The following is a 70973-nucleotide window of genomic DNA, read 5'->3' on the forward strand; positions in this document are numbered from 1 at the left end:
TATGTTTCCTCATCAATTTCTATAGTAGTCACAGTTTCTTCCACATCTCCCGATATCCTATTTAAATGCTGATCATAAGCAAGTAATCTGCCTCAAAGCTCTCTGTCACTTCTCATTTTCACATAAATTCGCTCATCCAGGCTGAGCCTGATGAGATCCAGGGGCTCTTCTACAGTGTTGGTAGTTTGTTGCTGGTCCACATCGTCCGCCATGTTTCAAACCCTGCGCTCTTCCCCCCTCCAATCTACTTTTAATAGCTGATGAGAGAGAAGAGTCCTGGAGAACCCAACACCAGTTAAGGACAGTCTGATAACAATGAGAAGCCCATTTCTTTTTCACGCAGACTTGCAGACTTTGTTTTTAAAAAACTTTTTTGGGGGGATGCCTGGGTGGCTCAATTGGTTAAGCATCCAACTCTCCGTTTCAGTTCAGGTCATGATCTCAGGGTCTTGGGATGGAGCCCCACATCAAGCTCCATTCCCTCTCCCTCTGCCGCCCCCCCTTACCCCACTCATACATTCTCTCGCTAAAATAAATAAATAAATAAATATTTTAAAAAATCTTTCATTTATTTCTTATAAAATATTGCAAAATATTTAAATGCCACAAAAATAAAAACAATAAAAAATGAAAGTTTCCCTAAAGTCCATTTCCAAAAAGTAACTAATGTAAATAGCTTGCATATCTATGTATCCATCTCCATCTATCTATCATCTATCTATCCCTGTGTGTATATATGTGTATAGTTTGTATAGCTTTGGATACCTTCTTCTACATTTTTCCAAGTTCTTCACTGGCCAGAGTGTTGGGTGTGAATTTGCCTCACAGTTCTGTTAGCTACTAAGACTACAGCTACCACCTTAATTAATCCCTTAAATCTCCTGTCTCTACTGAAACTCCTCAAAGTAAACAAAGAAGCCTGATCTAACTGTGTACTTGCTGCTTCTTGGTGGTAGACTCTTAAAATTCAAGCTCCTAGAGTCCCTTTTGGATTCTCCCAAAATTCTCTAAGCAATTCCTGCAAAATGACTCTGCATATATTCCCTAATGCAGCAGAATCTTGTTTTCAGACTCCCCTTAGACTCCTCTCTCCTGATCACAGACCTGTGATCTTCCTAGGAAATAGGATGGGAGTCTAACCCAAGACAGGTTAACCAGCATTTTTCCTGAGATTCTTCAAAACAAAATTGGGAGGAAGATGCTCTTTTCCTTTCTGGAGGGGAAAAAAAAAATGTGACTGTGTGAGTCTGGAATTGCTGGAGGCCACAGATTTACTACCTTCATGGTGAAGTTGGATTTATCTTCCATAGCAATTTTATCATATATTTTTTTAACAGGGGAGAGGGGCAGAGGGAGAAGCAGACTCCCTGCTGAGCAGGGAGCCTGACAGGGGGCTCAATTCCAGGACCCCGAGATCATGACCCCAGCCAAAGGCAGACGTTTAACTAACTGAGCCACCAAGGCACCCCACAATTTTATCATGTATTAATAAATTTTTCTAAAATTTATAAATTTTTCTATCAATAAATTTTTATTAATAAATTAATAATTTTTCTAAATTTCTAAGCTTGCTGAGATACAATTGACATAATAGAGGCAAAGGCCAGTCAATTTTTTTTAAATGTAAGTTCTACGTCCAACATGGGTCTCAAACTCACAACCCTGAGTCATGTTCTACTGTCTGAGCCAGCCAGGCACCCCCAGTCAAGTTCTTTATTATTATACAACAGGTAATATTCACTCTTTTGCCATATTCAGAGGTTCTGGGGATTAGGAAGTAGATATCTTTGGGGGTATTATTTAGCCTACCACATAGGTTAGTAATGGGACATACCTTGTTGGGCTATTTTAAGCGTTAACTGAGTTAACTCACATAAAATTTGTACATATGTAGCTCTCAATGACTGTTGGCTGTTGTTTTTATTGTTTGTTTCTGTAATGTATCTTATTGTTTTTTTAGCCATCTCATGTCTGAACACCCTTCTTATTTTGAGGAATAGTCCCATTTATGGGTCTCAGGGGAAGGGAAAAGCCCAACTTGTATTACAGAAGTTTGAAGGAAGACAAGCATTTGCCTTCCCTATCCCCTATCATCCAGGCCATGGGCCAATAACCAAGGTTTGGCCAATAAGATGCTCATGCCTGGGACACTGGAGTCTTGTAAAGACTCAATTTGAGGGCGCCTGGGTGGCTCAGTTGGTTAAGCGACTGCCTTCGGCTCAGGTCATGATCCTGGAGTCCCGGAATCGAGTCCCACATCAGGCTCCCTGCTCGGCGGGGAGTCTGCTTCTCCCTCTGACCCTCCCCCCCTCATGCTCTCTCTCTCATTCTCTCTCTCTCTCTCAAATAAATAAATAAAATCTTAAAAAAAAAAAGACTCAATTTGAGATTATTAAGGGCTGCAGCAATGGTGTCAAGAGTCTGGAAGCAAACTAATAATACATTACATGTTAATAAATTGAATTTAAAATTTTTTAAAGATTTTATTTATTCATTTGACAGAGAGAGACAACGAGAGAGGGAACACAAGCAGGATTCCCGCTGAGCAGGGAGCCCAATATGGGGCTCGATCCCAGGACACTGGGATCATGACCTGAGCCAAAGGCAGACGCTTAATGACTAAGCTACCCAGGCGCCCCTGACTTTAAATTTCAAAAAAAGAGTCTGGAAGCAACAAATGTCCAGTGATGAGAGAAATGATCAATGTTATCTAGCCTTTTTTTTCTTTTTTTTTTTTTAGCTAGATTAATGGCTTTCTGTTCCTTTTCCAAGCCTGTTTCTCCTGTTTTCCCTTCTTTTCTATAAGCTATGTAATATCCTTCTTTTTTTTTTTAAGATTTTATTTATTTATTCATGAGAGACAGAGAGAGAGAGAGAGACAGAGGCAGAGGGAGAAGCAGGCTCCCCGCGGAGCAGGGAGCCCGATGCGGGACTCCATCCCAGGACCCTGGGATCATGACCTGAGCCGAAGGCAGATGCTTAACCGACTGAGCCACCCAGGCGTCCCTGTAATATCCTTCTAATACATTCATTTTCTTCCTAAATTAGCCACTTTTGGCTTCTATTGTTGCAACTGAAAACCCTGATTAATATCTATGGGAATTCTAGTGGTCTGCTGTTTGTGACAGTTAATTAACCTATTAGACTTCCTGACAATACACTCCCCCTGAAAGTGAGACACTGAAAACTTGATTAGAGCTATTTCATGAAATCAAAAATGTAAGAAAGAGACTATTGATTATGTTACCTACAGCAAGACAGGGAAAACATGGTTTACATTTCCCATATCAGAGCAAATTTTAAAATTCAGAACCATCATGAAATGTGGCAGGAAGCCTTTCTGCCTGTATCCAGCACTCTGAAACTGTTCAACACCTGGCTCAAAGAGATACTAATTTTTAACAAATGGTGCAAACACAACTGGATATCCAAATGCAAAAAAATGAAGTTGGACCCCTAGCTCACATGATACACAAAAATGAACTCAAAATGGATCATAGACTTAAATATAAGAACTAAAATTATAAAACTCCTGGAAGAAAAATAGGAGTAAAATCTTTGTGACCTTGGACTAAGCAATGATTTCCTAGATGTGACATTGAAAGCACAACTGACAAAAGAAAAAACAGGTAAGTTGGGCTGACCTCAAAATTTAAATGTTTGTGCTGCACACAATACCACCAAAAAAGCAAAATGAGAGAAAATATTTGCAAGATGGGAGGAAAATATTTGCAAAATCATATGTCTGATAAGGGACTTGTCCAGAATATATAAAGAACTCTTAGAACTCAATAATTAAAAAAAAATAAAGCTCAATCAAAAATTGAGCAAAGAATTTGAATAGGTATTTCTCCAAAGAATATATACAAATGACCAATAAGCACGTGAAAATATTCATTCATCATCATCATTCATCATTGGTCATTAGACAAATGCAAATCAAAACCACAATGACATACCCACATGTATCAGCCTGACCTCTAGGGAGGCAAAAGAAGAAAGGACACTGAGCTCAACCAATGATTGATGGCCAACCAATGGCCCCATGATTTAATCAATTATGCTTATATAATGAAGCTCCAGTAAAAACTCTGGATTCTGAAGCTTGGTAGAGCTTCCTGGCAGGCAAACATTGATGTGCCAGGAGGTGATATGCCCGGATTTCACAGGTAGAGGGCATGGGAGCTCTGTATCTGAGGCCCTCCCAAATTCTGTGGCTCTTCTTTGGCTGGTCCTGACTTGTATTGTTTATAATAAAACTGCAATATTAAGTATAGAACTTTCCTGAGTCGAACCATGAGAGACTATGGACTTCGGGAAACAAACTGAGGGTTTCAGAGGGGAGGGGGGTGGGGGGATGGGTTAGCCCGGTGATGGGTATTAAGGAGGGCATGTATTGCATGGAGCACTGGGTGTTATACACAATGAATCATGGAACACTATGTCAAAAACTAATGATGTATGGTGACTAACATAACATAATAAAAGAAAAAAAAAAAGAAAAAGAACTTTCCTGAGTTATGTGAGTCATTCTACCAAATTTTCAAACCAGAGTGGGGAACCCTCAACTTTTTAGCCAGTTAGCATAAATGCGGGTGGCCTGGGGATGGCTGAAGCTTGGGTGGCTTCTGAAGTGAAGTTAGTTTTGTTGGGGACGATGCCCTTTTTTTTTTTTTAAAGATTTTATTTATTTGAGAGAGACACAGCGAGAGGGAGAACACAAGCAGGGGGAGTGGGAGAGGGAGAAGCAGGCTTCCTGCAGAGCAGGGAGCCCAATGTGGGGCTCGATCCCAGGACCCTGGGATCATGACCTGAGCCGAAGGCAGACGCTTAATGACTGAGCCACCCAGGCGCCCCTATGTAATGGTTTTTAATTTTAAAATGTTGATATTTGCAATATGCTGGAAATACTATCCTTTGCAGTATTTATCTTAGAATGAAAAAATATTTACTTATTTTCAGAAGATTTTATTTATTTATTTGAGAGAGACAGAGAGAGCAGAAGCAGGGGGAGGGGCAGGCAGAGGGATAGGGACAAGCAATGGGGCTCGATCCCAGGACCCTGAGATCACAACCTGAGCCGAAGTCAGATGCTTAACTCACTGAGCCACCCAGGCGCCCCAGAATGAAAAACTTTAAAGGTCAACTAAAACGTATGCACAAGAGCATGCAATTTTTCAAAACTGTTTTAAAGAATATGCAAGCAAAACAGTTGGTTCAATGCCCAGCATCTTTGTTGGGGTCCCACAGCAAATAACGGGAAGAAAAGTTGTGGGTTGAAAAGTAAAAGTAGCTGAATACAAGTGCCCCCATTGAAAGATACTTTCTGACTTTATTAAGAAGAGATGTGCTTAGCACTTGAGAGGCATTATCTCAGTTAATTCAGGTAATTGACCTGTGATGTAGGTTCATTTTACAGGTGAGCAAGCTGGGTTCAGAGAGGTTGTGACTGACCTAGACGTACACAAAGTGGTCAATAACCAAGCTGGGATTTGAACCCACATCTGCCTGATCCCCAGATCTGTGTTGTTTTTGTTTGTTTGTTTGTTTTAAGATTTTTTATTTATTAGAGAGAGCGAGCAAGGGAGAGAGAGCACAAGCAGCGGGAGCTACAGAGGGAAAAGGAGAAGCAGGCTCCCTGCTGGGCAGACCCTGAGATCATGACTTGAGCTGAAGGCAGACGCTTAACCGCTTAACCGACTGAGCCATCCAGGTCCCCCTCCCCATCCCCCCAGATTTGTGTTTTAACCACATCATTCTGCTATTTGCAGGAGAGAAGAGAGGCCTCTGCTACATCCCATCTCTACGAATGGCAGCCAGCAGCAGTGGTCAGAGCCACACCAGCAGAGAGGAGACTCAGGGTCAGCTCAGAGAGGGATGGCAAGAAGACCCAAAGCATTGTGGTACCTGTTGCTAATACAGGCTGTGTACCCTAACAAGGAAGCAGAGTGTCTTCCGGTGGTCTAAGAAAATTCACCATTCCCATGCCACATTGAGAGTTAGGAAGGGTGGCCTCTGCTGTCCCGTCTTGTCCTGTCTTGGGGGATGGAGAGTAAACAGTTGCTACCAGATGATTATTCCCCCTTTGTTCCATGCTCCTTTGACATTCATGGTATTTCGCTGGATCTCTTTTTTCTCCCTTTTATCATCCTCTACCAACTTTCTATTTACATTCCCTCAGAAATAACACAATACAGTGGCTAAGTTCATGGACTCTGGACCCAGACTTTTTGAATCCTGGCCCTACTCCTTACTAACTATGTGATTTTAGATGAATTACATAAATTCTCCATATCTGGGTTTCCTTTTTAAAATCCCACCATGTAAATTTGCATACTTCTGATCCATTCTTTTTAAGAGCTGCATTAGATATACCATATTTTCTTCAGTCACTGCTTGAATGATGACTATTCTCTCTAATCTCAGTGTTTGGCCACTGTGAACAATGCTGCAATAAACATCCTTGTAGATATAGTCCAGTGCTTTTCTTGCTTTCTTTTTTTTTTAAGATTTTATTTATTTGTTTGACAGAGAGAGAGAGACAGCGAGAGAGGGAACACAAGCAGGGGGAGTGGGAGAGGGAGAAGCAGGCTTCCCACTGAGCAGGGAGCCGGATGCGGGGCTCGATCCCAGGACCCTGGGATCATGACCTGAGCCGAAGGCAGACGCTTAACGACTGAGCCACCCAGGCGCCCCATCCAGTGCTTTTCTTTTATAGGATGTCTACTCAGAAGTGGGATTTGTAGATGAAAGGGTGTGTTTTTATTTTTAATAGGTGTTGCTGAAATGATTTCCAAAAAGGCTATACCAGGAGCACCTGGCTGGCTCAGTCGGTAGAGTATGTGACTCTTGATCTCAGGGCCATGAGTTTGAGCTCCACGCTGGGCGTAAAGATTACTTAAAAAAAAAAAAGGCTATACTACTTTATAGCAATATATAATAAGGCCTCTTTTTCAGCAATCCCACCAGCAATAAATATTATCTAAATTTTTTAATTTTCACAATCTGCTAAGTATAAAGTGAAATCTTACTGTTACTTTAATTTGCATTTCCCTGGCTTTGGTGAGTCTGAGCACTCTAATATGCTTCTTGTGCATTCAGATTTGTTCTGTGAATTACTTCTTCATGGCCTTGGTCCATTTTTCTGTTCAATTCTTACCCCTCTTCTTGTCCATTTGCAAGAATTCCTATAATGTTATAAATGTTAACTCTTGGGTGGCTCAACCACTTAACCGTCCACCTCTTGATTTTGTCTCAGGTCATGATCTCAGGGTCATGGGGTCAAGCCCCACATCGGGCTTAGCGGAGGGGAGGAGGTGGGGAGGTATCTGCTGGAGATTCACTCTCTCTCTCCCTCTGCCCCTCCCCCCACACACTCTCTCTCTCAAATAAACAAATCTTTAAAAAAAATATATAAATGTTAACTCTCTGTTCACTCTATTGCATTTTCCCCCCAAATTTTTTTGCCTGTTTTATAATTCATTTAAAAGGCTTCATTTAGGGCGCCTGGGTGGCTCAGTCAGTTGGGTGTATGCCTTTGGCTCGGGTCGAGATCCCGGGGTCCTGGGGTAGAGTCTCACATCAGGCTCCCTGCTCAGTGGGGAGCCTGCTTCTCCTTCTGCCTCTATCTCTGTTTCTCATTAATAAATAAATTATTCTTTAAAAAAAAGAAGGCCTCATTTAGTCAAGTAGTTCCTACTTTTTTTTTAAAGTAGCCTCTACACCCAACATGGGGCTTGAACTCTTTTTTTTTTTTTTTTTTTTTGAGAGAGAGAGAATGAGAGACAGAGAGCATGAGAGGGAGGAGGGTCAGAGGGAGAAGCAGACTCCCTGCCGAGCAGGGAGCCCGATGCGGGACTCGATCCAGGGACTCTAGGATCATGACCTGAGCCGAAGGCAGTCGCTTAACTAACTGAGCCACCCAGGCGCCCAGGGCTTGAACTCTTAACCAGAGATCAAGAGTTGCACGCTCTGCAGACTGAGACAGCCAGGCGTCTCCTACTTTTCTCTTCTAATAGCTGAATTTGCTGCCTTGGTCTACCTCATACCTAGGTTGTACATATGGTCTCCTGCATTTTCTTTCTTTTTTAAAAAATATATACAGAAAAGGGGTGCTTGGGTGGCTCAGTCAGTTAAGCATCCAACTCTTGATTTGGGCTCAGGTCATGATCTCAGGGTCGTAGGATAGAGCCCCACGTCGGGCTCTACGCTCATTATGGAGACTGGTTGAGACTCTCTCTTCCCCTCTGCCCCTGTCCCTCCCCCACACTTATGCACATGCTCTCTCGCTCTCTCTCTCAAAATAAATAAATAAAATCTTTTAAAAAATAAAACTGTATAATGTGATAGTATATGTATACATTTTGAAATGATCACCACCAAGGTAATTAATACATCCATCACTTCACATAGTCACCATTGTGTGTGGTGAGAATCTACTCTTCTAGAAAACTTCAAGTATATTAACTATAATCACCATGTTGTACATTAGATCCCCTCCTATATTTTCTTCTAAGATTTTTACTTTTATTTTATGTTTACATTTAATTGCAAATATTTAAGCCATCTGTTGAAATTGCATAAGATAGGGATCAGATTATTTTCTTCCAGGGGTGCCTGGGTGGCTCAGTTGGTTAAGCCTCCAACTCTTGATTTCAATTGGGGTCATGATCTCAGGGTCGTGAGATTGAGCCCCCAAGTTGGGCTCTGCGCTGGACATGGAGCCTGCTTGGGGCTGTCTCCCTCTGCCCCTCCCCACCCCCTACCCCCCACTCATGCTCTCTCTCTCAAAAAAAAATTATTTTCTTCCATATACAGAACCAGTTCAACAGCATCGTTTACTAAAAGGAACCATGTTTTCCCTCTGTGACAAATGACACCACATTGTCACATGCTGAACTATCTAATACACTAAGATCTAGTTTTAGAGCTAGTCCTATGCCAACATTATATTACTTTGATTACAGCAGTTTTATGAATATTCTGACATCTAGTTAAGCAAGTAGTCCCCCTTCACTATACTTCATTTTTATACTTTCTTTGGTTATTCTGGGGCTTATATTCTTCCATATGGATTTAAGATTATTTTAACAATTCAATTCAATGTATTTCAAAAAAAAAAAAACCTGCCTGTCAGGAGTCTAACTAGAATTGCATTAATATAAATAATTAAAAAAATTTTTTATAACATTGTTACCCAAGAACAAATAACTTTTTTTTGGTCTAGCTCCAATTTTATGGTTTTCAATAACATTTCACCATATTCTCCATATATGACCTGTGACTTTGTTCAATTTATCCTTAGGTGTTTTTTTCTTTTTTTTTTTAATTGTGACAGAATACACATAAAATTTACCATCCTGATATAACGGCGTATGTTAATGATACTGGATTTTTAAAAAATTAAAAACTAAAAAACAAGAATTGTCATCTTAACCATTTTTTAAGATTATTTATTTATTTTAGTAATCTCTACACCCCATATAGGGCTCAAACTCATGACCCCTAGATCAAGAGTCGCACACTCTGCTGATTGAGCCAGCCTCATCTTAACCATTTTTAAGTACGTGGTTCAATGTCATTAAGGACATTTACATGGCTGTACAGCAATCACCACCATCCAGCTCCGTAACTATTTTCATCTTCTAAAACCGAAGCTCTATACCTATTAAACAATAACTCCCCGATCTCTCCTCCCCTCCACCCCTGACAACCACCTTTACTCGTACTGTCTTTATGACCTTGACTACCCTAAGTACTTCATAGAAGTGGAATCATACAATATTTGTCTTTTTGTGACTGGTTTATTTCACTTAGCATAATATCCTCAAAGTTCATCCATGTTGTAACATATTGCAGAATTTCCTTCCTTTTTTAAAAAATTTTTCTTGGGGGGCGCCTGGGTGGCTCAGTCGTTAAGCGTCTGCCTTCGGCTCAGGTCATGATCCCAGGGTCCTGGGATCGAGCCCCACATCAGGCTCCTGGCTCAGCAGGAAGCCTGCTTCCCCTCTCACACTCCCCTTGCTTGTGTTCCCTCTCTCGCTGTCTCTCTCTCTGTCAAATAAATAAATAAATAAAAATCTTTAAAAAAAAAATTTTTTTTCTTGGGGCACCTGAGTGGCTCACTCGGTTAAGCATCTGCTTTCAGCTCGGGTCATGATCCCACGGTCCTGGGATCGAGCCCCACATCGGGCTCCCTGCTCAGCGGGGAGCCTGCTTCTCCCCCTCCCTCTGCTTCTCCCCCTGCTCACTCTCTCTCTCTCTTTGTCAAATAAATAAATAAAATTTTCAAAAATTTTTTTCTTGTTTTTTTATTTTTTACTTTTTTAGAATTTCCTTCCTTTTTAAGGCTGAAATATTTCACTGTTTGTATATACCACATTTTGCTTATCCATTCATCAGTCCAGCAGATACTTGGGTTGCTTCCATGTTTTGACTATTGTGAATAATCCTGCTACAAACATGGGTGTATAAATATCTCTTCAAGACCCTGTTTTCAACTCTTGAATATACCCAGAAGTGGAATTGCTGGATCATATGGTAATTCCATTTTTAACTTTGTGAGCAACCACCATACTATTTTCTTCAGTGGCTGTTATTTTACATTCCCATCAACAGTGCACAAGGGTTCCAATTTTTCTACATCCTCCCCAACATTTGATATTTTCTGTTTTTTTATTAGCTGCCCTACTGGGTATGAGGTGGTATCACTATAGTTTTCATTTGCATTTCCCTAACAATTAGTGATGTTGAGCATCTTTTCTTGTGATTACTGGCCATTCATATATCGTCTTTGGAGAAATGTTTATTCCATTCCTTTGCCCATTTTTAAATCAGATTTTTTTGTTCTTGTTGAGTTTTAGAAATTCTATGTATATTCGGGATATTAATCCCTTATCAGATATATGATTTGCCAATATTTTCTCCTGTTTTTTGAGTTGCATTTTTACTCTGTGGACAGTGGTTTTTTTTTTTAAGATTTTTTTTTTTTTTTGACAGAGAGAGACATAGCGAGAGCAGGAACACAAGCAGGGGGAGTGGCAGAGGGAGAAGCAGGCTTCCCGCCAAGCAGGGAGCCCGATGTGGGACTCGATCCCAGGACCCTGGGATCATGACCTGAGCCGAAGGCAGATGCTTAACGAATGAGCCACCCAGGCGCCCTGGACAGTGTTTTTTGATGCACAAATTTTAAAATTTTTCATGTAATCCTTTTTTTCTGTTATCAGTGCCTTTGGTGTCATATCCAAGAAGTCACTGCCAAATCCAAGGTTGTGAAGTTTTTGTCCTGTGTTTTCGTCTAAGAATTTTATTATTTTATGTCTTACATTTAGGTCATGGATCCATTTTGAGTTAATTTTTATATATGGTGTTAGGTAAAGGTCCACTCTTTTGCATGTGAATGCCCAGTTTTCCCAGCACCATTTATTGAAAAGATTGTTCTTTCCTTGTTGAATGGTCTTGGCCCCCTTTTCAAAAATCATTTGACCAGGGCACCTGGGTGGCTCAGTCGTTAAGCGTCTGCCTTCGGCTCAGGTCATGATCCCGGGGTCCTGGGATCAAGCCCCGCATCGGGCTCCCTGCTCGGCGGGAAGCCTGCTTCTCTCTCTCCCACTCCCCCTGCTTGTGTTCCCTCTCTCGCTGTCTCTCTCTGTCAAATAAATAAATAAAGTCTTTAAAAAAAAAAAAATCATTTGACCATATATGTGATGGTTTATTTCTGGGCTCTCTATTCTGTTCTGTTGGTCTATATGTTTGTCTTTATGCCAATACCATACTGATCTGATTATTGTAACGTTGTAGGGATATAAGTAATGTAGTAATGTAAGTAGAAGTATAGGGGTGCCTGGGTGGCTCAGTCATTAAGCGTCTGCCTTCGGCTCGGGTCATGATCCCAGGGTCCTGGGGTCGGGCTCCCTGCTCCATGGGAGGCTTGCTTCTCCCTCTCCCACTCCCCCTGCTTGTGTTCCTGCTCTCGCTGTGTCTCTCTCTATCAAATAAATAAAATCTTAAAAAGTAATAATAAGTAGAAGTATAAGTCTTCCAGTTTTGTTTTGTTTTTAATTTTAATTTATTTTTTTAATATTTTATTTATTTATTTGACAGAGAGAGAGTGAGAAAGCACAAGCAGGGGAAGCTACCGGCAGAGGGAGAAGCAGACAACCCGCTGAGCAGGGAGCCCGATGTGGGGCTCCATCCCAGGACCCTGGGATCATGACCTAAGCCAAAGGCAGACGCTTAACTGACTTAGCCACCCAGGTGCCCCTGTTCTTTTTTCTTTTTTTTTTTTTTTTAAGATTTATTTATTTATTTATTTTCGGGAGAGAGAGAAGCCCAAGTAGACTCCATGCTATGCCTGGAGCCCCTGAACCCGAGATCAAAACCAAGCCCAAACCAAGAGTTGGACCCAGGCACCCCTGCTCTTCTTTTTAAGATTGTTTTGGCTATTCTGGCCCCTTTAGATTCCATCTGAATTTTAGGATGGGTTTTTCTATCTCAGCAAAAAATGTCATTGGGATTTTGATAAAATTGCATTTAAAGTGTAGGTTGCTTCTGGTAGTATTGATATTTTAACAATATTAAGTCTTCCAATCTATGAACATGAGACATGTTTTCATTTATTTATGTCTTCCTTAATTTCTTTCAGCAATGTTTTGTGTAGTTTGCATTGTACAAGTCTTTCATCTCTTTGGTTAAGTTAATCCCTAACTATTCTTTTAAAGACTTTTTTTTAAAGATTTATTTGTTTATTTGAGAGAGAGAGAGCATGAGTGGGGGGAGGGGCGGGGGAGAGAGAGAGAGAGAGAATCTCAAGCAGACTTCGCTCTGATTGCAGCCCAATGCGAGGCTTGATCTCATGACCCTGAGATCATGACCTGAGCCAAAATCAAGAGTTGAATGCTTAACTGACAGCCACCCAGGCACCCCAATTCCAAATTATTTTATTTTTGGTGCTATGTAAATGGAATTGTTTTCATAATTTCCTTTTCAGAATCCTCACTGTCCATGTATAGTAAATGATTTTTGTGTGTTGACTTATTATACTGCTACTTAGCTGAATTCATTTATTAGTTCTAACAGCTTTTTTGTGGGGTCTTTAGGGTTTTCTACATATAAGATCATATCATCAGGGGCACCTGGGTGGCTCAGTCGTTAAGGGTCTGCCTTCGGCTCCGGTCATGATCCCAGGATCCTGGGATCGAGCCCCGCATCGGGCTCCCTGCTCTGTGGGAAGCCTGCTTCTCCCTCTCCCACTCCCCCTGCTTGTGTTCCCTCTCTCGCTGTGTCTTTCTCTGTCAAATAAATAAATAAAATCTTTAAAAACAACAAAAAAAAGATCATCTCATCAGCAAACAGAAATAATTTTACCTCTTCCTTTTTAATTTTGAAGGCCATCCATTTATTTGTTTATTTGTTTATTTATTTTTCTTACCTAATTGTTGGCTAGAACTTCCAGTACTATGTTGAACAGAAGTAGTAAAACTGATCATCCTTGCCTGGTGCTTGAACTTAGAGGAAAAATTTTATTCTTCCACTGTTGCATATGATGTTTGCTGTGGGTTTGTCATATGTGCTTTTTATTATGTTGCGGTAATTTTGTTGAGTATTGTTATCAGCAAAGGATGTTGAATTTCATCAATGCTTTTCCTGCATCAGTTGAGATGCTATTTGGGTTTATTTCTTTATTTTGTTGCTTTGGTGTATTACATTGATCAATTTTCATACGTTGAATAATTTTTTTTTAAAGATTTTATTTATTTATTTGAGAGAGAGAGAATGAGAGACAGAGAGCATGAGAGGGAGGAGGGTCAGAGGGAGAAGCAGACTCCCTGCCGAGCAGGGAGCCCGTTGCGGGACTCGATCCCGGGACTCCAGGATCATGACCTGAGCCGAAGGCAGTCGCTTAACCAACTGAGCCACCCAGGCGCCCATACGTTGAATAATTCTTGCATTCCAGGAATAAAACCCACTTGCTCATGGGTCCTTTAATATGCTGCTGAATTCTTTTTGCTAGTATTTGGCTGAGAATTTTTGCATCAATGTTCATAAGAGATTTGGTCTGTTCCTAGATATTTTATAATGTTATTGAGAATAAAATTTTTCCATTTCCATTGGTAGTTGTTTACTTCTTTTTTTTTAAGATTTTATTTTCAAGTGATGTCTACATCCAATGTGGGGTTTGAACCCACAACCCTGGGATCCAGAGTCACACTCCACCCAAGATAGCCAGGTGCCCCATGTAGTTGTTTACCTTAAGTATAGAAAAAAATTATTGGGGGGGCTCCTGGGTTGCTCAGTCCTTACGTCTGCCTTCTGCCCAGGTCATGATCCCAGGGTCCTGGGATCGAGCCCTGCATCGGGCTCCCTGCTCGGTGGGAAGCCTGCTTCTCCCTCTCCCACTCCCCCTGCTTGTGATCCCTCTCTCGTTGTATCTCTATCAAATAAATTAAAAAATCTTAAAAAAAATAAAAGAAAAGAAAAAATTATTGGGACACCTGGGTGGCTCAGTCGATTAAGTGTCTGCCTTCTGCTCAGGTCATGATCCCAGGGTCCTGGGATCAAGTCCTGCATTGAGCTCCTTGCTTGGCGAGGAGCCTACTTCCCCCTGCCTGACGCTCCCTCTGCCTGCAGCTCCCTCTGCTTGTGATCTCTCTTTCTCTCTCTGACAAATAAATAAAATATTTTAAAGAAAAGTTATTGTTTTTTAGTGTTGTTGTTTTTTTTTTATTTTAGAGAGAGAGAGCAAGCGTGAGCAGGGGAGAGGGTCAGAGGGAGAGGGAGAGGGAGAGCGAGAATCTTAAGCAGGCTCCGTGCTCAGCACAAAGCCCAATGTGGGGCTTGATCTCATGACCCTGAGATCAAGACCTGAGCTGAAATCAAGAGTTGGACACCTAACTGACAGAGCCACCCAGGCACCCCCACATTATTGTTTTTTTTTAAAAATGTTTACCTTGGGGGCGCCTGGGTGTTTCAGTAGGTTGAATGTCCAACTCTTGATTTCCGCTCTGCTCGTGATCTCAGGGATGAGAGATCAAGCCCCATGTCAGGCTCTGTGCTTTGAGTGGAGCCTGCTTGGGTTTCTCTCTCTTTGTCTCCTCCTCCCTCCACCCCCGCTTATGCTCTCTCTCTAAAAATAAAATACATTTAAATAAAAATTTAAAAAATATATTTACCTTGTAGCCACCTGCCTTATCAAGTTCTCTTATTAATTCTAGTAGTTTTTTTTGTCATTGTTGATATCAGCATAATTAATACTTCTTTTTTTTTTTTAAAGATTTTATTTATTTATTTATGAGAGACAGAGAGAGAGAGAGGCAGAGGCAGAGGGAGAAGCAGACTCCCCGCTGATCAGGGAGCCCGAGGTGGGACTCAATCCCAGGACCCTGGGATCATGACCCAAGCTGAAGGCAGACACCTAACCGACTGAGCCACCCAGGTGCCCCAATTAGTACCTCTTCTTTTCCAATGTTTATACAATGTCTTATCTTGTTTTAATCTCTATGATAGTAACTCCAAGGCAATATGTAATAACAATGGTTATTGTGGTCATCCCTGTCTAATTTTAAACAAAGTAGTTTGAGAATTTCACCATTTGGAATGCTAGTGTCTGTTGGTTAGAGATAAAGTCTTTTTCATATTTAAGTAATTTCTCTCCATTTCTTAATGTTAAGCATTTTTTCTTTTCATTATTTATTCTCACGAATGTGGTTCTCATGTATTTTAGAGAATTTGAATTTGCCTGTGTCCTTAAATGATAGGGCAAGCTTGCTTTTGGCATGTGATTAGAGCAAACTGTACATTCTTATTAAGAATGGCTATTGAATTTTATTGAGACCTTTCAGCATCTTCCAATATGATCTTAAGGCTTTTCTTTGATTCATGAAGTTTGTGAATTACATTTCCTGATATTCTTTTTTTTTTTTAAGATTTTATTTATTTATTTGAGAGAGAGAGAATGAGAGAGAGCACATGAGAAGGGGGAGGGTCAGAGGGAGAAGCAGACTCCCTGCCGAGCAGGGAGCCCGATGCAGGACTCCATCCAGGGACTCCAGGATCACGACCTGAGCCGAAGGCAGTCGCTTAACCAACTGAGCCACCCAGGCGCCCACATTTCCTGATATTCTAATCACCCTCATATGTTTGAAATAACCCAGTTAGGTCACAGTGTGTTATTTTTGTGTATTGAATTTCATTTGCAAATATTTTATTTGGAATTTTTGCCTCTATTCATTAGTAAAGATGAGCAATAGTTCTCTTTTGGAATTATCTTTATCAGACTTTGGTTTTAAAATTACATCAGCTTCATAAAATGCACTGAGGAGTTTCCTAAATTTTGGTTGGACTAGTAGATGAAATACCAGTGGAATTGTGTGTTATTTAAAGGTTAGATAAAACTGGGTTGGAAAACCATCAGGTTCTGATCCTTCTATTTTTTTGTATTTTTTATTTTTTTAAAGTACTCTTTCCACCCAGTATGGGACTCAAACTCACTACCTCTAGATCAAGAGTTGCATGCTCTACTGACTGAGCTAGCCAGGTGCCACTGATCCTTTTATTAAATGGTAGTTCTTCAATTACCTTTCAAATCTCTTTCGTGGTGAAAGCTATATTACAGTTTTCCTATTTTTAAGTTAATTTGTATAATCTATAATTGCATTGGAAATTAACTATTTCTGTTAACTTTTGAAATGTTTGCCATCAAGTTGCAAGTAATATTCTAATTTTTTCATCTCTTCTATAGGTATGATTGTCCCCTTTCTCATTCCTAATATTTTGTCTTTCTTTTCCTTAGTAAAACCTTTAAGTTTACAGATTTTATTATCCTTTAAACAAAAAAGCTTTCACTTTATTCATCCTTTTTTTTTTAAAGATTTTATTTATTTATTTATTTGAGAGAGCAAGAATGAGAGACCGAGAACATGAGAGGGAGGAGGGTCAGAGGGAGAAGCAGACTCCCCGCCGAGCAGCGAGCCCGATGCGGGAATCAATCCCCGGACTCCAGGATCGTGACCTGAGCCAATGGCAGCTGCTTAACCAACTGAGCCACCCAGGTGCCCTGTTTATCTAATTTCTTAAGATGAATTGTAAGTTCATGTATTTTTTCAGTATTTCATTTTCAGTAATGAAGGCACTAGGCTATAAAATTTGCCCTGACTACAGAAGGAACTGTTTGCTGTGTATATGTTTTAATCTGAAATGTTCTCTTTTTTATTGCTTTCTAGTTTACAATTTCAATTTTTATTTCCTCTTTGATTTCAATTTTATCTAGGAATATGCTTATTAATTTCCAGGCATTCAAAGATTTACCTATCACCTTTTTCTTAATTTTTTTTTTTTTTAGTGCTCTCTACACCCAATGTGGGGCTCGAACTCATGACCCCGAGATCAAGAGTTGCATGTTCTGGGCGCCTGGGTGGCTCAGTCATTAAGCGTCTGCCTTCAGCTCAGGTCATGATCCCAGGGTCCTGGGATCGAGTCCCACATCGGGCTCCCTGCTCTGCGGGGAGCCTGATTCTCCCTCTCCCACTCCCCCTGCTTGTGTTCCTGCTCTCGCTAGGTCTCTCTCTGTCAAAAAAATAAATAAAATCTTAAAAAAAAAAAAAAGAGTTGCATGTTCTATTCACTGAGCTAACCAGGTGCCTCCCCTTCACCTTTTTATTATGTATTTCTAATTTTATTGGATTATAATTAAAGTGTACTCTATAAATTTGTTTTTGAAAAAAATACATTTATGTTTTCTTTGTGACACAAGTATATGGTCTAATTTTGTAAATGATTCATGTGCATATTAAAAAAAGGATATTCTCCATTCAATGGATGTTAGGATCCATAAATGACTATTAAGCCAAATTTGTTTAGGGGTGCCTGGGTGGCTCAGTCGGTTAACCATCAGACTTTGGCTCAGGTCATGATCTCAGGTTCCTGGGATCAAGCCCCATGTTGGGCTCCCTGCTCAGTTCCTTTATGTTCTTGCCTATTATTCAGTACTAAATCTATTTAATCACAATATGGTTGTATTTCTATCAAGTTCTCTTTGCCTTTCTAATATATATATATTTTTTTATTTTTATTATTTGTTTTTAAGTAGACTCTATGCCCAATGTGGGCTTTGAACTCATGACCCAGAGATCAAGAGTTGCCTGCTCTACCCACTGAGCCAGCCAGGAGCCCTTTAGTAGTTTTTGCTTTGTATATTTAGCTGCCATGTTGTTTAGTTTATAATTATTAAAACTTCTTAAATTATGCTTTCTATTATTGTATCATATTATCCCACTGAGTTCTTTTTCTTTAGATTCCTACTGATATTAACTTTGCCACTTCTGCCTTCCTTTTACTTAGTGTTTGCTGGATTTGCCTTGCCCACTCCTTATTTTCAACTTTTCTTTATCACTGCATTTTTATTTTAAGATTTATTTATTTATTTTATCTCTCTCGCTCTCACTCTCTCCAAATGGATGAATAAAATCTTTAAAAGGGGGGGCGCGCCTGGGTGGCTTAGTTGGTTAAGCATCTGCCTTCAGGTCAGGTCATGATCTCAGGGTCATCAGATCGAGCCCCATGTCAGGCTCTCCGCTCAGCAGTGGGTCTGCTTCTCCCTCTCCCTCTGCCTCTGTGATCTCTCTTGCTCTCACACTCTCTCAAATAAATAAATAAATAAAATCTAAGATTTATTTATTTGAGGGAGAGAAAGAAAGAGAGAGACTGGTGGGGGGGAGAGTGGGGAGGGGAGTGAGGAGCGAGGGAGAGGGAGAATCTCAAGCAGACTCCACCCTGAGTGTGGCGCCTGGTGTGGGACTCGATCTCAGGACCCTGAGATCACAACCTGAACTGAAAACAAGAGTCAGACACTTAACCAACTATGCCACCCAGGCACCCCTTTATCACTGCACTTTAAATCTGTTTCTTATATACAGTACATAGTTGGGTTCATTTTTTTTTTTTTAATAAAGATTTTATTTATTTATTTGACAGAGAGATAGACAGAAGAGCACAAGCAGAGGGAGTGGCAGAGGGAGAGGGAGAAGCAGGCTCTGCACTGAGCAGGGAACCTGATGTGGGACTCGATCCCAGGACCCTGAGATCATGACCCGAGCCGAAGGCAGACGCTTAACCATCTGAGCCACCCAGGCGCCCCATTTTTTTTTTTTTTAAGATTTTATTCATCCATTTGAGAGAGAGAGCACAAGCATGGGGGAGAGGCAGAGCGAGAGGGAGAAGCAGGCTCCCAGCTGAGCAGGGAGTCCCACACAGGGCTCAGTCCCGGGACCCTGGGATCATGACCTGAGCCAAAGGCAGATGCTTAACCCACTGAGCCACCCAGGTGCCCCTAGTTGGGTTCATTTTTAACTCAGTCTGACAATCTGTCTTTCAGTGGGATAGTTCTGTTTATTTACATTTAATGGCAATTGATAGCACTCAGTTCTGTCAATTGAGACTATGTTTATTATTTATTTTACTTTGCTGATTCCACTCATTTTATCAAATTACCATTGGCTCCCCCTTTTTCTTTTTCTTGTTAATTTTTGAGTTCTACCATACTTTTCCATTTTCATTTACAATTTCTTCTCCTTTCCTTATGCTTATTATTGCACACATATTTTTCTATTGTCATATAAAAAAATACCAACTATTTGCCTTACAGAGATGCTTTCTTCCCCCACTTCTTCCTTCCCTTCCCCCAACAAGATATGATCTTTAGAATGCTTTTATTTCTCCATTCTCCACTCACATGAAAACTTTGGATGGATTTTACCACTTCTCTCCTGACTTCTACCCCAATTCCTAGGTCTTGCTCAGATAATTTGGTACTCTTTGTTTCAGGCCATTATTAGAATTTCCTGGGGCTCCTGGCTCAGTTGGTAGAGCACGTGACTCTTGATCTTGGGGTTGTGAGTTTGAGTCCCATGTTGGGTGTAGAGACTACTTAAAAATAAACAAAATTTAAAACAGAAGAATTCCCTTTGCAGTATGTTTCTTAAATCTCAAGATATTTTGCCTTTATATTATATAGTTCCTGATAGTTTATTAATATCCAATGGGTAAATATTACATATTTCCAGGTAGTCTATTAGTATCCAATGGATAGCCAATGGATATTGATAGACTATCCAAAAATTAAAACATTTTTAAAAATGGCTAAGAATTCCTACCCTAGACAATCCCAGTTCCCCCATAACTTCAATTACCATTTTTACAGTAATGATTCTAGTTTTTTCTCCAACCCAGACTTCTGAATTCCAGACCCACAGATTTACACACACACTCCCCACTTGAAAATCCCATATGATGCTTTAAAGGGACCTCTAACTCAACATGTACAAAACTACGCATAACTTCCTCCCCAGTCTGGTCCTTACCTGATAAAAACTTCCTTGGAAAATGGCACTGGGAAAGAGTCATACCTGAGTCCTTCATCTCTCTCACCTCCATACGTAATCCTCACCAAGTTCTGTTCATTTTATCTTTTGTTTGTTTTTTAAAATTTTATTATTTTCTACAGTTAACATCTTTTTCAGTAACCTCTACACCCAACATGGGACTTGAACTCATAACCCAAAGATCAAGAGTCACATGCTCTCCCAACTGAGCCAGCCAGGTTCCAGTGTTCACTTTATCTTCTAAACTTTGCTTGTGTCAGTCTGCTTCTCTCCATAGCTTGGAGATCATTGGTGACTTTACCTGTTTTAGTGGAATGGGAGGGGCAGAATTTAGACTGATGTGGGTTGATGCTTGGTGGGTAGGAAGCATGTAAAAGGAGACAGCAAATATAGACAACTCCTTTGAAAACTTTAGGCAAATATGGTATCCTTCTTTCCTTTCATTCCCATCCCCAGCTTTAGCCCAGCCATGCCCCTGGGTCAGAGAACTGCTGGTACCAGTAAACAGAGCATGAGAGACCTACTGCAGAGCTTTCACAGGATGAACTAGCGGAGAAACACCCACAGGTGGGGATATGAAAGACTGTGTGTGCTGGGAGGTGGGAGGTTCCTTGTAATATTATAAAACTAATATGACAAGGCATGCATCTGGACAGATACAATAACCTCTACTGATTTCCATCCACCCCTGCTCTCCTCCAACCAGTTCTCCGTACAGCAGCTAGGGATCTTTTCAAATGTAAATCTAATCATACTTCAGCTCTTTTGTTCCCACCTTAACCCTGGAACTGCCTTCCCACTGCTCTTAAGATAAAGGTAGGGGTGATTGGGTGGCTTAGTTGGTTGAGCATCCTCTTGATTTCAGCTCAGGTCATGATCTCGGGATCTTGAGATCAAGCCCTAGGTCGGGCTCTGTGCTGGGTGTGGAGCCTGCTTAGGATTCTCCCTCTGCCCTGCTCCTGCACTCTCTCCAAAAAAATAAAAATTAAAAAAGAAACAAACAAACAAAGCTTATCTTAAAAAAAAAAAAAAGAAGATAAAGGTAAAAAATCTCTTGGCAGCCAACAGGGCATTAAATGATCAGGCTCCTGCCTTCCTCATCAGTTTTTCCTCCCTGACTCTCTTCATTCCTGCTTTGTACCACAGCCACTTGAGACTTCCTTTGATTCTTCAAACACATTATGGCCTTTTTTATAACAAGATACTGGATATGCTGTCCCCTCGGACTGAAATGTTCCCAATCTGTCTTTGCTTAGTTAACTCCTAGCTCAAATGTCACTTTTTTTTTTAAAGATTTTATTTATTTATTTGACAGAGAGAGACACAGCGAGAGAGGGAACACAAGCAGGGGGAGTGGGAGAGGGAGAAGCAGGCTTCCTGCAGAGCAGGGAGCCCAATGCGGGGCTCGATCCCAGGACCCTGGGATCATGACCCAAGCCGAAGGCAGACACTTAACGACTGAGCCACCCAGGCGCCCCTCAAATGTCACTTCTTCAGGGAAGTCTTCATTACTCTCCAAGACCAGTTAAGATGTCTGTTGTACTCTCTCATAATATTCTGTCCTTTTCCTTCCTAGTCCTTGTCACAGTTTGTGATTATATATTTGTCTTTGTGATGATTTGATTGTCTGCCATCTCTAACAGACTGGAAGCTCTAGAAGGACAGGAACCATGTCTCTTTTCATACCACAGTAACCTCAACCATGAGAGCATAGTGCCTGGTAATTAGTACTGTGTATGTATGTGTGTGCATGTGTATGATTGGTCAAGTGTCTGGATATGGAGAGCAATGTAGACCTGTACTATGGTGACCCCATAAGGAGACACCACAACAAGTGGCTGTCAGAGCAGCCCATCTGCTTCCCTCAAGGATCTCTCTCTGGTTGGGCCACTGTCAACTGCAACTTATAATAGGATATACCACCTACTTGGTTGGTTTCTGAATCATCTGAATCCACCCTTACTCAGCAATGTGGACTATCAACTCTCAGGGACAGAGAGAACAACCTCAAAATAATTACCATTTATGCATTTGACCAATATTTATTCTATGCCTACCCCCACTGTATTCAAGCACTGTGCTGGGATGGGGAAACACAGATGAATGAGGCCTGGTTATTATTCTCAAGGAATTTATAGTTTTGATGCACAGTCAAATATGTAAACAAATTATAACTTCCTGTTTTAAAACACTAATATTACAAGGCACGCTCAAAGTTTTAAAGGATCATAGGGAAGAGACTGATTATCAAAGCACTTAGCAAAACCCTAGCTAGAAAAAGTGCTGTTAATGATGACCCAGGGGACACACTTTTCAAACATTCTAAGTTCTAACTTTGGACCACTTTAGACCACAGAAAACAATTTACACATTAGACAAGCCCTTAAAAAATAGTCATCACTAGGTTGCTTTTATGTCTTTGGCTTTTATTGAGCATAACAAGAAATATCTATATGAATTTAGCTTTTGCATTTGTTGTTCAAATCTTTTTGATTGCTTTGTTATATCATTCACTGGTTCCTAATAAAGTCACATGAGCAACTACCTTTAGAATTAGCATTTTTAGCTATGGAAAAAAATGTATGGTCTGTCTTCTCTGATGCACTAATTCCTTTTAGATACCATGTACTATTTAAAAAAAAAAAAAAGATGCCAGGCACCTGGGTGGCTGGGTCACTTGGGTGTCTGCCTTTGGCTCAGGTCGTTAACCCCGGGGTTCTGGGATCGAGTCCCGTGTGGGGCTCTCTGCTCAGCAGGGAGTCTGCTTGTCCCTCTACCTCTGCCTGCTGCTCTGCCTACTTGTGTTCTCTTTCTGTCAAATAAAATCTTTTTTTAAAAAAAGGATGCCATATACTATGTTTTAATTTTTGCCCTGGCAACCAGGAAGCTCAGAACTGTTTCAAATTCAGTCACAGACATATTTAACTTTAGGATAATTGTGATATCTTTTTAGTTTGGCCCTCATATTCTATTTCTAGCTTACTAGCCTATTGTAAACCTTACTTATGTCCTAATGAAAAAGAGATGGGATAAAATAAATTTGACATCGGTATGTTTAGTCATCTTAGAATTATTTCTGTTATTTGTCAAAGATAAATACAGGGGTGCCTGGGTGACTCAGTCGGTTAAGCAGCTGCCTTCAGCTCAGGTGGTGGTCCTGGGGCCCTGGGATCCAGCCACATGTCGGGCTCCCTGTTCAATGGGGAGACAGCTTGTCCCTCTCCCTCTGCCTCTTGTGCGTTCTCTCTCTCTCTCTCTCTCCCTTTCTCTCTCTGTATCTCAAATAAAGAAATCTTAAAAAAAAAAAAAGATTAAAAAAACTTGACCTGTGATCTGGTCTTTATAAAATCTGGAGAAATTAGGGAAGATCCAGAGAAAAGCAACAGAAAAGGGACAAGGAATGGGACTGAGGTAGTATGACCATATTTTCCAACTCAACTATTGGGGCACGCTGATCTGGGATATGGCCTATTAGAGAAGAGTATCTGAAACTTGCACTGTACTGGAAACCCCCAGAGCTATGTTGAAGCAGACAGATCCCAGGAGGAATGGCCATTATTCAACGTATATGAATAGTTATAGAAAGGTTTTAACCTTTTTTGGATCACAGATTCTTTGGTGGTCAGTTTGAAAGCATTTGACCTGTTTCTCAGTAATACATAAGCACATACAGTTTCTGAAAGTGGAACCCTCTTGTTATCTATGTATCTTTCCAGATTTATCAAAGGCATTTTACATCTGTCCCTGCTGTAAAGAATTCTCATAGACCCGAGGAAGCACTGAGCTGCCAGGTCAGAGCCGGAGACTGGCAATCAGTTACCTGCTTAAGTCCTTAACACTCTGACACCTTTCCAGGGTGATTTAAGCCAGTGGGTTTTGTGTTTAACTATTGTGAGTAGCAGACCCCTTTGATGAGCTGCTGAAGATATGGGTCATCTTTCCCAAGATACATACACACAATTTTGCACACAATTTCATGGTATTGGTGGACTTCCTAAAGTCCATACTCAGATCTCAGGTTATGCTTAAGTGAAGACTTCCCTGGACTCGGGAATGCCCTTGAAGACCTTTTAGAATGCCCTTCTCTTCCACTACGGGGACTAGAGCGGCCTAGATCGGAGGTTTACCGGACCCAGGGACACCCGACCCCCGCGCCCTCTCAACCGGCCTCTCTGAGCTCACCCCTCCCCCACGCCACTGCCGCGCAGGTGCGAAAACCTAAGGGGCCACCCCGGCGCGAGGGCTCGAGGAACTGGGGGGACGCGGGGTGGGGGGTGGGGGATGATGGGACCCCGGGAGGGGCGGAGGCGGGGGTGGGGGCCTTCCCGAGGTTGCCTGGAGACCAAGCTCTCCGCCCAGACTGTTCCATTTCCTCAGCGGGGGGCGCCGCGGACCGGAACGTGGCTGACCGGCCTCCCAGAGCGGCCCTCTTCCGGCTTCTCCCCCTCTGCCTGGCGGTGGCCAGGGCCCGTGACGTCACAGGAGGCGGGGCCAGAGCCGCTGCCGGGTGCTGGAGGCGCCATTGGAGCCGGCTAGGCTTGCGAGCTCCGCTGAGGAGCTGGAGGTTGGGTCGCAGTTACCTCCGCGTCCGCTCCTGGTCCCTGGTCCCTCGGCGGCATGGCGTGCGGGGCGACGTTGAAGCGGCCTATGGAGTTCGAGGCGGCGCTGCTGAGCCCTGGTTCCCCGAAGCGGCGGCGCTGCGCCCCTTTGCCCGGCCCCACTCCGGGCCTCAGGCCCCCGGACGCCGAGCCGCCGCCACTTCTCCAGACGCAGACCCCACCGCCGACTCTGCAGCAGCCCGCCCCGCCCGGCAGCGAGCGGCGCCTTCCAACACCGGGTAACCTATGCTGCGGGCCTGGCAGGAAGCCAGGCCCAGGCATTTTGGGGGGTGGGGGTGGGGCGGCTCTGGGCGCTAGGCTGTTTCACCCACAGACCCCTTCTTTGCCCTGAGAAACGGGAACTGGGGTGCCGCTGGGCCTTGTCGCTTCCGGGGATGGGAGATATCCGGGAGGGATGGTGGGGCCCCACTGTCCGTTTTCGGTTTTCCTGGAGCTGGAGAGACTGGAGGGGTGGGCAGCAAGAGGAAGATGAGAATATCCCTGGTCGCTCGGGGCCCTTCCCGTGCGCGAAGCCCCTCCTGCCTCCGCTGCCCGGGCCTGCACAGAGCCGCCCAGCAGATCCAGTGGGCCATGGAAAATGGGATTCTACTCACGAACCCGGCCTTGAAGGTGGGGGTTGGGGGCGGGTTCCTGGGAAGGGGCCTGAGTGCGTGCTGTTCACTGTACTGTAGCTTGGAGGGAGACCTGATTTCCAGAAGTCTTTAGGGACCAGAGGCCGTCGCAGAAGTCATAGAATCCGATTTCAACCTATTTCCAAGGGACTGGCCATGTTCTTTTATTGTATGGCTATTGTCTTGTACCATATATAGCTTGAAATTGGTAGGTCGTTAGCTAGAATTTATTTGAGAATCCTTAAACATACAGAGGTTCCGGAAGCAGGAGTTCAATCTATCCATAACAGAGATTCTTTCAGTAAGGATTACACACTGGTCAAGGAAAGGGGGGAGCTAGTGTGACTGTAAAGTTAGAACAACCCCCCCCCCCCCGCCAACCATTGTGCAGGAATAGAGGGGAAAGTGCATCACAATTAATATGTAACAGTTTTAAAGGGCTCCTGGAAATGGGGGAGGGTCCTCAAAACTGGACTTCGGCGAGTTATTTCTTTGTGTTTTTCTATTCCTCAAGCGTAAGTGAAACCTTAGGACTGCCTTAAAATTCTTTTCCTCATCCCTTTTAAGTTACCAGTGCCTTTGGGCTTTATTTCCTCTTTCCTCTGCATATCCATAATGCAGATTTCAGGCCCTCATACTCTCTCGCGCGGAGATTCCTGCAGTTGGCCAGCCATGCTCTCCCACTCTTTCTCATGTTCACCTCTTCTTTATTCTGGCATTCAAAGGACTTATCAGCTATAACCATATGTCTTCCTTAGTCTTTTACACATTTTTTCCCCCAGACTATGCTTTTGCTGCTCTTTCTCCAGACCCACCTGGGTGTGCCTGTTATCCTTGCCTTCCATCATGATATTTTACCCTTGTATTTGCTAATACAAATACAGTCATTTTTGCAAGTCTCCTATCCATTACCTGACTAACCCTGCCCCATAAGGAACTCTGTTCTACTTCAAATTCCCTGACCACTTAATGTTGCAAAGCCTTATGTACTGAATGAGATAATGTTTGCAAAAGTTTTTTGTAAAGAGCTCTTCAAAAGCAGGGGACGGGCGCCTGGATGGCCCAGTCAGTTAAGCATCAGGGTCTTGATCCCAGGGTCCTGAGTTCAAGCCTCATGTTGAGCTCCATGCTGAGCATGGAGCCTATTTAGAAAAAAAAGAAAAGAAAAACGGGACAAAATGCCCACTTGAAGTGATATCTTTTTTTTTTTTAAAGATTTTATTTATTTATTTGAGACAGAGAGAATGAGAGACAGAGAGCATGAGAGGGAGGAGGGTCAGAGGGAGAAGCAGACTCCCTGCCGAGCAGGGAGCCCGATGCGGGACTTGATCCAGGGACTCCAGGATCATGACCTGAGCCGAAGGCAGCCGCTTAACCAACTGAGCCACCCAGGCGCCCTTGAAGTGATATCTTTTCTTCTGTTCCTACAGATACCAAGGATAGTCATATAATCTTTCTGGATCTCTTCTGCAAAATAGAATTAATATTTGCCCTGTCTATCTTGATTGATTTTATGCATATGTTTTATTTATTCCAACAATATCCTGTAAACTAATTTTGTTATAGTTCACATTACAGCAAATGTTTGATAAATAATTGTTGAATGTATTTGGAAGCCTCAGTATTGCAGAGTGCAGTAATGGGAGTCCCTATTTTAAATTTTAATTTTCGCATAGATCAGGCAAACTACCTTCTTGGTCATTTATATTAAAATATTTTATTTAAAATATTCATTTGTAAAGATTGATCAGTTAAACTCCTTAATGCTTATTGGAATATGGTTCTGTCCAGAAAGAAACATAAAGGGCGCCTGGGTGGCTCAGTTGGTTAGGCGATTGCCTTCGACTCAGGTCATGATCCTGGAGTCCCGGGATCGAGTCCCGCATCGGGCTCCCTGCTCGGCAGGGAGTCTGCTTCTCCCTCTCCCACTCCCCGTTTGTGTTCCCTCTCTCGCTGTGTCTTTCTCTGTCAAATAAATAAATAAAATCTTTAAAAAAAAAAAAAAGAAAGAAACAAAGTATGAATGATTATATGATGCTTTGGCTTAAGTGAAAGCAGTGTCTTCTGGATTAAAAAGGAGGAATGGGGGAGGAAATGTTAGTTGCTTTACAAATAGAAAGAATAAAGCTAACTAATAGAAAAGTGAATTTAAAAATCAGTGATTTCATTTTATAACATCATAATTGTTACCTCAGAGGTTATGAAGTTCTCTCAGAAATGGTCAAGAAACTATGTTTTTACTTCACTTTATAAAAATATGTGTCATAGCACTTTTTATGGAAAAGGCATATAAAATTAAGCCTTTTATTGCTTAAAAGAGCTAAGTTGATACCAGGCATAGGAGGGTGTTGCTGACCTGAGGGAGATGTTTGTAAATATGGAGTGAGTCCAGGTGCAAAGCGATTAATTGATCATGACTTGTGGCTTGGTGAGTAACATCCAGATTGAGGTAGCATTTTAGCTAGGTCTTGAATGATGGTGAAGGAAGAAAGATAGCCACATTTCAAGCAAAGGAAAACTGCTTGAGCAAAGCCCTGAAAATGCACAAATTAAGGAAAGGATAATGTAATGTAACTATATATAATGGGCTATAATGGGAGATGGAACTGGAAACAATTTGGGGCCAAGTCTTGGAAGACATGGAATGCCATGTTGAAGAGTTTAAATTTTTTTTTAAGATTTTATTTCTTTATTTGAGAGAGCACAAGCTGAGGAGAGAGGAGAGGCAGAGGGAGAGGGAGAAGCAGACTCCCTGCTGAGCATGGAGCCCGATGCAGGGCTCAGTTCCAGGACCCTGGGATCATGGCCTGAGCAGAAGGCAGACACTTAACTGACTGAGCCACTGAGCCACCCAGGCGCCCCGAAGAGTTTGAATTTTGGAAGAAAAAAAAAGTTTGAATTTGGTCTGGAACGCTAGGAACCATTGTAGAATTTGGAGGGTAGGCTTAGTCTGATATAACCCAGAAGCACAATGTCAAATAATAATGGGATGCAAAGATTAAAGTTATCATCCACTGTTAAAAAGAAATTTGCTTTTTTTTTTTTTTTTTAAGTGGCCTTCTTGGAGAGAAAATCACATGTACTTCCTTCTTTTTCTTTTTTTTTTTTTTTTTAAGATTTTATTTATTTGCGAGAGAGACCATGAGAGACAGAGAGCATGAGAGGGAGGAGGGTCAGAGGGAGAAGCAGACTCCCTGCTGAGCAGGGAGCCTGATGTGGGACTCGATCCCGGGACTCCAGGATCATGACCTGAGCCGAAGGCAGCCGCTTAACCAACTGAGCCACCCAGGCGCCCCTACTTCCTTATTTTTCTACTGTGCATGCCATGTTTAGATTCTTGGACTTGCTTGTCCTTTAACCAGCCTAAAAGTTGTATCTTTCCATTTGTTCACTTCACCATACAGGAGGCAGTTAGAGGTTTATCAAAGACCTTCTGTTCTCATGAGCATTGTCCTCATACGTGTCCTTTCTTGTTTCAAGTCATTGCAGTTCCTTGCATCCTTATATTGAATCTGGCAGGTATATGCATAGTGAATAATACATTTTAAAGATGAAGCGAAGACTTCATAAATTCAGGGATCTTAAAATATGAACTTCATAGCATTTTTAAGGGAAAGCCTTGCTAATCCTACATTGTTTGTGTGTTTAGGCTGAGTGTTAGCAAATTTAGTTATGTGTGAGATACTGTGAGTTTGTGTTAGTTCCTAGGCTGTGCTGTCACTTGTTTTCAAAACTTCATTGGGTAGGCAGTAAACATTTATATTGAAGAAGTACGCTAAAGATCCTGAAAGATTTTCCAAGGTCATAGTCACACAGCTAGGAAGAAGCAAATGGCATTATTAACACTCAGCCCCATTTAAAAAATACGATTATAGCAAAGGATACATTAGAATAATGTGAGAAGGGTGGTGATCTGTTCTGGGTTTTATTTTTGATAAGGAGGCTTTATTATCTGGAAAGTAGATACATATTCTACCACAAAAATGAAAAACTTGAAAACCACATCCTTTCAGACTGTGTTGTCTCTAGGAATGTACTTCAAAGTGAATTTGTGTGTCCTGGACTCCCTTCAATAGCATTAGCAAATTTGGTTTATGATTACTTTGACTCAGAATAGTAATCTGAGTTCTATCAAGTATTGGCTCTCAGTAGGATCAGAAAGTTCTTTTCTAAGCCCTGATCATTGGTTCCAGGCAATAAATCTCGGGTGTCCCCATGGTCTGTGTCCAGGAGGTTTCTGCTGTCCTCTACCGCAAAGATCTTGAGTCCCAAATGGGACAAGAGCTTCATTTTTAGAAGGCCTTGGGTGGTAAGAGAATCACCCCAGTACACTAGTTTGTAAAATTGTGCAGCTTAACACAGATCAAAAATAGCTCCTTAGGTGAAAGATGAGTTTTTTGTTTTGCTGTAAGTTGTACTAGTTAATCCTAAAGGAAACTGTGGTCTTCACTGTCACAGGAAAACAAGCAAAGGGAACTGTCTGGAGGGCTTATGCTAAAATAGCTGCTCTTCCATGCATTGTTGAAATAGCAATAAGAAGGAATACTTTGGGGGGTTATATGAGGAGTGCTTTATTCAGAATAAACATTTTTCTTGCTAATATTAATAACATGAGGTAAGGGACAAGAAGTTTGAAGAAATGGCACAATAAAGTGAATGCTCAAATGTGTTTCTTTTTTTTATTAGAACAAATTTTTCAGAATATAAAACAAGAATATAGTCGTTATCAGAGGTGGAGACATTTAGAAGTTGTTCTTAATCAGAGTGAAGCTTGTACTTCGGAAAGTCAGCCTCATTCCTCAGCGCTCACAGCACCTAGTTCTCCAGGTAAGCAAACATTAGTGTGGACAGACCAACCATTTAAGAGTTTGTAAATGGTACACTGTGATGAACCTTGGGTGTTGTATGTAAGTGATGAATCACTAAATTCTGCACCTGAAACTAATATTACACTGTATGTTAACTAACTGGAATTTAAATAAAAACTTGGAAAAGGAAAAAAGAGGGGCGCCTGGGTGGCTCAGTCGTTAAGCGTCTGCCTTCGGCTCAGGTCATGGTCCCAGGGTCCTGGGATCGAGTCCCGCATCAGGCTCCCTGCTCGGCAGGAAGCCTGCTTCTCCCTCTCCCACTCCCCCTGCTTGTGTTCCTTCTCTCGCTGTCTCTCTCTCTGTCAAATAAACAAATAAAAATCTTTAAAAAAAAAGAAAAAAGAGTTTGTAAATGGTTCTTAAAATGATGGTTTCCTAATCCAGAATTGATTTCATCTAAAGTAATAAAATTGGTAAAATGTATGCATTGTATCACTACTTGTAAATACTTTTCAAACCATAGAGTCATGAAATTGGGAAAAAACCTTAGGTTGATGTGATTTGGCTTCCATCCACCCAGTGTAGAAGTACCCTCTGTAACTGCAGTGTCTAATATCTTAGCCATTAGATTAGCCACATGTGGCGTTTAAGTTAATTAAAATTTAATGAAATTTTAACATTTAGTTTCTTGGATGCAGTAGCCACATTGCAAGTGCTTAGTTAGCCACATGTAGTTCTTGTATTAGCACAACTATGGGACATTTCCATCATTGCACACATTTGTGTGACAGCAGTGCTCTATAACATTGACAGGTGGTCAGAGAGGATGTGCTCAAAAATAGAATCTCCGGGTTGGAGACAATCTTCATGGTCACATAGTTCAGCCACCAGTCTTGCCTGCCATATCCCTGCAAATAGTCAAGAGGCCGGTGTGTAAACATCTCCATTGGTGGTGAACTCTGTCCTTTAACCGTAAAGGAGTTTATTTTCTTACAAACTATTCTACTTTTTAGTAGTTCTGAGAGTTAAAAAATTACCTTGATTAAAAATTGTCTCCTTACAGAGGGGCGCCTGGGTGGCTCAGTTGGTTAAGCGACTGCCTTCGGCTCAGGTCATGATCCTGGAGTCCCAGGATCGAGTCCCGCATCGGGCTCCCTGCTCAGCGGGGAGTCTGCTGCTCCCTCTGACCCTCCCCCCTCTCATGTGCTTTCTCTCTCTCATTCTCTCGCTCTCAAGTGGATAAATAAAATCTTTAAAAAAAAAATTGTCTCCTTACAGAACACAGATTGTGTTGGCCAGGAGCTAGGATAGAAGGGAATGGGGAGAAAAAGCTTAATAGTAAGGGGTGTACTTTGGAGTGATGGAAATACTTTGAAATTAGATAAATGTGGTTGTACAAAATTGTGAAGAAATTTTGGTTTAAGTTAAAAATGACTTCTTTCAGAGTGCTAAATGACACTGAATTGTTCATCTTAAAATGATTTGTTTTATGTGAATTTCACCTCAAGTAATTTTTTTATTTTTTTTTAATTTTTATTTTATTTTATTTTTTTTTTTTTAAGATTTTATTTGCGAGAGAGAGAATGAGAGACAGAGAGCATGAGAGGGAGGAGGGTCAGAGGGAGAAGCAGACTCCCTGCTGAGCAGGGAGCCCGATGTGGGACTCGATCCCGGGACTCCAGGATCATGACCTGAGCTGAAGGCAGCCGCTTAACCAACTGAGCCACCCAGGCGCCCTCAAGTAATTTTTTTTTTAAAGATTTTATTTATTGAGGGGTGCCTGGGTGCCTCAGTCGGTTAAGCGTTTGCCTTCAGCTCGGGTCATGGTTCCAGGGTCCTGGGATCGAGCCCCACATCAGGCTCCCCACTCAGCAGGGAGTCTGCCTCTCTCTCTCCCTCTGCCTGCCGCTCCGCCTGCTTGTGCTCTCTCTGACAAATAAATAAATAAAAATCTAAAAAAAAAAAAAAAGTATTGAGAGAGTGAGTGAGAGCATAAGCTGGCGGGGGTGGGGGGGGTGGGGGGAGAGGGAGAAGCAGACTCCCCACTGAGCAGGGAGCTGGATGTGGGGCCTGACCCCAGGACCATGACCCAAGCTGAAGGCAGATGCCCAACTGACTGAGCCACCCAGGCGCCCCTTACCTCAAATAATTTAAAATTTTTTTCTTACGACCCAAAGGTCTTGGCTCTAGAATAGCACCTTTTTAGTTCTTGCGTGTTCATGAGTGATAGACCTTTCAGTGGTAATAGTTAGCAAGTCTCTCCTTAATATTCTTCTGAGATTTTAGTATTAGAATTTTGAAGTGATGGAATATGTTATGGGTGCAGAGAAACAATACAGTGATGACTGGGTAGAACTTTTGGTTAGGTTTTATTTGTAAAGAAGAAATTTTGGTTTAAGTTAAAAATGACTTCTTTCAGAGTGCTAAATGGTTTACAGATTAATTGGGCTGAAGAAATGGAATCTAGGCTGTGCTTTGAGGAACAACTCAGAACTGGGCTACCAAAGGAGCTGCTGCTTCGTTTTTCATCAGGAAGCCGATTTCCATGTTTTCTGGCATTGCAGTGAATATTTTGGTTTCTAACTACTATCTTACAAACATTTCACTCTTTTCCTAGATTTGGAAGGGATCAAGGATGAGATATGTAGTGCCTAATTGTCTTTTTCATTCATAGTGACTTTGCTAACAGTTCGTTATATAGGGCAAGTTACTTGGTCTCCTAAGCATCAGACTTCTAACCATTTCTTATCAGAACCACCTGTGGAAGTTAAAAGATGGCCAGGCCCTAACCTAGAATTAAATCAGAGTGTGTATCATGTTTTGTGAATTCTACAGATAATTATGATGCACCTCAGTTAAACATAGGTCTAGATAATCACCAAGGATTTGAGTAGCTCTGTGAATCTACTTTCTCTAATCCAGACTAGGGGCTTTATATCAACTTACTTTTTGTTCTTGTTCTTTACCAAATGAGCATTGAGTATGGGCTCACACTGTTATGGCATCAGAACTGTTTTTCTGTATGCAGATCAGCTAGCACACCTGGATACACATTGTTCCTCCTACTTTTCAGTTTACCTTTGGGCTGACTGTAAAACTAAGGGCAGAAGCACAGATTTTGTGAAATATTCCGTGTAGAGTTGTGAAGAATACTATTTTTCTGAACTGTTTTTGTATCCTAGGAGTGCTTACATAAAGTTATTAATTCTGAACCTTAGAACTATAATGTATTATTTAAACTGGATTTGTCTTGGGGTGCCTGGCTGGCTAATTAGGTAGAAACATGTGACTCTCAATCTCGGGGCTGTGAGTTTGAGCCCCACATTGGGTGTAGAGATTACATAAAATCTTTAAAAAAACAGAACAACACTGGATTTGTCTTTTGGCCAGGTTCCTCCTGGATGAAGAAGGACCAGCCCACCTTTACCCTCCGACAAGTTGGAATAATATGTGAGCGTCTCTTAAAAGACTATGAAGATAAAATTCGGGAGGAGTATGAGCAAATCCTCAATACCAAACTAGCAGGTAGGCTGAGGCAGTGGCTGTGCCATTGTTAATAGGGTTCGGTAAATAATAAGGTTCAGTCAAATGGTAACTTAGAAAAAGAGCAGGACTTCATATAAGAAAGTTTAATGAGTTGTGAATAGTAAGTTACTCTCTGGTGATTCTAAACATTATACATTTATACATTATATGGGGAGGACTTTTCATTTACATTTCTGAAACAAGATTAGCCAAGCTTTTCTTTTGACATTTTTCCATATGAATAAAGGCAGTGAGTAGTTTATTTGGGCTAACCTCCCAACTGGTGGTTGGGAGTGGAGTATAGTCGACACGATCAGACTTCCTGGTAGCAGTCACTTTGTGGATATGGGAAATCTGGCATTCTGTAATTTGGATGTATGTTAGTTTGGAAAGCACAGCTCAGGTTTGAACAAAGGGAGTTGACAGTGATGTCAACAAGTAGAGCCTTTTATGAAAGGAAGAGATCTGAATCAGGAATAGAAAGTAGTACCCATTTAGTGAAAGGGGACAGTGTTGGGATGAGAGAGGTTGTAGACAACTTTTTCCTGTAACAGTATTATTTCCTAATCTGGTGACCCACACCACATGGTTCCTCAGAATGTTAGAAAGTCTGCTTTAAATGAGAACTGTTGGTTTAACAACAGTTAAATGGGTTTCTTTATAGTCAAACTTCTTTGATCCTTTAATATACTAATAATGTGTATTAAGACAAGAAGCTCCAGTATATCATTTCCCCTCTCCTACCTCCATCCCCAGAATTGTTCAGTTGGCTCCTAAGTCACTTCTCTGTTCATGGATATTGGACTACCTTCTTTTTTACCTAGTTTCTCTTTAGAAGGTAGTTCTGTGGGACTGTTTACAGTTAGGTAGTATGAAATTTTCTCTGCTTTCTACCCATCCCACTTCTTTCATTCAACGTGTCTGTTGAGATTTATAGCAAGGGTAGAATGCAGAAAAGAGATTCAAGCTTCATGTCTTACAGAGTTCCTAAAATTTGATTTGTAGTACTGAGCCAGTCTGTCTGTCTTGAGAAGCCTTTAGTAGGGAATGGAGTTACAGCAGGGGCAAGATTAGGAAAATGTGATATTATAGATGATCAGTGACCAAATCTAGGAGCCAGGGATTTGGCTCTGGGATCTAAAAGTAAGTAACAGATCCCAGAGCGGCTATTAAAAGGAGGGTCTGAGAGTGGATAATTTAAACTGGGAAGCTAGATGTGATCTTAACATTTGAGTCTTGAAAAACTGAGGGAGAGTTCTGGGGATAGTATATACTGTCTTTCCCCCTTACAGAACAATATGAATCTTTTGTGAAATTCACACATGATCAGATTATGCGACGATATGGGACAAGGCCAACAAGCTGTAAGTATTGTCAAGTTTTTCTTTGAATTTTCCAACTTCCAGGAGCAAGATGTTGACACTGAATACCTTGTCTCCTGAGAGCAAAACACCCCTGTGAAGTAAAATAATAGCTAACATTAAAAAAAAAAAAGCATGTCCAGCATTGTGCTAAGCCCATTAAATCCTCATGAAGTTATTTAATCTACAGTAACCCTATGAGGGAGGAACTGTTGTTAAGCCCCATTTTACAGGTAAGGATGGCACTTAAAGAGGTTAAATAATTTGTCCAAGCTCATAAAGGTAGTAGTTCATCCAGGACTGAAACCTAGGTAGTCTGACTGCAGTACCAATTTGTTTGTTACCTGGTTTTTCCTCCAGAAAGGTAGGTTTAATTAGTAATTTAAGAAAGTTAATTCCTTAAGCTAGCTTATCAAGTGTGTGGTCACAATTTCTTAATTCTGGACATCTTGGAACTACTAGTTACTCAGAACATAAAGTAATAAGTAGCTGTATATCTAAACTGAAGCTGAGTCAGGTGTCTTAAATTCTGGAAAACTTAGGACATTTTAAGTGTTGACTTATATTCTCCATGTTGTTTATTACATTTCCCATTGGTTAATATTTTTAAAAAGCCCGACACTATATTTTTATTATTCTTAAACTCTTTTTTCCCCCCCCCTAATTTATAGATGTGTCCTGAAGCTTTCTTGCATATCTGGGTACCAGGTTTGACCTCAAGAGATGGCTGCTGTACACTTTTTGCAACTGGTTTGATATCACATTTCAGCTCCAACTTTGCATCCTGAGAACACTTAAACGTTTCTGCAGGTCCATTTTATACAACTTGAAAGACCTTAAAACTTTCTGGTTGCCACAAGCATATCTTTCTTTTCTGCTCATCCAATAAACAGCTGTGCCCTACTGTGATAGATTTTCCAAACAAAAATACCTGGAGCAGCAGTTTAGCAAAATATGTCCTCAGTGGCTCTCAACAAATGGAGTTTCCCCAAGCACAGTTCTGTAAGAAGTGTGTGTGAGTGCGTGTATATGTGTGTGTGTGTGTGTGTATTTTAAGTTATTATTTGTATTGTGCAAATTATTTTGATCTTGGGGATTCTGGCTGTGAATTTGATGCACGACAATTATGGTTAAAAACATTTGCTTGGTCTACAGAAGATCATTAATGTTTTGTGACCATATAAGTTGTAACGGTGGATTGTTTTATGTTGTAGGTATTATTGTTAAATACAGGGACTGTTTCCAGGCACAGAATATGAATCATAAGTTAGGATGGACATTAGGTGTGATTATGATGACATAGCAAAGGTCTGTGGTCCTAGGTCTACAAATGTGTGGTGAGGGATTAGGACAAACGAGACGGGCTGTTTGACACATGGACTCTGCCTAGCCGTGTTGAAAAATACTTTGACTCCAAGCCTTAAAATACCCATGTGGAGTCTGTGCTCACCTCATTCACACACACAGCTCCCTGGACACTGAACCTCTAAAAAGAAAAAGTCTCCCTGGAGTGGGAGCGTCAGGGTTTGCTTGGGAGCACAACACAGGTGAGCGTGGGGCTGGGCCAGCCCCTGGTGGCACTGCTACTTTGGAGGAGCCACTTTGCCTTTGTATCGGTTATTAAAAACAGAATTTGGATCCTTGTGGTCAGGCTCCCCCAAATTCTTTTTAAGAAGTGACCATGTTCAACTGCTTGAGCTTTGTTTTGGCAACCCCTGCCCAAAGTTGCTTACAGACTGTTCTTCACCTTGTTTCCAAGGCTGTGGAACAGAAAGTAGCCTCTGTTTTGAGGAGGTGGAAGTTAAGTATACATTTATTTTTTACTGTGACTTGTTCAGGACCACATTTTACAAAATGCCTTGTTTCCTTTATTATTGTTTCTGGAAAGGAAAGTTCTATTAAAATTGTTTTAGTTTGAATATAGAATAGTTTTATTAATTAGGGCTTATTTTGAAAAATTCTGAGTTTAATTCAAGTGTATGCCAGTACCTTCCAAAGTAAGGTAATATTCAGAGACAGTTGTTCTGATCAGATGGCTTAGAGAAATTCTGGAATATTCATATTCGAAGATTCCTTGTTAATGAATGTCTTTGACTTAAATCTAACCAAAAACTGCAACATTATTCTTTGTACATTTTCATTATATAGTGTTAACAAGCTTAGTTGCAAACAAATAAAATACTTAAGCTATTTGTTTACCTTGCCTTCTTAATACTGTGATAATGTTTATTAATTCAAATAATTTATGTGAGGCTGCTATAACCATTTCCCCAGTAAAACATTACATTTAAGATTTATAGACTTTTTTTAAAAGCCCATCAGTGATCTTTAAATAATTAAAGAATTATTTTACTTAATATTTGAAGGGCAGTTTGTTTCATCTCTTCCTTTTCCAGGGTAGTCACTTGTTCCTGGAAGAGGAGCTAGCCGTGGCTGTCATGGGAGTGGCCTTACAGTGGGATAGTCACACCAAAACAAAGGAAGGGCAGCTGAGGGGGCCATCAGAAGTCCTGAAGGATGGATCAGGAATGGGGAACGCTGCTGCACTGATGTCTTGTTACAGAATCAGTGGATGTGGGGCAAATGTCAGCCCCATTCCTACTATATGTTTCTGGCTGGGAGGTAGAGTAGGTTTCTATAAAGGGAAATGATAGACACTCTCTTACTGCTCCCAGTGTTGTTAGGCTGTTATGATATGGTTGCCCTTTGGGGCCATAGGATAAGTAAGACCACATATACCACCATGGCTGGGTTTTGGAATCTCCTCAAAAGGGACTAGACATGTTTGTCTGTTGTTTTATCCGGAGAAGAGACAGTTCCTAGGACAGAAAATGGGGACCTATAATGTAGGCCTGAGGCTAACAAAAGGAGTTTTTCCTTAGACTTGATTTCTAGAGCTTGAACTTAAGAGCATTCCCAGGTAGGGAAGTGTCTTTGTCCCATGGAGGTAGGTCAGAGCCCAGGGAGGAAGTCAACCTACAGAAACCTGTAAGGATAGGCCAGGACCTGTGGTCTCAGAACAGCCATATCTACCACCCTGGTTATAGTTTTTTGTTTTAATAATAGTTATCCTCTTTTGGTAAAATCTTAAGCTTAAGGGGAATGAAAGGAGTAGGTATTCATGCTTAGGTCAGAGGAGTACAGGGGAGATCAAAGTTCCTGAGGCAGATAATTGTTAAGAGCTCCCCAAGGAGAAGAACATTAGGGAATACAAGAATTTGGGCCAGCCTGTCACACATGGTGAATCTTCTCTGCCTGCCAGGGAGGATGGGTTGGCTGTGTAGTAAAGGAATGGCCTTTGGATGCATGTAGCCCTAGAGTTTAGTTTGCTGCGTGAGCCTTGCCAAGCTACTGAAATTTGTGAGCCATAGTTTTCTTGTCTGTAAAATGAAGGTGAATTGTATGTACATCACTGGGTTTTGTTTTCAAATGCGAGATTAAGTTAAATAGCCCATGTAAAGAAAGTAGCACAGCCTGAGACATAAAATATGCATTTGACACTGTTATATAGCAGGTTTCTTTACAGTGATCTTCATTAGATCTGAAGACCAAAATGTTCCTTTCTGCAGCAGCAGTTCTCAACTTTCCAGTATGAATAGCCCTTTGTTAACATCAAAATCTCACGTTCTCTAATTAGAATTTGTACTTTAAGTGTTTGACTAAGAAAACAATAAAAGATAAATGACCAATGAATTCAGTAATGCCTTTCAGTGAATCTGTATTTTGTTACTATAGCAGGGTCAGCAAACTAAGGCCTGGTTTTGTAAATAAAGTTATATTGAAACACTGCCACACCTATTTGTTTGCGTCTGTGGCTGCTTTCACAGTTGGCAACTCCAGAAACAGGTAGTATGGGCCACGGAGTTGAAAATACTCTGGCCCCTCACACAAAAGTTTGTGGGCCTTGGCACTGTAGCACTGATACACATTTGAAAAGCTCACAGACAAGGCAAACTCGGTGCATCATGGATTGGTGGACAAGAACCTTAATTTGTTTCTAGGGGAGTTACACCTCAGGTGTGTCATGATAAAAAAACATCCTGTGCTTACAAATGAAAACCGACTGTCAAAGTGAATATCTTACAGAAAAAGCCAATGAAGTTTTCAGAGCAATGATTCTCAAGGATGGGACGGGGGCACCTGGGTGGCTCAGTCATTAGGTGTCTGCCTTCGCCTCAGGTCATGATCCCAGGGTCCTGGGATCGGGCTCCCTGCTCTGTGGGAAGCCTGCTTCTCCCTCCCCCATTCCCCCTGCTTGTGTTCCCTCTCTTGCTGTCTCTGTCAAATAAATAAAATCTTAAAAAAAAAAAAAAAAAGGATGGGGACAGGGAACATGCTATTGGGTGGGTCATTAGAATGACTTATTTTTGACATATTTAATTTTGAAATTTTAGATACAAAAGTGGGTGGTAAGGATTTTATGTTTATCAGAAGATCGTTTGTTAAGTATTGTTCTTAAGGAACAGTGACTTGACTGCTTGCCTGGGTGGTTATTTCCTTAAAAATGGCTTCAGAGAGTGCTATAGTCCACAGCTACAGTTAAACTGGTCCTTGAATAATGCTGATACTTTCAGGAAGAAAGAAGCAAGTTTACCTAGGGAAAAATGTCCAGCTACTTAACCCCAAATGATACTTTCAAATAATTAGCACTTCATTGTGAAGATTACCTAAATTTGTTTAAAGTTTAAGCAACTAAAGTCTTCACGGGTCTCTTGTTTTCACTGATTGTTGCTTATCGTGTCTTGTCTCATTATGTGCCAGGTTATCTGTGAGCTGGATACTATATTTGAACAATTGTAGGAATAAACAGGACAAGGATGAAGCATCTACCTCTAGAAGGATTTCTGGTTGCCTGTGCTGGGGATATTACTAAACCTTAATTCAGATTGAAGGCTGGAGGTTCCCTAGATCTTCCAGATGGCACACAACCAGGTCTCAAGTCTGTGTGAAGACTAGTTTAGTTGTGTTTCACCCTTATCTTAAAAGTGTAATACTTAGGAATCCCTGCTTAAGGAGCCTGTGCTGGGGTTCCCCTTTAGCTGGCCTTAGGTTTTGATTTTTGTCCCCTTCAGTCCATGAGGCTTCTGAAAAGTGCGCTGCAGGCATCCAGGGGCTTCCAGATTGGCAAATGCCTTAACAGTGCAGCTTTGAGTTCTAGGCTTTGGCTTCTCAAGATTTTGGCTCAGTAATTCCTTATTACCTAGTTAGCTTTTTTATGCTTTTAAGAAAATAGTTTTTATATTTCAACTACTTTTTAGTTCACTTTAGCAATAGGCTGATTTCAAACTTCCTCATGCTCAATATCTAGAGGTGCAAGTTCCTATGTGTTTTTGGCCTCATTAGAGCTTTGGTGAAGGTGCTTAACCTGGTGTGGTACCCAACATGCCTTCATGTTAGTGAGAGATAAGTAGGGAAATTCATCTTTATATGGGATTTGAGTGTTTCTCCCAATTATTTGGCAAGCATTACTGGTGTCTTCTGAGTTATTTGTGGAGGACAGCTATTTGAGTTTTTAAAGCCTGACAAGTTCTTTGTTTTTTTTTTTGTTAAGCCTGACAAGTTTTTTTAAACACTATTATTTTTTGAGGGGGTGGCAGAGGGAGAGAAGCACTAGCAGACTCCCTGCTGAGCTGGAGCTTGACACAAGGCTGGATCTCACGACACTGAGATCATGACCTGAGCTGAAATCAACAGTCAGAGGCTTAACCAACTGAGCCACCCAGGTGCCCCTAGCCTGACAAGTTTTATAAGTAGCCCTAGTCCGTCTTATATCCTCAGTACCTGACTTGGAATTAACATACATAAATATACTTAGGCATTTGGATCTTGACCCCTGAGAAGGAGGCTCAGTCTAGCAAGGAACATAAGCAGGTTAGGTAAAAGTTGCGGAGTGTTGTGTGAATGGAACAGATAATGGCCTAAGGAAAAGAAAAGGTTCTTAGCAGTGGTGACCAGGAAGTTTTCATTTGGCGAGGCAGAGTTGGAACAAGGTTTCAAAGGATGAATGAGACTCAGGCAACAGTAGGAATTGGTGGGGCACCTAGGTGGCTCAGTGGGTTAAGTGTCTGCCTTTGGCTCAGGTCCTGATTCCAGGGTCCTGGGATTGAGCCCTGAGTCTGGCTCCCTGCTCAGCAGGGAGTCTGTTTCTCCCTCTCCCTCTGCCCCCCCCCCCCCCATTTTGAGCTCCCTGGCCCACGCTCTCTTTCAAATAAAATCTTTAAAAAAAAAGCAAAACAAAAACGGGGCACCTGGGTGGCTCAGTCGTTAAGCGTCTGCCTTCGGCTCAGGTCATGATCCCAGAGTCCTGGGATTGAGCCCCACATCGGGCTCCCTGCTCCGCGGGAAGCCTACTTCTCCCTCTCCCACTCCCCCTGCTTATGTTCCTTCTCTGGCTGTCTTTCTCTCTGTCAAATAAATAAAACCTTTAAAAAAAAAAAAGAAAAAGAAAAAAAGGAATTGGGAGCTTGAAAGGAGCAAAGGCTGGGTGGTGGAAAATCATGGTGGTGTATAGTGAGGACATTCTTGTTTAGCCAGAGTAGGAAATCTTCTGGATCCTGGGAAGAGAGCTTGAAGCTAGGTAGTAGGGACTAGATAATGAAGGGTTTTGACTACTAGGCGTTTAGCTATTAATCAGGAAATCTGGAGAGTTTTGGGGAAACTAATTCAGGAGTAAGTACAAGACAGAAGGGCAAATACCAAACTAGACAACAGGTTGACCAGTTAAGCCTCTTTTTTGTCCCATTAGAGATAACAAAGGCCTGTACATTGATTGGGAAGGATGATTTAAACATGGCTCTGGCTTTGCCTGGCGAAGAAGATCCTTGAAGGATCTCTCGGGGCTCATTTTGCCTCTTCATATAGACACACTTTGAAAGATCCTTTTTCTTTTGGTTTGGCTTGTCTTTGCCCTTCACTTAACTAATCTAGCCCAGTTCCACAGCTGCTGCTGCTGTTGAGTTTTGTATGCATAGATGCTCCCAGATAAAATAATTTTAAGCCTTCTGTAGGTTGTCTCTCTGTAGCCAGGGTTAAGAGAGATGTGGTCCTTGCCCTAGAAAAGCTCACAGTCTATGGGCAGAAATGGATAAAACTTGCTTTGATAAGTTTCTGTGCATCTGGACAGAGAGACCAGGGTGTTTCCTGGGGAAGGCTACTCAGCTGCCCTGGCAGGTTCCCCCCAGGTAGTTTAATCACCCCAATCTATACTCAGGAAGGCTGAATCACTAATACAGCTATATCGGTTTGAAACATGGCTTGAACTCATGACCCTGAGATTAAGAGTCCCATGCTCTACTGAACCAGCCAGGCACCCCTCCAGTGCGTAAATTTATGAATGAGAAATAGGTCAGGTACAGTAGACTACCCCATTGGCCTTAACAGTGTGTTTTCTTCATATAATCATACCACTTCAGAAACCTAATTAAAGTCAGAATGAGGGGAGTTAATTCTAGGGATGGAGGGTGCCTGGGTGGCTCAGTTGGTTAAGCGACTGCCTTCGGCTCAGGTCATGATCCTGGAGTCCCGGGATCGAGTCCCGCATCGGGCTCCCTGCTCGGCAGGGGGTCTGCTTCTCCCTCTGCCCTCTTCCCTCTCGTGCTCTCTCTCATTCTCTCTCAAATAAATAAATAAAATCTTTAAAAAAAAAAAAATTCTAGGTATGGAATGTTTACCAGCATCAAGTTACCCCTACCACCATGAACCTGGCACAGGTTCCCACTTATGCTTCTTTAGTTCCTGGTCCTGTTGCATTTCAACTTGGTATCTTCTCCAACTTGGTCGGCACATTCTTTTCTAGTTTAAACGATCACTCCCGGCTTCCAGTATATTCCAGGCATTTGCACCCATTTTTTTTTTTTTAAAGATTTTATTTATTTATTTGAGACAGAGAGAATGAGAGAGACAGAGAGCACATGAGAGGGGGAAGGGTCAGAGGGAGAAGCAGGCTCCCTGCCGAGCAGGGAGCCCGATGCGGGACTCGATCCCGGGACTCCAGGATCATGACCTGAGCCGAAGGCAGTCGCTTAACCAACTGAGCCACCCAGGCGCCCCGCACCCATTTTTTAAAAAAAAATTTTATAGTAATCTCTATATCCAACATGGGGATCGAACTCAGGACCCCCATCAAAAATCACATGCTCCTTGGGGCACCTGGGTGGCTCAGTCGTTAAGCGTCTGCCTTCGGCTCAGGTCATGATCCCAGAGTCCTGGGATCGAGTCCTGGGATCAAGTCCCGCATCAGGCTCCCTGCTCAGCGGGAAGCCTGCTTCTCCCTCTCCCACTCCCCCTGCTTGTGTTCCCTCTCTCGCTGTCTCGCTCTCTGTCAAATAAATAAAATCTTAAAAAAAAAAAAAAGATTCACATGCTCCACCGACTGAGCCAGCCAGGCGCCTTGGCCTTGGCCCCCATTACTATCTCTTTAAGATTACTTTGCTTATTGGGTTTTTTCTATCTATCCTATAGCTGGGGGCTTGGAGGTGAGGGCAGGGGTAAGTTTCCAAACTGTCTTCCCCAAATGTGCTAGGACCCTCAGGCTATCCAGTTCTTTGCTCAACTCTACCAGTGGTATGATACAGGCCTGAAAAGTTCCCCATGTGCTAAACTGTAAAGACGGCCTCTCTGCCGAAGGGTAGTGTTAAAGCTTTTCTCGGGTTATAACGGAGTAAGGTGTGTAAACATGAGGGAATCCTTCAGGTCAAGGACAGAAGTCCCGTGAATGAAGACCAAGGAGGTTTCTAGAAGGCCTGAGACCTCTGTGCTCACACAGAGGCGGAGGCTAGTTTTCAAGGGGGTGGGATTGGGGGGCTTGGATTAGGTCACTAGGCCATCCTCACGCGCTGAAGCTGAAGCCGGGAGCAAGGCTCTGCTTGCTTAGAACAAATCGCGTATGACGCCTAGTCGAATTCCACTCGGTCTCTGCGCCTCGGCTTCCCCAACACAAAATGGAAGAACATGGCAAGTCGGGCTTGCTTCTGCGCCTAAAGTTCTTCGAGGTCGTTGTAAAACCACACTTCCCCGAAGCAGAGAATCTGCAAGAGCAAGGTAAAGGGAAGGTAAACGAAAGGCGTAACAAGGCAGTGGCATCGTACCCCTAAGGTCGGCAACCACGTCACTTGTAACGTAAGCCGCAAGAATCTAGGAGGGCGCGCGTGCTCACTATAGCAACGGCGCAGACTCAGTTCTGGCGTGGGAGTTCTGGGAGTTGTAGTTTTCCAATATTTGACGTAGAGGAAGACCCGTCACCCGACATCCTCTCACACCATGCGGGCACGGGGCTGAATGCACGGTGCAGTGCAGGGGGCCGGCGTGTCAGTAGTGAACAGCATCTATAATAGAAGTCTACAAGGCTGGCGGGACTTCAAGAAAGGCCTAATGAATGCCTGAGGAATTTGGGAAGCTTTCACCAGAAAACGCTCCATATAAATAATCTGGACGGATTAGGCATTCGCCTGGGAGACAGTAGGAAGGTGGCAACGAGCGGGTTGGGACCATTCCAGGCAGAAGAAACTCTGCCTACAAAGTTTGGAAGATCAATTCTTTGATGGCCGAGAACACGAGGAGGCTGAGTAAGCAATTATATCCGAGGATTGAGAAATGGGAAGAAATCAGATCATGAGGGGTCTTGAATGCCAAACCAAGTAATTTGAAACTTTTCTTGAATACACCGACACCTGACACACAACCCAAGCAGTATAACCCCCTCCTTGTGTTCTTCCTTGTTTTTGTTCATATTTCTGTTTTATCACTTGCTACACCATTCAGCGTCCTAGTCCAAAGAGCTCAACAAGGGCCATGGCGTATGGTAAGAGCTCAGGAAGTTGTTTTTTTGTTTGTTTGTTTTTTAGGAAGTGTTTTTTGAATGATCAGTTTTGAGTTTTAAGAAAAGCAACTGTGGGGCGCCTGGGTGGCTCAGTCGGTTAAGCGTCTGCCTTCGGCTCAGGTCATGATCCCAGGGTCCTGGGATCGAGTCCCACATCGGACTCCCTGCTCTGCGGGGAGCCTGCTTCTCCCTCTCCCACTCCCCCTGCTTGTGTTCCCTCTCCTGCTGTATCTCTCTCTGTTAAATAAATAAATAAAATCTTTAAAAAAAAAAAAAGAAAAGCAACTGTCAGCAATAAGGAGAATGGGTAAGATGGGAGCAAGGCTGGATGTAAAAAGCCATCGGAATAAATTGCTTTCCCTATCTTCATATTTCCCTCTATCCAAGGGCTGAAATCTGGCACATCAAAATACATTTTCAATGTGGGTTTTGTTTGGCCAGCACTTGAAAAAAAAATTAGTTGCCCTGCATTTTAAAAGTGGTAGGTTTCACATTTAAATAATAACAAAAGATTTCTGGCTTCTCTTGAAAAACTTTAGGAGATTTGACAATTTGGGGGCCCTGATTTTCTCAACAGCTATAGGATGCAGCTGAGTAGCTGCCACCGCCTTCAGATAGGACATACCCTCTCCAGTTTGTCACATTCCACACGACTCCTTCCATCAGTGAAACTGATGCCAAGTACCAGCTGCCATTTATTATGGTGCTTGTTTTTATTTCCTTATAGTGAACTCTGTTTGGCCTTGGAGGCATTTGAGTCACCCATCTTTGTACTAACCTATCCTGCCTGGTATCTGAGGAGTGATACAATGAGATTTAGTATTTTAGAAACATTATTCAGTGAAAAACAGATTAAAGTGAGGAGCTGAGAGGCCAAAGGGAAGAAATGAATTAGAAACCTGTTGAAGGAATATTTGAGAGAACTTGGCCGGCCAGTAATTAAAGACTGGATGAAAGATGAGGAAAGGGCAAAATACAACTTCATAGTTTCCTGCCTGAACAACTGGGAAGATGATATCACCAACTTAAGAAAGTGGAAGAAGTGGGAAGGGAGTTAGCAATCAATATCTTGCTACCTCTACTATTTTGTGGGCAAGAGCCATGAATTACCAATTCCATAATCTTCCAGTACTCTGCTGGACATGCATTAGGTGTTCAGGAAATTCTAGCTGAACTGAAACTCTGATCCCAGTTGGGAGGTACATATCTGATGAGCTGGGGGGAGCAGAGGGAGAATTGGAAATCTTAAAAGAAACCAATTAAGCTATGGGACCTTAGGAATTCTCTCCAGAGTTGGTGATCCTAGGGCTTGGAGGCAGTTCACCCATTCTGGGGGGAAACTTTGCAAAAGTCCTAAAGCAGAGGAAGAATTTGACACACAGAAATGGAGATGGGGTTGAAATAGTGTCCTTCTAGGGGAAAGGGGGAAAAAATCAGAGACTGGCTGGCAGGACTTTTCCAAGAATACAATGGAACAGCAAGCTCTTGGATGGGGAAGATTAGGCAGAGGATTTTGGACAATGAGGCTGGGAAGGTTGGAAGACTTGACTTTTCTAAACGTTTCTGAGAGTACATCATTTTTTTTTTTTTTAAGATTTTATTTATTTATTTGACAGAGAGACACAGCGAGAGAGGGAACACAAGCAGGGGGAGTGGGAGAGGGAGAAGCAGGCTTCCCGCCTAGCAGGGAGCCCGATGCAGGGCTCCATCCCAGGACCCTGGGATCATGACCTGAGCAGAAGACAGACGCTTAAGGACTGAGCCACCCAGGCACCCCAGAGTACATCATTTAAAAGGAGAATAAATTTTCAGCCCAAACCCCAAATAAGTATTTTTTATAAGTTACTTATATGTACAACTGCAGTAATGTTACATACTTCATAAACATTACACCAGGAAATAGAAATTAAAGGGGCACCTGGCTGCCTCAGTAGCTGGAGCATTCCAACTCTTGATCTCAGGGTCTTGAGTTCGAGTCCTATGTTGGGTACAGAGTTTACTTAATTAAAAAAATATTTAAAAATAGAAATTTAAAAAGATTAGATAAAAAATGTAAGTATTTGAGGATTTTCTTCCCTCACACCCAGTGTGTATCACACACGCCACTTCAGAGGCCCTGCTGTAGTCAAAGGGAGCCACTGGATGTTCTCAAACAGAGGAGCGGCATGGTCTCTGTTGACTTTCTCGAATCTGCAAACTTTAGAAGCTGAGATATCAAAGAACTGTGATTGCCTTGGAGAGGTTTCCATGCGCCAGGAACCGCCTCGGTGTTTTACATTTATCTCATTTAATCCCCAAAGCAACCCTACGCTGTAGGTACTTAAGATGAGAAAACTGATAAACCTCATCGGTACGATACTGCCACTGCGCAAAGCTGAGAAAACTGAGGCATAGTGAGGTTAAGACACTTTCTCAGGGTCACACCGAAGTGGCGGAACCAGAATTTGAACCCACCCAGCGTAGGTCCACAGCCCATGAGTTTAATCACTACTGGCAGGGGTGAAGGTTGGGAAGCCACTACTTTTTCTCTCTTGCGGCCTGGGTCAAGCCCCTCACCAATCCGAGCTGTCGTGAGAGTGCTAGGTACAATGTGAGCAGACAGCAGTAACTCACCGCTGGGCCTCGTCTAACGGAATCGTCTAGAAGTCAGTTTATTTACAATTCCATACCTTCAGAGGCTGATGCCGACGACTGCGCCGGCGCAGAATGAAGGGCTTGGTTCCTATGGTTTCCGGGCGCGACGGCAGAGGGAAGGTCGGGTTTCGCTGTCGCGCTGCTAGCGTCGCACTGCGGGCGTCCTTTGCGGCAGGCCTCTGCGTCGCTCGCAGATCATCCAGTAGCGGCGGCCAGCTAGGGTACAAGGGCACCGCGGCGCGACGGTAGGGGCTGCGTTTGTCCGCGGGCAGTTTAGCCTAAGGAGTTTCCTTCCGAGATTTCTTTAACGAATTTTTCTCTTGCTTTCTTGGTGTTCGTTCTTCCAGGCCCGAACTCTGGGCATGTTTTCTGCGTTCCCAGGCCCCTGCGTCCACAGCCAATGTCACTGAAGCCTATAGACCGCACCTCTTTCGGCTCTCTGTCGAGGTTAACTTAGCTTTTTGCCTCACTAATGCTTTGGCCTTCTGTTTCTTAACCTCAGGTCCACCCACCGTATTCCGGCTTACAAGGCGCTGAGTGATTGCGGCCCTGCCAACCTCTAGCTCCTTTCGTTCTTCATCCCGACGTGCACTCTGCGCTCCAGCCACATCTGGGTGCTTGGTGTCTCGCAGACATACCCAGTACCTCCGGCTGTAACTCGGTCTGTGCTTTACTGGAATACCCTGCCCACTGACCTTCACTTGGCAAACTCAACCCATCTTAAAGGCATTTTCAAGTCTCCTGGGCAGAGTTGGTGCTTATTCCTTCGAGCTATATATACCCTCTTGTCCGTTGGGTTCCCAGTTCCTTGTGTGTCTGTCTCCATTCTAGTGTTTACGTTGTAGCTACTGCTTCCCCCCGCCTCCCCCCCCATTCCAGTGCCTGGAACGTTATTACTCAGTAAACGAAAGAATGGGTAGAAAAATATAAAAATTAAGTTCACCTGTAAATCTGCCACTCATAAATGACTTTATTGACATTTTTTGTGCTTCCTTCCAGTCTTCTTTTGCAATTTTTCTTTGACATTGTAGACCCTTTTTTTTTCATTTAACATTAAAATGTAGGTACCATGTATAACGTACCATGTCTATTACCTGTTTTTCCTAACGTCTGTCATATGCTACTAGGCGGGTACTGGAATTATCCATTTCCCTACTGCACACTTAAGTTACTTGAAATTCTTTTTGTTTTCCCCCTAACAATTACTGAGGCCCTACCTGGTCCCTGCCCTCACAGCACTCATTGTTCAATATGGGAGACATTCAAGTTAATAATCCATTACAGTGGTGTGCAAAGTACTCCTATGGGAAGTTGAGATGCTGTATGAACACAGAGGAGGGACACCAGATTCAGGATGGCTTCACAGGAGAAGTGTCATCTGAGTTGAGACAAATAGGAAAATGTAAAGAAATGTTTTTGTGCTTGTGCTTTTTTGTTTTATTTCTTCAGATTATCTCAAAGAATTGGGATTATTGAGTCAAAACATAAACAATGACTTTTGATTAAAATGACCTTATAAAAAATGACCTTATCAATACAGAGATGACTTTTATGCATCGTTTTTTAGTTCTGGTGGGTTGGGTTTCTTTTTCGGGTTTTGTGAAAACACAGATACTGCTAATCTACCATAAACTAGAGGAACCTTTCAAATGAAATAATTTAGTAAGAATATATTGGGAGAATAGCATAAAATATCTTTCTAGAGGATACTTATAATTATCTCATTTTCCTTAGAAATTTATCATTTGATTGCACTTTTATGGCATTATTTCTTTTTTTATCTTCCATTTCAGCCATGCCTTTCTTTGATGTGCAGAAAAGGCTGGGCCTTAACTTAGATCATTGGATGACAATCCAAAGTGCTGAGCAGCCTCACAAGATTCCAGGTCGATGCCATGCTTTTGAAAAAGAATGGATAGAATGTGCTCATGGAATCGGTGGTACCCGTGCAGAGAAAGAGTGCAAGATAGAATTTGATGATTTCATAGAATGTCTGCTTCGGCAGAAAACGGTGAGGAGTGATGGAGACGGGAGCTGAACCATTTCCTTGTTTCTCTGGGGCTGCTTTTAAGTGTTTTTAATTGGTCATTGGTAATGGTTTGTTCAATGCAAATTGGCAAAACTTTTGTGGTGAAACACTTTCTCTACATAGGTAGCATGTCAAGGAAGTTAAATGCCTTCAGATCTGAGGAGGGTCTGTTGTTCCTCAGTGTTCTTCCTCATCTTCTGACATATTTTCCTCAGCCTTGTACCCTGCTGTAGCCACCAGATTAGAAATCATATGTGTGTGTATTCCCATTTTTGCAGTAGGCTATAAAGCAGAAATTACCAACCAGCTCTGGATGTTTGTCCTTGAACATCTCTGGGTGAAAATGTTCCAAATTCATTGAACCCTCATTGGAGAAGAGGTTAAAACCTTGCAGATCTATTACAGTGAACCTGGTATAACAAACTCTGGATTAATTTCTACTCTGGGGAAGATGGGGGTGTTAATGAGATTGCTTTAGGTGAGCCTGACCAAAGGGCAGGGGAAAAAGGATGTTAACAGCGTGATGTCTACCTCCTCAAGAGTTGAATGAGTTGTATAACATATGGGCTGTATTCTCCCTTAGAGAAGAAATCTTTGGGTGTGGGCTGTTATTTTGCCTGTTCTCTGCTCCAGATATAACAAATAGAAATGTTTTTATTACTCCCAACTCCTTGGAGTTCAGGAAAGCAATTTAGATTTTTAGTTAAATTTATCACAGTTATTTGTATCAAAACTTTTTAATTTCCTGTCTTTTAACATCTGCTATTGGCATTTGGGTAAAGTGAAACCAAACTTGGAAGGAATTAGAGGGTATCAGGTAATTATTTTGTATTGATCTCTGCAGGAATATTGATCATTAAGTGAGTAATATTGTATAGTATTACTGAGGGTCAGTAAATGGGTCATAGTTAGTCGCCTACCCGCTATTTAGTTCACAATATGTCTTTTTTTTTTTTTTTAAGATTTTATTTATTTGACAGAGAGAAACACAGTGAGAGAAGGAACACAGCAGGGGGAGTGGGAGAGGGAGAAGCAGGCTTCCTGCAGAGCAGGGAGCCCAATGCGGGGCTCGATCCCAGGACCCCGGGATCATGACCTGAGCCGAAGGCAGACGCTTAGCGACTGAGCCACCCAGGCGCCCCCCCCCCTTTTTTTTTTTAAAGATTTTTTATTTACTCATTTGAGAGAGAGAGAGAGCAAGCAAGAGCATGAGCAGGGGGGAGGGGCAGAGGGAGAAGCAGGCTCCCTGCTGAGCAGGGAACCTGATGCAGGGCTTGATCCCAGGACCCTGGGATCGTGACCTGAGCTGAAGGCAGACACCTAACCAACTGAGCCACTCAGGCCCCCCTAGTTCACAATATGTCTTAACTTGTCCTCTTGTGGGCCCCAGTTACTCATTACTCAGATTAAGACTACTCTTCATGGAAAATTTACACCAAAAGGAGGCAGCAGTGTGGTGAGGTAGAGAGAACATTGGATTGGGAGTTAGGAGGGCTGGTGTTGTTGTTGGTTTTGTTTTGTTTTTTAAGATTTTATTTTTAAGTAATCTGCACCCAACATGGGGGTCGAACCCACAACCTGGAGATCAAGAGCTACACACTCCATCGACTGAGCCAGCCAGGTGCACCTCCCAGAGAACTGGGTTTTGATGCTGGTTCTGCCACTACTGGTTTTGTGACTCTGGGCAAGTCACTTCCCTTTTTGGTCTCAGTTTCTGTATCTGGAGATACCCAGGAGTTGCTCTCAAGTCACTTCCTCATCCTGTGAATCTGTAAATAGGTCTGTTACTGTTTTAGAGGTCACCCTGAATGACTAGATACTTAGCCCTAGGCGAAGAAGCTAGTGAATCAGGGAATTAGAATCAAGCACTGTTCTCAGTTCTTAGCTTGTAGTAGTGGATTTATTTCACACAGTAATCCTGGGAGATGCCTTACTAGAATTTTGCTACTATACAATTAAAAACTTGGGGCAAGACAAAAAGAAAATCAAGGCCATTGCCTGAAGTCATACTGCTAGTAAGCGGTAGAACTGGGATTTGAACCTGGCAGTGCAGGCAGAGGCTGTGCTTCTGTCTACAACACTAAGAGGTGATTGTTCCACCTCAGAGACAGACTTAACATTAGGTGTTGTGATAGCTCAGTCATGATGAGTTCTCTGTCGGGAGATTCTTTATTTTTTTTAATTTTGGGGGGCTAGATTCGTTAAGAGAGAAATGTTTAAGAATGCAGTCTTTTATATTAACGATACTGGAATTTAAAAAAATGCAATCTTTTAAAAATGGCTAATGTTTATATCATTATTTAGAACACCTAGAGGTTTTTCTACTGAAGTTATATCCTGACTGATTCTTTAAGGTTAATGGGATCTTTTACTAAATATACTAACCCTTCATGCCTTTTTGAAAACTTATTCACCAAAAAAAAAAAAAAAAATTTTATTGAAGCACCTATTATGTCAGGAGCTATTGTAGGTGCTAGGAATATACAGTAAGAAAACAGGAAAAGTCCCTACCCTAACAGAGCTTATATTTGGGGTAAGGGGTGTCAAAATTAACAAACAAGTCAAAAAAAAAAAAAAGGGTGTTAGGTGTTGGTAAGTGCAGAAGGGAAGATAAAGATAGAAAGCACTGCGTGTGGGAGCTAAGTGGATCCTCTTTTTTTTTTCTCTCTTTTAAATAGAGTGGTCAGAGAAGAGCTCAGCCCTAGAAGATATTTGAGCAGAGACTTAAAGTGAGCCATGTGGCTGTGATGGAAGAATGTTCTGGTTAGAGGAAGAGCAAGTGCAAAGGTCCCTGAGCTAGAGCAGAGAGAATGAGGGAAAGTATTAAGACATAAAGTCAGAGGGAAAAAAAAACAAGACATAAAGTCAGACGTAGGCCTAGTAAGTCTGCATAAGGAAGGATTCAGCTTTTTTTCTCATTAAAATGGGAAGCCATTGGGTTTTGGGCAGAGGAATAATGCAGTCAGGATTAGGGGGTGTATTTTCTGGGTCGCAGAATCCATGTGAATTACAGCTTTCCTACAATCTTGTATAGCATGGCTTTTGTTGGTTGGGAAAGAACCAGTGTCCTACCCGAGAGGAAGAGGTAGAACTCAGGGCTCAGTAGTGACTAGTAGCTGAGCACCTACCAGGTCTTTATTTCGGTGTGGTGAGGAGAAACCTCACATTGGCCCTTTCTGCTTCCTTCATACCTAGTGAACAGTAACCAGCAGCAGTGCCAGGTTCACAGAGAGGTCAGGAGTGTTTCGGCTGTGAGATGATCATCTTTAAATACTGTAAAGATTTAAGTATGCACAAGTATGCCTCTTAAAGGTTTTTGATCTCTGTTACTGTTTGTTTGTTTGTTTTTAAGATTTTATTTATTTATTTGACAGAGAGAGACACAGTGAGAGACGGAACACAAGCAGGGGGAGTGGGAGAGGGAGAAGCAGGCTTCCCGCTGAGCAGGGAGCCTGATGCGGGACTCGATCCCAGGACCCCGGGATCATGACCTGAGCCAAAGGCAGATGCTTAATGACTTAGCCACCCAGGCACCCCTCTGTTACTGTTTTTATAAATACCTGTATTCCTGTATGTAACAGGAACATTTTAGTTATTATTTTTAAAGGAGGTATTATTATACATACCAGAAATTCATTAAAAGCTTGGGAAGTGATTTCAAGTTACTTCTTTAAAGAAGGATTTCATGGGGCACCTGGGTGGCTCAGTTGTTAAGCGTCTGCCTTCAGCTCAGGTCATGATCCCAGGGTCCTGGGATCAAGCCCCGCATCGGGCTCCCCGCTCTGCGGGAGGCCTGCTTCTCCCTCTCCCGCTCCCCCTGCTTGTGTTCCCTCTCTCGCTGTGTCTCTCTCTGTCAAATAAATAAATAAAATTTAAAGAAAAAAATAAAGAAGGATTTCATCTCAGAGGACCTCTGGGATGAACAGCTTCTATAGTTTAAAAATGAAACCAATTTTCATTCTGTTTCTCTAGCCCTCAAGTTTATGGTACGTATTTTCCCCTAGTTTAAATACTTTTTTCCTTTGACAGATGAAACGTCTGAGTGACATCAGGAGGCAGCGAGATAAACTAATAAAGGAAGGGAAGTACACACCTCCACCTCACCACTTGGGCAAGGAGGATCCTAGGCCTTGAGCAGAGCTGCTGCTGATGGCTGGAGGCTGATTTTCATGTTCTCTCTTCTCCACTGGAAAGTTCATTTACTGAAAACCTCTTTGTGAAAGTGTCTAAAAATAAAGGATTGCTCTATCCTATTTATTCTATCTTCTCTTGGATCATACTTTTCTATAATGAGATTGCAATCTTTTTTTTAGATTTGGAAAAAATGCCTTTACCTATGCCTTAAAAATTAGCAGGTGGGTAATAATAAGCAGCATTTAATGACACTATGTATAAGGTACTTTAAATACGTTAACTTGTTCAAGAAGTTGCAGTATTCTTTACGGCTGTCATTCTGGTTTATTCCCCATAAAGCACAGACTTGGGCTCAGGGGGCAGTAAAGAGAGTGGTTGTGTATGTTCAGATAATTTTGTTTTGTTTTTAATTTATTGTCAGATAATTTTTTTTTAAAGATTTTATTTATTTGACAGGCAAGACAGCAAGAGAGGGAACATAAGCAGGGGGAGAGGGAGAGGGAGAAGCAGGCTTCCCACCGAGCAGGGAGCTCAATGTGGGGCTCGGTCCCAGGACCCTGGGACCATGACCTAAGCCGAAGACAGACGCTTAACGACTGAGCCACCAGGTGCCCCTATTTTCAGATAATTTTGAAGAAGCAATCCCATGGTTTCAATTCACTATCTTAAATCAGTGGCATATTAGTACTTCTAATTGACGTATTTAGGAATGTTTTGTTTGTTTTTTTTAGATTTTATTCATTTATTTGTCAGAACACAAGCAGGGGGAGTGGCAGGCAGAGGGAGAAGCAGGCACCCCACTGAGCAAGGAGCCCTATGTGGGACTTGATCCCAGGATACTGGGATTATGACCTGAGCTGAAGGCAGATGCTTAACTGATGGAGCCACCCAGGTGTCCCTAGGAATGTTGTTGTTTTTTTTTAAGATTTTATTTATTTGAGACAGAACATGAGCAGTGGGGCAGAGGGAGGGATAAGCAGACTCCCTGCCAAGCAGAGAACTCAACGCGGAACTCAATCCCAGGTGCCCCTAGAAATGGTTTTTAAAAGAAAAATCCAGATGTAGAAGGGAGGTATGAACCTTAAAAATATAAGTGTTAAGAATACAATTAAGACCTCAGATATCTTCCAACTTTTTTTGTGTGTGTGTGGTAAAATACACATAACACAAAGTTTACCATCTTAACCACTTTTTTTCCCATTAACCCCTTTTAAGTATACAGTTCATTGATATTAAGTATATTCACATTGTTGTACAACCATCACCACCATCCATCTAGAGAACACTTTTCATCTGGCAAAACTGAAGCTCTTTAATTCGCCCTACAGTAACTCCCTACTCCTCCTTCCCCCCCCAGGCCCTGGCAACCCCTATTCTACTTTCTATGATTTCGGTTATTTTACTTCACGTAAGTGGAATCATATAGTATTTGTCTTTTTGTGACTGGTTTATTTCACTTAGCATACTGTTCTCAAGGTTCACTCAGTAGCATATTGCAGAATTTCTTTCCTTTTTAAGGCTGAATAATATTCCATTGTGTGTATACCACATTTTGCTTATCTGTTTATCTGTTGGTGGACACGTCAATTGCTTCCATGTTTTAGCTTTTGTGAATAATGCTGCTATGAATATGGGTGTACAGATAATCTCTTTAAGACCCTGTTTTCAATTTTTTTTGAATATATACCTAGAAGTGGAATTGCTGCATTATAAGGTAATTATATTTTTAATAGTTTGAGGAACTGCCATATTATTTTCCATAGTGGCTGCATCATTTTTTACATTCCCACCAACAGCACACAAGTGTTCCAGTCTCCATATCTTCACCAACACTTGTTATTTTCTGGGTTTTTTTTGTTGAAGTAGCTATCTAATAGACATGAGGTGGTATCTCATTGTAGTTTTTTGGGGTTTTTTTAAGATTTTATTTGAGAGAGAGCATGAGTGGGGGTGGGTGGGAGAGGCAGAGGGAGAAGCGGACACCCCACTGAGCAGGGAACCCAACACGGGGCTAGATTCCAGGACCCTGGGATCATGACCTCAGCCAAAGGCAGATGCTTCACCAACTGAGCTACCCAGGTGCCCCTCATTGTAGTTTTGATTTTGCATTTTGTAGTGATTAGCGATGTTGAATCTTTTCATGTGCTTATTGGTCATTTGTGTATCTTCTTTGAATAAATGTCTATTCAGGTCCTTTGCCCATCTTTTTTTTTTTTTTTTTTTTTTTAAGATTTTATTTATTTATTTGAGAGAGAGAGAATGAGAGACAGAGAGCACGAGAGGGAGGAGGGTCAGAGGGAGAAGCAGACTCCCTGCCGAGCAGGGAGCCCGATGCGGGACTCGATCCCGGAACTCCAGGATCATGACCTGAGCCGAAGGCAGTCGCTCAACCAACTGAGCCACCCAGGCGCCCCTTTTGCCCATCTTTTAATTGAGTTTTTTTTTGTTGTTGAGTTTTAGAAGTTCTCTGTATATTTGGGATATTGATTCCTTATCAGATATGTGATTTGCAAATATTTTCATTTTGTAAGTTTACTCTGCTGATAATGTCTTTTGATGCACCAAGTTTTAAATTTTTCACAAAGCCTAATTTGTTTTTCTTTGTTGCTTTCGATGTCCTATCCAAGTAATCATTTCAAATCCAGTGCTGGGAAACTTTTCCCCTCTTTTCTTTTCAATTTTATAGTTTCAGGTCTTACATTTAGGTCTACCTGGATCCATTTTGAGTTAATTTTTGCATATGGTGTTATGTAAGTGTCCAACTTCATTCTTTTGCATGTGATATCCAGATTTTCCAGCATTTGTTGGAGACTCTTTTCCCTAGTGAATGGTCTTGACACCCTTGTCAGAAGTCATTTGGTTATATGTGCAAGGGTTTATTTCTGGATTCTGCTCAATTCTGTCCATGTCTGTCTTTCTGCCACTACCACACTGTTTTGATTACTGTCGCCTTTTAATAAGTTTTAAAATCAGGAGGAGTGAGTCTGTTCTTGTTTTTCAGGATTGTTTTGGCTCTTCAGGGTTCCTTGAGATTCTGTATGAATTTTAGGATGGGTTTTTCTATTTTGCAAAAAATACTGGGATTTTGATAGGGATTGTATTAAATCTGTAGCTTCCTTTGGGTAATATTGACAACGACAATAAATCTTTCAATCCATGAACAGAGGATGTCTGTGTTTATGTCTTCTTTAGTTTCTTTTAGCAGTATTTCATAATTTTCATTGTATAAGTCTTTCACCTCCTTGGTTAAGTTAATTCCTAAGTTTGGTGGGTTTTGTTTTTTTAATACATGCAGCTGTCAATTTTTAAATTTTTTTTAAAGTTCATTTTTTAGTAATCTCTACACCCACTGTGTAGAGCTAATGACCCTGGGGTCAAGAGTCGCATGCTCTACCAATTGAGCCAGCCAGTGCCCCTGGGGTTCTTTTTAATGGTATTTAATTTTAATTTTAATGGTATTAATTTTAATTTTAATGGTATTTTTTTAATGGAATTGGTATTGTAATCTCCTTTTTGTATTGTTCATTATTAGTCTTGCAGCATTTTGAGTTAAAAATATCAGCTGTAGGGCTTGAATATAAGATTCTCCTCAAAAGAGAAAGTACATTGCATTGTAGTCTGAAAATTGTAAGGAAGGGATTTGGCGTTTGAGCAAGATCCTGCTTATTCTTTGTGTTATAGGGCAGATCCTTTATCCAAGCAGCATTTTCTTTTCTTTTTTTAAAAGATTTTAATTATTTGACAGAGCGACACAGCAAGAGAGGAAATACAAGCAGGGGTAGTGGGAGAGGGAGAAGCAGGCTTCCCACTGAGCAGGGAGACCAACGTGGGGCTTGATCCTAGGATCCTGGGATCATTACCTGAGCCAAAGGCAGACGCTTAACAACTAAGCCACCCAGGCGCCCCCAAGCAGCATTTTCTTAAACTACTCACTAATTAGTCACAATGGAGAAACAAACTGGAGTCCTTCCAGCAAGATCCCATGCCGTGTGTGTCCTGTGTCAGGTGGTTTCATTGTGCTCTGTGCACACAAGCTTTTCTGAGTTTTTTAAGTCCAAAATGGAATTCCATGCATACATATTTTTGGGAAATCAGGCCAATTGGAAATGCCAGAGAAGAAAGCAGATTATTAATCAAGGCTTAAAGTGGGTACATTCCCTTTCATTCAAAGATCGGTTTTATTTCTGAGCTCTTGGTTGTAAAATGAAAGGAAACCAAATTCCATTAGATTGTATTTACCTGAAAGTAAAAAATGAGTGGCAGAGAATACTTAATTGTGTTTGTTGGAAAGCATTGCCTTCATGTCTTTTTTTTTTTTTTTTTTAAAGATTTTTTTTATTTATTTATTTGAGAGAGAGAGTGAGAGAGAGAGAGAGCACAAGAGGGGGGAGCGGGAGAGGGAGAAGCAGACTCCCTGCCGAGCAGGGAGCCTGATGCGAGACTCGATCCAGGGACTCCAGGATCATGACCTGAGCCGAAGGCAGTCGCTTAACCAACTGAGCCACCCAGGCGCCCCGCCTTCATGTCTTTACAGAATATAAAAGCCTTCATTTGTATCAAATACCCATAAATAGCTTTTGGACAAGCAACCTTGCCTTTTGCCTTTGTATGTTTGGTCAAATTTCTCCCTGTATTGCTTTTTTGAGAACTTTTTTTTTTTTAATGAACTGTTGAGAGCAACAACCAGCTCCAAGACTCCTGCTCTTTAAGCAGTTTGAATAAGAACAAATAGGACTATATCTTTTTTAATTAAGATTTTATTTATTTATTTGAGAGAGCGAGCACGAGGAGGGGACAGAGGGAGAGGGACAAGCAGACTCCCCACTGAGCAGGGAGCTGGATGGGCACCGGGCTCGATCCCAGGACTCGAGATCATGACCTGAGTCGAAGTCAGGCACTTAACCAATGGTTGAGCCACCCAGGTGCCCCAGGACTGTCTTTTTGGTCAACTAGGTTGGTGCAGAACTGAGTTTGGGAGGCAGGAGGGACAAAGCTGTGAGGTTCTTTGCAATTGATGATTAAACAGTCAGAGGGCAAGTTACTTGCTCCCTCAAAACAGCATTATTTGTTGCCCTTGCCCCTTCCTTTCCTATGCTTTGGTAAGTGGGACTCAAAACCCCTTTGGCCTATGCTTTTTTTTTTTTTTTTTTTAAGATTTTATTTATTTACTTGACAGCGAGAGTGGGAACACAAGCAGCGGGAGTGGGAGAGGGAGAAGCAGGCTTCCCGCCGAGCAGGGAGCCCGATGCGGGGCTCGATCCCAGGACCCTGGGATCATGACCTGAGCCGAAGGCAGACGCTTAACGACTGAGCCACCCAGGCGCCCTTGGCCTATGCTTTTTGACCCTGAGTGCTGCAACTCAGCACACAAGGGAAACCACTGAGTGCTTTGGCAACTATGTTTTTCACTTAATTTTTTTGAATAGGTAACTGATGTGGTTCAGAATTCAAAAGGTATAAAACATATATAATGAAAAATCTTACCGAGTCATATAGTACCCCTACCCAAAGGCAACCAGTATTTTGAGTATCCTAGAGATACTCTGTGCCTATACACACATACACACATTTTCTTTGCCCTTTTTTAAACAAATGGTAGCAAATTATGCACATCATTTCTGCATTTTGCTTTCTTCCCTTAACTGTATTTTCAAGAATGTTCCAAATCAGGCACATGACCCAATTGGAGCCAATGAATGAGACTTGCTTAGAATCCTAGAAGAGAGGAATGATGTTTTCTCTGGATTCAGTGCAGAGGAGGTTTAAGTTCTATAGGTGCTGTAGACATGTTTTATTCATTTGATTAAGCAACCATGTTACTAATAGAAATATAAAGGTATATATTCAGTAGATGAAAAGGAACAGTCATTTAGAAAAACTGCTGTCTGGTAACATGAGCTTCTACATCAACTTTTATAAAACTAGTCCTGTCCTTTGAAGTTGTATGAGCCAATAAATTCCCTTTTCCCTAAACCAATGCCAGTTGGATTTTTGTCACTTGCAATAAAAAGAGGCCCCACTGAATAGCAAATATGTCAAAGTTGCCTCATTTTACATCTTAGGAAACAGGCTTAGAAGAGTGAAGTAACTTAGGTCGTATCAAACATCTAAGTATTAGAAGCAGAATTTTTTTTTAAGATTTTTTTATTTATTTGAGAGAGAGCACAGGCAAGGGGAGGGGCAGAGGGAGTGGGAGAAGCAGACTCCCCACTGAGCAGGAAGCCCGATACAGGGCTCTGATCCCAGGACCCCAGGATCATGACCTGAGGTGAAGGCAGATGCTTAACCAACTGAGCCACCCAGGTGCCTAGAATTAGAATTTGATTCTAAATCTAGGCTTCCACTTGTAGATGATCTTTTGCTAATGTGACAAGAAAAACCTAGACAAAATAATTCAAAGTTTTCCATGTGCTAATAAAAAATAGTATATGCAAGGAAGCCTTGAACTGAACTCCAGAAAAATACATATAGGTGACAGAACTGGTCAGCTTCCAGTATGGGGAGCAGGTGGTGGGCTCCTGGTGTGGGTATGGGGAGGTAGAGAGATATTGCAGGGTTAAGGGGAAATCAGCTGGGTCTAAGATGACCCTTTGGAAGGGGAAGACACCTTGGAACCTGGAAGAACCTCAGACACAACAAAGTGCCTGATTCAACAATTCAGCCTTCACTCCTGCTGCCTTCCCTACATATAAATAATGTAGCTGTGTACATTCTTGGTGGTGATTACATTTTGGGACCCTGTCAGAGTTGACTCCAAAGGTGAATCAAGAATATCTAGAAGTGCAACCAATTCAAATTCTTCCCAGCTCAAATTCTGACAGGATCAAAAAGACAACATCTAGGAAGGTTGGGAGTTGGGTTAATCACAGGTGAAATCAATTTTTTTTTAAAGATTTTATTTATTTATTTGAGAGAGAGAGAATGAGAGACAGCATGAGAGGGAGGAGGGTCAGAGGGAGAAGCAGACTCCCTGCTGAGCAAGGAGCCCGATGCGGGACTCGATCCCAGGACTCCAGGATCATGACCTGAGCCGAAGGCAGTCGCTTAACCGACTGAGCCACCCAGGCACCCTAGGTGAAATCAATTTAAAGCTGCAACTCAGCCCTAACCCTACTCTAAGACCAATCTGAATGATGAGTCCCTCTGATGGTTAGAGAAAAGGGTTTCTAAAAAACAAGTATATTTTATTAGTTCTTACTATGTTTATTTCTTTTTTATTGTTTCTTTAATATACAGTATCTGAAATACACTATCAAGTTGTAAGACCTGCAAAGAAGTGAGAAAATGTGACCCAGGGGTGCCTGGGTGGCTGAGTTGGTTAAGCATCTGCCTTCGCGGCTCAGGTCATGATCTCAGGGTCCTGGGATCGAGCGCCGCATTGGGCTCCCTACTCCCTGAAAAGAATAAAACACTTAGGAATAAATTTAGCAAAAGTGTAAAACTTAACTCTTAAAACATTGGCAAAAAAATTAAAGATTTGTAAAATGGAAAGACATCATGTTCATGGATCAGAAGATACTATTGTGAGGATGGCATTACTTCCCAAATTGATCTACAGATTTAACATAATCCCTATCAGAATCCCAGCTAACTTCTTTGTAGAAATTGACAAACTGGATCTTAAAATTCATATGGAATTATAAGGCACCCAGAATTGCCAAAGCAATCTTGAAAGTGAAGAACAAAGAGGAGGGCTCTCACTTCCTAATTTCAAAAATACTACAAAGCAATAGTAAGATAGTGTGATACTGGCTTAAGTGTAGACATATATAGATCAATGGAAAAGAAATGAGAGTCCAGAAATAAACCCATATAGCTATTGGTCAATTGATGTTTTGACAATTTTTGACATTTAAATTTCCACAAGTCCAAAGAGATCAGCCAGTAATATGGCTACCTGACAGAATAAAATCAACACTCTTGAGAAGATAATAACAGAAGCCAGAGTACTACTTTTGTCACTCACAATATTCAGTGTACAGTAGACATGTATACTATAAACAGGAAATGTGACCCATTAGTAAAGGGAAAAAGCAGTCAACAGAAATAGACCCCAAGATGATTCAGAAGTTCAATTAGCAGACAAGGACTTAAAAGCATCTATTAAAAATATGTTCATGGGGTGCCTGGGTGGCTTAGTCAGTTAAGCGGCTGACTCTTGATTTTGGTTCAGATCATGATCTCAGGGTTGTGAGATCGAGCCCTGTGCTGGGCTCCCTGCTCAGCAGGGAGTCTGCTTGAGCTTCTCTCTCTACATCTCCTTCAGCCCCTCCCCCTCTTGCTCTCTCTCACTGTCTCTCTCAAATAAATAAATCTTTAAAAAAATATGTTCATGTACTATAATAGATGAAGAGGTAGGGTATCTTAGAAGAGAAATTAAAACATGGAAGAAAGCAAATGAAATTTCAGAACTGCAAAAACTACCATAACTAAAATGAAAAATTCATGAGGGGGCGCCTGAGTGGCTCAGTCGATTGAGCAACTGACTCTTGATTTTGGCTCAGGTCATGATCTCAGGATCATGAGATCGAACCCCACATTGGGCTCTTTGCTCAGCATGGAGTCTTGAGATTGTCTCCCTTTCCCTCTCCCCCTCCTCTCTCAATGGATACATTTTTAAAAACCTTAAAATGAAAAATTCACTAGATGGGCTTAACAACAAATCAGAGACACTAAGAGAGAGGTTCAGTGACACTGAAGATCAAAGAGTTTTAATACAAAGAAAGAGCAAAAAAGCCAATAGAAGGAATCTCAAAAGCAGGTTGTATGAAAGAAGTCAGACACAAGAGACTATATATACTGTATGATTCCATTCATAGGAATTTCAAGACCAAAGTAATCTCTAGTAATAGAAAACAAAGCAGTAATTGCCTATGAGGGACAATTGGATGGGGCTTGAATGGGAGAGGACATGAGAACTTCTGAGGGTGGTGAAAAGGTTCTTTATCTTGATTGTAGTGGTGATTACATGGATGTACACAATCGTCAGAACTCATGAAACTGTACACTTAAGAGCTGTGTATTTCACTGTATATACAGGATTAACCTAAAAGAAGGCAAGAAAAAAGGAACAGGAACAAAAAACAGGTGAAATAGGGGCGCCTGGGTGGCTCAGATGGTTAAGCGTCTGCCTTTGGCTCAGGTCATGATCCCAGGGTCCTGGGATCGAGCCCCACGTTGGGCTTCCTGCTAGGCGGGGAGCCTGTTTCTCCCTCTGCCTCTGCCTCTCTCTCTCTCTCCCTCTCTCTCTCTCTCTCTGACTCTCATGAATAAATAAATAAACATAAAAAAAAAAAACAGGTGAAATAGGTAGGTGACAAGTAGCAAAGTGGTATACTTAAACCCAACCAGATTAATACTTAAGAAATGGTAAATACATGAGTAAATGTAAAAGGTAGATTTTCTGCTTCTCTTAATGTCTTTGAAAACTACAAAATTATGAAAAAAATTAAAGACAACTGTGGTAGGCTGCTTCTAAAATGACTCCCAGTGGGGCGCCTGGGTGGCTCAGATGGTTAAGCATCTGCCTTCGGCTTAGGTCATGATCCTGGGGTCCTGGGATCGAGCCCCGCATTGGGCTCCCTGCTCCCTCCTCCACTCCTCCTGCTTGTGTTCCCTCTCTCGCTGTGTCTCTCTCTGTCATATAAATAAAATCTTTTAAATGAATGAATGAATGAATGAATGAATGAATGACTCTCAGTGATCCCCATCCCCTGATATAATCCCCTTTTGTGGTGTGTAAGCCTGACTTTGTGACTTGTTTCTAACAGAATATGTTAGAAGTGACAGGATGCATAGGACTGTTATCTCCACCTTGCTGGCTCTCTCTCTCCCTCACTCACTCTCCTCCCTTGCTCACTTTGAAGAAGCAAGATGCCTTGGACTTTGACGGCTAACCCCACCACCCATCCAGGGGCAGTGAGGTAACCCTCATCCATGCAGAGGAGGATTTTGGAGATGAGGAAACTGATGAAAGAGGTTCTTTAAAACATATGTGAGGAGTGCCTGGGTGGCTCAGTCGGTTGGGTGTCTGCCTTTGGCTCTGGTTGTGGTCCCAGGGTCCTGGGATCTCGCCTGCATCGGGCTACCTGCTCAGCGGGGAGCCTGCTTCTCCCTCTCCCTCTGCCACTCCTCCTGCTTGTGCGCACTCTCAAATAAATAAATAAAATATTTTTTTAAAAACTATATATGAAGTCCTAGGCAGACCCCAGAATGACCCACAGGTGAAAATGAATATAATTTGTATGGCAAATATTTGGGAACTGAATTACAGTGTGGAATACCATGCAGGTTTTCAGACTGGTCTCTGGTAGCACACAAAGGAAGCAGAACAGAATAGCACTGCAGGCACTCTGAAAACTAAATTGTCTTTGGAATGACAGCTCTCAAAATTAAGCCAGGACCTGGGCACTAAATGAAATAGTGTGACTGCCAGCTAAAATAGTTTTAAGTAGGATCCAGAGTCTCGTAACCTAATACACAAAATGTCCAGGTTTCAATAGAAAATCACTCATCATGCCAAGAACTAGGAACTTGAGTAAGAAACAGAATCAACAGATGCCAACACAAAGATAATTCAGATGTTGGAATTATCTGACAAAGATTTTAAAGCAGTCATCATAAAAATACTTCAATGAGCAATTACAAACTCTTGAAACAAAATAAAAATCTCAGCAAGTAGAAAAACATGGAAACCAATCTGAAATTATTGAGCTGAAAAGCAGAACTCACTGGATGGGCTCAGTATCCAAATGACAGAAGAATCAGTGAATTTACCAGTAGTACAGTTCTAGAAAATGTAAGAGAGTATATATATGATCTTAGGTTGGCAAAGATACCTTACAAAGAACACAGAAGCCACTAACCATTAAGAAAAATTCATAAATTGGATTTCATTAAATTAAAACTTCTGTTCATCAGAAGACAGTATTAAAAACGAATAGGCAAGCCAGGGCACCTGGGTGGCTCAGTCGGTTAAGCATCTGCCTTCTCTCGGGTCATGATCCCGGGGTCCTGGGATTGAGTCCCGCATCGGGCTCCCTGCTCAGCCAGGAGCCTGCTTCTCCCTCTGCCTGCCACTCGCCCTGCTTGTGCTCTCTCTTCTCTCTCTCTGTCAAATAAATAAAATCTTTAAAAAAAAAAAGAAATGAATAGGCAAGCCAAGATTGGGAGAAATCTTCAAAATACGTATATATGATGAAGGTCTTATACCCAGACTATGTATGGGGTGTGGGTGTACACCATATGCATATATAGCTTGCATTTCTACAAATCTATAGTAAAAGGGCTAACAACCCAGTTTTTTTTAATGGCAAAAGACTTGAGTACATATTTCCACAAAAGAAGATACAAATGGTCAGTGAGCACATAAAAAGATGCTCAAAAAAAAAAGCGCTTGATATCATTAGTAATCAGGAAAATGCAAATTTAAGACATTATGAGTTACCTCTTCACACCAACAAGAATGGCCAAAAATTTTTATTTATTATTATTTTTTAAAGATTTTATTTATTTATTTGAGAGAAAGAGCACAAGCAGGGGGAGTGGGAGAAGGAGAAGCAGGCTCCCCGCTGAGCAGGGAGCCCAACCTGGGGCTCGATTCCAGGACCCTGGGATCATGACCTGAGCCGAAGGCAGATGCTTAACCGACTGAGCCACCCAGGCGCCCCAAGAATGGCCAAAAATTTTTAAAAACTAAAAATACCAAACGTTAGTGAGAATGTGGAGCATCTAGAACTCTCTTACATTGCTGCTGGGAGTATAAAATGGTATTGCCCCTTTGGAAAATTATTTTGCAGTTCCTTTTTATTTTAGAGAGAGCACATGCAGGCAGGGGGGGAGGGGTAGAGGGAGAGAATCTTCAAGCAGACTCCCATGAGATCATGACTTGAGCTGAAACCAAGAGTCAGATGCTCACTGACTGAGCCACCCGGGTGCCCCCCTATTTTGCAGTTTCTTAAAGTTAAATATACATTGACCACATGACCAAGAAGTTTCACTCCGAGGTGTTTTCTCAGGATAAGCGAAAATGCAAGTTTAATCAAAGTTGTATTGTATGTTCATAGCAACTTTATTCATGACAGCAAAAAACCCAAATGATCATTAATATGATAAACAAATTGTGGTATATCCATATAATGAAATAATTCCCAGCAATAACAATTAATAAACTGCAGGAACTTGCAAGCACTCGGATAAATCTTTTTTTTTTTAAAGATTTTATTTATTTATTTGAGAGAGAGAATGAGATAGAGAGAGCATGAGAGGGGGGAGGGTCAGAGGGAGAAGCAGACTCCCTGCTGAGCAGGGAGCCCGATGTGGGACTCGATCCCAGGACTCCAGGATCATGACCTGAGCCGAAGGCAGTCGCTTAACCAACTGAGCCACCCAGGCGCCCCGCACTTGGATAAATCTTAAAGTCTATGTTGAGGGAAAGAAGCCAGACACAGTGTACATTGTATGATTCCATTTACACAAAATTCTAATAAAGACAAATGGAACCCATATACAGAGGGCAGATCAGTGGTTATGGAGAGGGACAGGGGAAAGGGGTTGACTGGGAACCAGCACGAGAAAACCTTTTGGGGTAATGGAATGTTCCATATTTTGATTGTGGTGGTGGTCACATGAGTGTTTCAAAACTTGTAGAACTATACACTTTATTTTTTTATTTTTTATTTTTTTAGAACTATACACTTTAAAATGTGTGCATTTTATGTGTAAATTGTACCTCCATTAAAAAAATTCTGGTTTATTGAACTCCAAAGCTCACACTCTTGAAAGATATTGAATCTACATCCATCTCTCTCTATTCTCTGGTCAAAGCATTACCATTTATCAATGGAAAGAAAAGGTAAATTCCTCTGAGGGACTTAAAATTTAACCAAAATTCAATGCACAATAAGATAAACACAACTGGAGGGAACATTTAAAAGACTGAAGAGGAGCTTGTTTCTGGATTATCCTCTACTGAGCTCTATCACCTAAGTCACTTAAGCCTATCTGAAACACTGTTTCCTAAAATGAAGGGTTTGGATTAGACCAATTGTTAAGTTTTCTTCGAGCACTTAAGTTCACTGATCTGTGAACTTCCAGCTGATCTAGTGTAGGTTGCATGGAGACCTTGAAAGGTGGGGCAGGGTTTCTGCTGGCAAACTTGTGAGCAGGGCAGTTCAGGTAGAGTGTCCCACAGGCAAAGGTGTGGTCGTTGGAAAGCATGGCTCTGCTCAGGGAAGAGCAAGAGCCCCATCCTTACAGTGAAGGTTAGGGATATGTTGGGGAGTCGTGGGGAGAAAACCTAAAAAGGCAGATGAGGCCAGACTGGGGCCGGACTGCCCAACTAGGAATCTCACCCAAGAGTACAGGATTCCAGAAGTGTCTGGGAAAGAGGGGACAGTAGAAGGAAAGCAGACAGGTTCTAGATCTAGTGCTTCCCCACATGTATGTCCCTTTTCTTGGTGCTTATGTGCAGTAAAAAAGGTCCCAGATCTGAAAGATGTTGCAGTCTTCCTCAACGTCACTGCTGTATTTGACCTAAAGCGGGTCCTCCTAAGTGTTAAACTAGGTCATGTGAGGGAGGACACGAGATTCAAGCTTTCAAAAGGAATTTAGAACAACATTTCCTAGTGTGTGCTCTGCAACTGTACTTTTATGAAATGGCAGTGTGTATTCTTTGGGCCCTTGGAAAAGGTCAAATACAATTCAGTTGGGCGACTGCCTTCGGCTTCAGTTTCTCCTGAATGCTTTGGTGAGACTGCAATGTATGAACCCAGGTAGGAGCACTCAGCACAGTTTCTGCGCATAGTAAGCACTCAATAAATCTTCACTATTGGGCGCCTGGGTGGCTCAGTTGGTTAAGCGACTGCCTTCGGTTCAGGTCATGATCCTGGAGTTCCGGGATCGAGTCCCACATCAGGCTCCCTGCTCGGCGGGGAGTCTGCTTCTCCCTCTGACCCTCCCCCTCTCATGCTCTCTCTCTGTCTCATTCTTTCTCTCTCAAATAAATAAATAAAATCTTTAAAAAAAGACTATAAAATAAAATATTAAAAAAAAAGAAAAAAGTTTTTTACCCATAAGAATAAAGAAGGAACTGGCCAACCTACTTTCGTTTACCTAACATGATTTTTATTCAAGGCATGGCATGAGACATGAAACCAAGAACAAGAGGGGCGCCTGGATGGCTCAGATGGTTAAGTGTCTGCCTTTGGCTCAGGTCATGATCCTGGGGTCCTGGGATCGAGCCCCGAATCAGGCTCCCTGCTCAGTGGGGAGCCTGCTTCTCCCTCTGCCTGCAGCTCCCCCTGCTTGTGCTCGCTCACTCTCTCTCTGTCAAATAACTGAATAAAATCTTAAAAAAAAAAAAAATTAAAAAAAACCCAAGTACAAGATACTCTGTTGGGCCTTGTGGAAGAGTCAAGAGTGATAGAATATGGTCCCGCCCCTCAGGGAGCTCACAGGACAGTGCGAGACGAAATATGGACACACAAAATCAGTTCGTGGTAGAACGTACTTGCCCTGTTCCATGAGGCATATTCACATCCTGTGTGAACCGGGGGAAGAGAGAAAGCCTTGCTGGTAGGAGAGTGGATGTTGGGGAGTAGGGGAACAGGGATGGGCTGGAGGCTTTGTGGCACTCGTGTTGAGCCTCAAACGACTGACAGGATTGGACGTGGAGATGGGCCTCGCATTCCAGACAGAGGGTACTCGAGCAAAAGCCTAGAGGTATTTGAGAGAAGCTGTGCTCAGAACTACTTGGTTCAAGCAATGGTTTTCAAGCAGAAGGGGAGAAGGGATTATTAGTGGGTCCCTCAGTTCCTCCTTAAGCAGAGGTCCTCATTGTGAAGAAGCTTATGTGTAGCATTCTGGTGCAACCAAAGAATGTTCAAGAACCATGGGGCCCAAATGCAGAGTAGCCAAGGGGGAGCAGATGTGAAATAGCCAAGGGGGAGACCTGACTAAATAGATGAGATTGATGTGGGGAAGAAAGGCACAAGAAAAATTATTAAATTTCCTTACTATCTACAGCCCATTGACAAGTCCTTGAAACAGGCAGAGTGACATTCCTCTAGGGACTCAACTGCCTCGATGTTAATACTTTGCTAAGGTCAAAGGGCAATCTTAGCCCAACCCCCAGGATCCTGTAAGTCTACTTTAACGTATAAAAATTCTTTTGGAAACTTCCTTTATATCTACCCCCCAAGATGCATGTTGGCAATCATCCCTCAAGCCTATGACCCACCAATACACATCTGAAGGGTCTCATGACTCAGGTTTTACTAGATGGTGGTAAATGACCTTTTCCTAACAGAAACTAGCCCCTCAAGGTCCTGGAAATGTTGCTTCCAAAATCCCTAACCCCCTCCCAACTTGAAAGGACATAATCAGTCACTCCTCACAATCCCAGTGCACCTCTTTCTGCCCACGGGTCCTGTCCCTGTGCTTTAATAAAACCGCCCTTTGCACCGAAGACACCTCAAGAATTCTTTCTTTTTTTTTTTTTTAAAGATTTTATTTATTTATTTGAGAGAGAGAGAGTGAGAGACAGAGAGCATGAGAGGGGGGAGGGTCAGAGGGAGAAGCAGACTCCCTGCCGAGCAGGGAGCCCGATGCGGGACTCGATCCCGGGACTCCAGGATCATGACCTGAGCCGAAGGCAGTCGCTTAACCAACTGAGCCACCCAGGCGCCCTCAAGAATTCTTTCTTGACTCTGCTTCGAACCCTAACGTCTTTCCTACATCAAGATGAGCTATGAATGTAAGCGCAGGAGTTTACTGCCAGCACTGGGGAGTCCCTATAGGTTTAGGAGCAAAGGAGTGACATGCTCGGAGCTTCGGAAGATTGGCCACGTGGCCTCTTAGAGGGATGGGTGGGGAGAGCAAGGAAGGCTTGATCTGTGTTTTTAGGAGGCACGTGTTGTCCTGCCATCGATGGCTTGGAGGAAGCAGGGAGAGTGGTGGAGACGAATGCAAGGGCCCAGACTCGCCTAGAGCAGTGATGGTAAGAAAGCAGAGGAGGGGATGGAAGGGAGGCACGCCTGGAGGCCAAGTCCCTGCCCTCCTAAGAGGGCAGCCCTGAGGTCCCTGCCCGGAGTCAGTCAAAATGGTGTCCTCTCTCCTGCCCCACTCTCCAGCCTCGGCACTAGGAGGATGCAGTCGATTCCAGTGAGCGTTCAAAGTGACAGTGGCACGTCATTTGCAGATCATAGAGATCCGAGCAGAAATGACCCAGGCCACGGTGACTTATTATTAATCTGTGTGTCATTTAGAGGCCCTTATCTGCCAGCCCTGGCTGGAGACCACAGCAACCCTGGACAGCCTGGACCTTTTCTCCTCCTTCTCCTCTTGCTCAGTATTAACACTATTATATTATATATGGCCAGCCCTCTCGAAGGGTCTCTTTGAGGCGAGTTTCCTCCTGGTTGGCACCAGTGCTTCTGTTTCCTCATGGCACAGAGGGCCAAGCACATGGCTCTGGCCAAGGAGAATGATGATGTCCCAGGCCAAACACACCCTCAGGATGTATTGAGCTGGCACCCTTGCTGACGACACAAATTGTTTTGTGTTTGATCTCCCAAAGACTGAGCACATAAGGAAATTCAGGGTCCCTCAGGAAGCTCCTGCCCTCTGTCAGTGGTTGGGCTTTGCTTCATCCAAACAGAGCAAAGAGGTTGCTCTCATTTCTCAGCTCTGTCCTGAAGCAGCGGTGGCTGGTCCTGCACAGAGAAGGCCAGGGGTGATGCTCTGGGGACAAGGAGGGGTGAGGATTCAGGAACAGAAGATCGATGGCTTCCTCTTGACATTTCCCTCGCAGGAAGGAGCCAGAGTGCACTGGAGTGAAGAGACTAGGCAGCTCACGAGGTCTCATGTCTCCTAAGGGAGTCGGTGAACTCAACAATTTGAAAACATCTTCCCTGAGCATGACTCTGCCCAGCCCCCCGACCCAGCCATGCTGACAGCTGACCAGGCTAATAGAACCACTTGCTGGAACCTGTGATGAGAAATGGACCATGGTTAGGCCTCTCCTTGGTTCTCCGAACACTCCCACGTGGCCGGGGTCATCA

The 70973-nt window shown here is 42.2% G+C and overlaps 2 protein-coding genes and 1 pseudogene across 6 annotated transcripts; 2 read left to right on the plus strand and 1 right to left on the minus strand.

Moving 5' to 3' along the window:
* Nucleotides 1-212, minus strand: part of LOC110574924 — a 309-nt pseudogene extending 97 nt beyond the window's left edge.
* Nucleotides 213-24893: 24681 nt separating this feature from the next.
* AKIRIN1 (akirin 1) lies at nt 24894-36802 on the plus strand. Of its 3 annotated transcripts, XM_021683742.1 has the most exons (5): nt 24894-25212; nt 30292-30432; nt 33804-33938; nt 35231-35302; nt 35971-36802. In XM_021683742.1, exons 1-5 carry the CDS (start codon nt 24993-24995, stop codon nt 35979-35981), a joined length of 579 nt encoding a protein of 192 aa, XP_021539417.1. In that variant the 5' UTR covers nt 24894-24992; the 3' UTR covers nt 35982-36802. The 3 variants fall into 3 exon arrangements, with proteins under 3 accessions (XP_021539417.1, XP_044769916.1, XP_044769917.1); XM_044913981.1 differs by lacking the exon at nt 35971-36802 and having other exon boundaries at nt 35231-35379; XM_044913982.1 differs by lacking the exons at nt 33804-33938; nt 35971-36802 and having other exon boundaries at nt 35231-35379.
* Nucleotides 36803-47922: 11120 nt separating this feature from the next.
* NDUFS5 (NADH:ubiquinone oxidoreductase subunit S5) lies at nt 47923-54032 on the plus strand. 3 transcript variants are annotated; one of them, XM_021683745.2, is made up of 4 exons: nt 47923-47995; nt 48253-48411; nt 49544-49761; nt 53809-54032. In XM_021683745.2, the coding sequence occupies exons 3-4, from the start codon at nt 49546-49548 to the stop codon at nt 53911-53913; spliced, it is 321 nt and encodes a 106-aa protein (XP_021539420.1). In that variant the 5' UTR covers nt 47923-47995; nt 48253-48411; nt 49544-49545; the 3' UTR covers nt 53914-54032. The 3 variants fall into 3 exon arrangements, with proteins under 3 accessions (XP_021539420.1, XP_021539419.1, XP_021539418.1); XM_021683744.2 differs by lacking the exon at nt 48253-48411 and having other exon boundaries at nt 47924-47995; XM_021683743.2 differs by lacking the exons at nt 47923-47995; nt 48253-48411 and adding an exon at nt 49062-49152.
* Nucleotides 54033-70973: the final 16941 nt, after the last annotated feature.

Source organism: Neomonachus schauinslandi, chromosome 4, assembly GCF_002201575.2.
Source record: "Neomonachus schauinslandi chromosome 4, ASM220157v2, whole genome shotgun sequence".
NCBI classification, from domain to species: Eukaryota; Metazoa; Chordata; class Mammalia; order Carnivora; family Phocidae; genus Neomonachus; species Neomonachus schauinslandi.

Coding starts and splice junctions, on each gene's coding strand:
- AKIRIN1 (XM_044913981.1), top strand. CDS start 24,993: ATGGCGTGCGGGGCGACGTTGAAGCGGCCTATGGAGTTCGAGGCGGCG. Junction 25,213..30,291: donor GCGGCGCCTTCCAACACCGG/GTAACCTATGCT, acceptor TTTTTTTATTAG/AACAAATTTTTCAGAATATA. Junction 33,939..35,230: donor CCTCAATACCAAACTAGCAG/GTAGGCTGAGGC, acceptor TCCCCCTTACAG/AACAATATGAATCTTTTGTG.
- NDUFS5 (XM_021683743.2), top strand. CDS start 49,074: ATGAACACAGAGGAGGGACACCAGATTCAGGATGGCTTCACAGGAGAA. Junction 49,153..49,543: donor GTTGAGACAAATAGGAAAAT/GTAAAGAAATGT, acceptor CTTCCATTTCAG/CCATGCCTTTCTTTGATGTG. Junction 49,762..53,808: donor GTCTGCTTCGGCAGAAAACG/GTGAGGAGTGAT, acceptor TTCCTTTGACAG/ATGAAACGTCTGAGTGACAT.